This window comes from Anser brachyrhynchus, assembly GCF_964034855.1.
Source record: "Anser brachyrhynchus genome assembly, chromosome: 23".
In the NCBI taxonomy this organism is placed as follows: domain Eukaryota; kingdom Metazoa; phylum Chordata; class Aves; order Anseriformes; family Anatidae; genus Anser; species Anser brachyrhynchus.
The window spans coordinates 1,922,063-1,984,305 of NC_137716.1; the positions used below are offsets into that span (position 1 = coordinate 1,922,063).

Sequence of the window (62,243 nt, forward strand, 5' to 3'; positions counted from 1 at the left end):
GGTGCCACTTTCTGCCATCAAAAAGTGCTCTCAGCGGAAGCCTTTGGGTACACCTGAACTCCCCGGGGGAGCCTTTACGCAACCCCACACTCAACAGGACTCTGCGTCTTCACTCTTTCCTAACAACCCTAAACATAACCCTAACCGGAACAAGAAGCTGAACCCGAGTTAGACCCGAAAAATCACGTACGGTGCCACTTTCTGCCATCAAAAAGTGCTCTCAGCGGAAGCCTTTGTGTACACCTGAACTCCCTGGGGGAGCCTTTACGCAACCCCACACTCAACAGGACTCTGGGTCTTCACTCTTTCCTAACAACCCTAAACATAACCCTAACCGCAACAAGAAGATGAACCCGAGTTAGACCCGAAAAATCACGTACGGTGCCACTTTCTGCCATCAAAAAGTGCTCTCAGCGGAAGCCTTTGGGTACACCTGAACTCCCTGGGGGAGCCTTTACGCAACCCCACACTCAACAGGACTCTGCGTCTTCACTCTTTCCTAACAACCCTAAACATAACCCTAACCGGAACAAGAAGCTGAACCCGAGTTAGACCCGAAAAAACACGTACAGTGCCACTTTCTGCCATCAAAAAGTGCTCTCAGCGGAAGCCTTTGGGTACTCCTGAACTCCCTGGGGGAGCCTTTACGCAACCCCACACTCACCAGGACTCTGCGTCTTCACTCTTTCCTAACAACCCTAAACATAACCCTAACCGGAACAAGAAGCTGAACCCGAGTTAGACCCGAAAAATCACGTACGGTGCCACTTTCTGCCATCAAAAAGTGCTCTCAGCGGAAGCCTTTGGGTACACCTGAACTCCCTGGGGGGGCCTTTACGCAACCCCACACTCAACAGGACTCTGCGTCTTCACTCTTTCCTAACAACCCTAAACATAACCCTAACTGCAACAAGAAGCTGAACCCGAGTTAGACCCGAAAAAACACGTACGGTGCCACTTTCTGCCATCAAAAAGTGCTCTCAGCGGAAGCCTTTGGGTACACCTGAACTCCCTGGGGGAGCCTTTACGCAACCCAACACTCAACAGGACTCTGCGTCTTCACTCTTTCCTAACAACCCTAAACATAACCCTAACCGCAACAAGAAGCTGAACCCGAGTTAGACCCGAAAAATCACGTACGGTGCCACTTTCTGCCATCAAAAAGTGCTCTCAGCGGAAGCCTTTGGGTACACCTGAACTCCCTGGGGGAGCCTTTACGCAACCCCACACTCAACAGGACTCTGCGTCTTCACTCTTTCCTAACAACCCTAAACATAACCCTACCCGGAACAAGAACCTGAACCCGAGTTAGACCCGAAAAATCACGTACGGTGCCACTTTCTGCCATCAAAAAGTGCTCTCAGCGGAAGCCTTTGGGTACACCTGAACTCCCTGGGGGAGCCTTTACGCAACCCCACACTCAGCAGGACTCTGCCTCTTCACTCTTTCCTAACAACCCTAAACATAACCCTAACCGCAACAAGAAGCTGAACCCGAGTTAGACCCGAAAAAACACGCACGGTGCCACTTTCTGCCATCAAAAAGTGCTCTCAGCGGAAGCCTTTGGGTACTCCTGAACTCCCTGGGGGAGCCTTTACGCAACCCCACACTCAACAGGACTCTGCGTCTTCACTCTTTCCTAACAACCCTAAACATAACCCTCACCGCAACAAGAAGCTGAACCCGAGTTAGACCCGAAAAATCACGTACGGTGCCACTTTCTGCCATCAAAAAGTGCTCTCAGCGGAAGCCTTTGGGTACACCTGAACTCCCTGGGGGAGCCTTTACGCAACCCCACACTCAACAGGACTCTGCGTCTTCACTCTTTCCTAACAACCCTAAACATAACCCTAACCGCAACAAGAAGCTGAACCCGAGTTAGACCCGAAAAATCACGTACGGTGCCACTTTCTGCCATCAAAAAGTGCTCTCAGCGGAAGCCTTTGGCTACACCTGAACTCCCTGGGGGAGCCTTTACGCAACCCCACACTCAACAGGACTCTGCGTCTTCACTCTTTCCTAACAACCCTAAACATAACCCTAACCGGAACAAGAAGCTGAACCCGAGTTAGACCCGAAAAAACACGTACGGTGCCACTTTCTGCCATCAAAAAGTGCTCTCAGCGGAAGCCTTTGGGTACACCTGAACTCCCTGGGGGAGCCTTTACGCAACCCCACACTCAACAGGACTCTGCCTCTTCACTCTTTCCTAACAACCCTAAACATAACCCTAACCGGAACAGGAAAATGAACCTGAGTTAGACCCGAAAAAACACGTACGGTGCCACTTTCTGCCATCAAAAAGTGCTCTCAGCAGAAGCCTTTGGGTACACCTGAACTCCCTGGGGGAGCCTTTACGCAACCCCACACTCAACAGGACTCTGCGTCTTCACTCTTTCCTAACAACCCTAAACATAACCCTAACCGCAACAAGAAGCTGAACCCGAGTTAGACCCGAAAAAACACGTACGGTGCCACTTTCTGCCATCAAAAAGTGCTCTCAGCGGAAGCCTTTGGGTACACCTGAACTCCCTGGGGGAGCCTTTACGCAACCCCACACTCAACAGGACTCTGCGTCTTCACTCTTTCCTTACAACCCTAAACATAACCCTAACCGCAACAAGAAGCTGAACCCGAGTTAGACCCGAAAAAACACGTACGGTGCCACTTTCTGCCATCAAAAAGTGCTCTCAGCGGAAGCCTTTGGGTACACCTGAACTCCCTGGGGGAGCCTTTACGCAACCCCACACTCAACAGGACTCTGCGTCTTCACTCTTTCCAAACAACCCTAAACATAACCCTAACCGCAACAAGAAGCTGAACCCGAGTTAGACCCGAAAAATCACGTACGGTGCCACTTTCTGCCATCAAAAAGTGCTCTCAGCGGAAGCCTTTGGGTACACCTGAACTCCCCGGGGGAGCCTTTACGCAACCCCACACTCAACAGGACTCTGCGTCTTCACTCTTTCCTAACAACCCTAAACATAACCCTAACCGCAACAAGAAGCTGAACCCGAGTTAGACCCGAAAAATCACGTACGGTGCCACTTTCTGCCATCAAAAAGTGCTCTCAGCGGAAGCCTTTGTGTACACCTGAACTCCCTGGGGGAGCCTTTACGCAACCCCACACTCAACAGGACTCTGCGTCTTCACTCTTTCCTAACAACCCTAAACATAACCCTAACCGGAACAAGAAGCTGAACCCGAGTTAGACCCAAAAAAACACGTACAGTGCCACTTTCTGCCATCAAAAAGTGCTCTCAGCAGAAGCCTTTGGGTACTCCTGAACTCCCTGGGGGAGCCTTTACGCAACCCCACACTCAACAGGACTCTGCGTCTTCACTCTTTCCTAACAACCCTAAACATAACCCTAACCGGAACAGGAAGCTGAACCCGAGTTAGACCCGAAAAATCACGTACGGTGCCACTTTCTGCCATCAAAAAGTGCTCTCAGCGGAAGCCTTTGGGTACACCTGAACTCCCTGGGGGGGCCTTTACGCAACCCCACACTCAACAGGACTCTGCGTCTTCACTCTTTCCTAACAACCCTAAACATAACCCTAACTGCAACAAGAAGCTGAACCCGAGTTAGACCCGAAAAAACACGTACGGTGCCACTTTCTGCCATCAAAAAGTGCTCTCAGCGGAAGCCTTTGGGTACACCTGAACTCCCTGGGGGAGCCTTTACGCAACCCAACACTCAACAGGACTCTGCGTCTTCACTCTTTCCTAACAACCCTAAACATAACCCTCACCGCAACAAGAAGCTGAACCCGAGTTAGACCTGAAAAAACACGCACGGTGCCACTTTCTGCCATCAAAAAGTGCTCTCAGCGGAAGCCTTTGGGTACTCCTGAACTCCCTGGGGGAGCCTTTACGCAACCCCACACTCAACAGGACTCTGTGTCTTCACTCTTTCCTAACAACCCTAAACATAACCCTAACCGCAACAAGAAGCTGAACCCGAGTTAGACCCGAAAAATCACGTACGGTGCCACTTTCTGCCATCAAAAAGTGCTCTCAGCGGAAGCCTTTGGGTACACCTGAACTCCCTGGGGGACCCTTTACGCAACCCCACACTCAACAGGACTCTGCGTCTTCACTCTTTCCTAACAACCCTAAACATAACCCTACCCGGAACAAGAACCTGAACCCGAGTTAGACCCGAAAAATCACGTACGGTGCCACTTTCTGCCATCAAAAAGTGCTCTCAGCGGAAGCCTTTGGGTACACCTGAACTCCCTGGGGGAGCCTTTACGCAACCCCACACTCAACAGGACTCTGCGTCTTCACTCTTTCCTAACAACCCTAAACATAACCCTAACCGCAACAAGAAGCTGAACCTGAGTTAGACCCGAAAAATCACGTACGGTGCCACTTTCTGCCATCAAAAAGTGCTCTCAGCGGAAGCCTTTGGGTACACCTGAACTCCCTGGGGGAGCCTTTACGCAACCCCACACTCAACAGGACTCTGCGTCTTCACTCTTTCCTAACAACCCTAAACATAACCCTAACCGCAACAAGAAGCTGAACCCGAGTTAGACCCGAAAAATCACGTACGGTGCCACTTTCTGCCATCAAAAAGTGCTCTCAGCGGAAGCCTTTGGGTACACCTGAACTCCCTGGGGGAGCCTTTACGCAACCCCACACTCAACAGGACTCTGTGTCTTCACTCTTTCCTAACAACCCTAAACATAACCCTAACCGCAACAAGAAGCTGAACCCGAGTTAGACCCGAAAAATCACGTACGGTGCCACTTTCTGCCATCAAAAAGTGCTCTCAGCGGAAGCCTTTGGGTACACCTGAACTCCCTGGGGGAGCCTTTACGCAATCCCACACTCAACAGGACTCTGCGTCTTCACTCTTTCCTAACAACCCTAAACATAACCCTAACCGCAACAAGAAGCTGAACCCGAGTTAGACCCGAAAAATCACGTACGGTGCCACTTTCTGCCATCAAAAAGTGCTCTCAGCGGAAGCCTTTGGGTACTCCTGAACTCCCTGGGGGAGCCTTGATGTAACCCCACACTCAACAGGACTCTCCCTCTTCACTCTTTCCTAACAACCCTAAACATAACCCTAACCGCAACAAGAAGCTGAACCCGAGTTAGACCCGAAAAAACACGTACGGTGCCACTTTCTGCCATCAAAAAGTGCTCTCAGCGGAAGCCTTTGGGTACACCTGAACTCCCTGGGGGAGCCTTTACGCAACCCCACACTCAACAGGACTCTGCGTCTTCACTCTTTCCTAACAACCCTAAACATAACCCTAACCGGAACAGGAAGCTGAACCCGAGTTAGACCCGAAAAAACACGTACGGTGCCACTTTCTGCCATCAAAAAGTGCTCTCAGCGGAAGCCTTTGGGTACTCCTGAACTCCCTGGGGGAGCCTTTACGCAACCCCACACTCAACAGGACTCTGCGTCTTCACTCTTTCCTAACAACCCTAAACATAACCCTAACCGGAACAAGAACCTGAACCCGAGTTAGACCCGAAAAAACACGTACGGTGCCACTTTCTGCCATCAAAATGTGCTCTCAGCGGAAGCCTTTGGGTACACCTGAACTCCCTGGGGGAGCCTTTACGCAACCCCACACTCAACAGGACTCTGCGTCTTCACTCTTTCCTAACAACCCTAAACATAACCCTAACCGCAACAAGAAGCTGAACCTGAGTTAGACCCGAAAAATCACGTACGGTGCCACTTTCTGCCATCAAAAAGTGCTCTCAGCGGAAGCCTTTGGCTACACCTGAACTCCCTGGGGGAGCCTTTACGCAACCCCACACTCAACAGGACTCTGCCTCTTCACTCTTTCCTAACAACCCTAAACATAACCCTAACCGCAACAAGAAGCTGAACCCGAGTTAGACCCGAAAAATCACGGACGGTGCCACTTTCTGCCATCAAAAAGTGCTCTCAGCGGAAGCCTTTGGGTACACCTGAACTCCCTGGGGGAGCCTTTACGCAACCCCACACTCAACAGGACTCTGCGTCTTCACTCTTTCCTTACAACCCTAAACATAACCCTAACCGCAACAAGAAGCTGAACCCGAGTTAGACCCGAAAAAACACGTACGGTGCCACTTTCTGACATCAGAAAGTGCTCTCAGCGGAAGCCTTTGGGTACACCTGAACTCCCTGGGGGAGCCTTTATGCAACCCCACACTCAACAGGACTCTGCGTCTTCACTCTTTCCAAACAACCCTAAACATAACCCTAACCGCAACAAGAAGCTGAACCCGAGTTAGACCCGAAAAATCACATACGGTGCCACTTTCTGCCATCAAAAAGTGCTCTCAGCGGAAGCCTTTGGGTACACCTGAACTCCCCGGGGGAGCCTTTACGCAACCCCACACTCACCAGGACTCTGCGTCTTCACTCTTTCCTAACAACCCTAAACATAACCCTAACCGCAACAAGAAGATGAACCCGAGTTAGACCCGAAAAAACACGTACGGTGCCACTTTCTGCCATCAAAAAGTGCTCTCAGCGGAAGCCTTTGGGTACTCCTGAACTCCCTGGGGGAGCCTTTACGCAACCCCACACTCACCAGGACTCTGCGTCTTCACTCTTTCCTAACAACCCTAAACATAACCCTAACCGGAACAGGAAAATGAACCTGAGTTAGACCCGAAAAAACACGTACGGTGCCACTTTCTGCCATCAAAAAGTGCTCTCAGCGGAAGCCTTTGGGTACACCTGAACTCCCTGGGGGAGCCTTTACGCAACCCCACACTCAACAGGACTCTGCGTCTTCACTCTTTCCTAACAACCCTAAACATAACCCTAACCGCAACAAGAAGCTGAACCCGAGTTAGACCCGAAAAAACACGTACGGTGCCACTTTCTGCCATCAAAAAGTGCTCTCAGCGGAAGCCTTTGGGTACACCTGAACTCCCTGGGGGAGCCTTTACGCAACCCCACACTCAACAGGACTCTGCGTCTTCACTCTTTCCTAACAACCCTAAACATAACCCTAACCGGAACAGGAAGCTGAACCCGAGTTAGACCCGAAAAATCACGCACGGTGCCACTTTCTGCCATCAAAAAGTGCTCTCAGCGGAAGCCTTTGGGTACACCTGAACTCCCTGGGGGAGCCTTTACGCAACCCCACACTCAACAGGACTCTGCCTCTTCACTCTTTCCTAACAACCCTAAACATAACCCTAACCGCAACAAGAAGATGAACCCGAGTTAGACCCGAAAAAACACGTACGGTGCCACTTTCTGCCATCAAAAAGTGCTCTCAGCGGAAGCCTTTGGGTACTCCTGAACTCCCTGGGGGAGCCTTTACGCAAGCCCACAGTCAACAGGACTCTGCGTCTTCACTCTTTCCTAACAACCCTAAACATAACCCTAACCGCAACAAGAAGCTGAACCCTAGTTAGACCCGAAAAATCACGCACGGTGCCACTTTCTGCCATCAAAAAGTGCTCTCAGCGGAAGCCTTTGGGTACACCTGAACTCCCTGGGGGAGCCTTTACGCAACCCCACACTCAACAGGACTCTGCCTCTTCACTCTTTCCTAACAACCCTAAACATAACTCTAACCGGAACAAGAAGCTGAACCCGAGTTAGACCCGAAAAAACACGTACGGTGCCACTTTCTGCCATCAAAAGGTGCTCTCAGCGGAAGCCTTTGGGTACACCTGAACTCCCTGGGGGAGCCTTTACGTAACCCCACACTCAACAGGACTCTGCGTCTTCACTCTTTCCTAACAACCCTAAACATAACCCTAACCGGAACAAGAAGCTGAACCCGAGTTAGACCCGAAAAATCACGCACGGTGCCACTTTCTGCCATCAAAAAGTGCTCTCAGCGGAAGCCTTTGGGTACACCTGAACTCCCTGGGGGAGCCTTTACGCAACCCCACACTCAACAGGACTCTGTGTCTTCACTCTTTCCTAACAACCCTAAACATAACCCTAACCGCAACAAGAAGCTGAACCCCAGTTAGACCCGAAAAATCACGGACGGTGCCACTTTCTGCCATCAAAAAGTGCTCTCAGCGGAAGCCTTTGGGTACACCTGAACTCCCTGGGGGAGCCTTTACGCAACCCCACACTCAACAGGACTCTGCGTCTTCACTCTTTCCTAACAACCCTAAACATAACCCTAACCGCAACAAGAAGCTGAACCCGAGTTAGACCCGAAAAATCACGTACGGTGCCACTTTCTGCCATCAAAAAGTGCTCTCAGCGGAAGCCTTTGGGTACACCTGAACTCCCTGGGGGAGCCTTTACGCAACCCCACACTCAACAGGACTCTGCGTCTTCACTCTTCCCTAACAACCCTAAACATAACCCTAACCGCAACAAGAAGCTGAACCCGAGTTAGACCCGAAAAAACACGTACGGTGCCACTGTCTGCCATCAAAAAGTGCTCTCAGCGGAAGCCTTTGGGTACTCCTGAACTCCCTGGGGGAGCCTTTACGCAACCCCACACTCAACAGGACTCTGCGTCTTCACTCTTTCCTAACAACCCTAAACATAACCCTAACCGCAACAAGAAGCTGAACCCGAGTTAGACCCGAAAAATCACGTACGGTGCCACTTTCTGCCATCAAAAAGTGCTCTCAGCAGAAGCCTTTGGGTACACCTGAACTCCCTGGGGGAGCCTTTACGCAACCCCACACTCAACAGGACTCTGCGTCTTCACTCTTTCCTAACAACCCTAAACATAACCCTAACCGCAACAAGAAGCTGAACCCGAGTTAGACCCGAAAAATCACGTACGGTGCCACTTTCTGCCATCAAAAAGTGCTCTCAGCAGAAGCCTTTGGGTACTCCTGAACTCCCTGGGGGAGCCTTTACGCAACCCCACACTCAACAGGACTCTGCGTCTTCACTCTTTCCTAACAACCCTAAACATAACCCTAACCGCAACAAGAAGCTGAACCCGAGTTAGACCCGAAAATACACGCACGGTGCCACTTTCTGCCATCAGAAAGTGCTCTCAGCGGAAGCCTTTGGGTACACCTGAACTCCCTGGGGGAGCCTTTACGCAACCCCACACTCAACAGGACTCTGCGTCTTCACTCTTTCCTAACAACCCTAAACATAACCCTAACCGCAACAAGAAGCTGAACCCGAGTTAGACCCGAAAAATCACGTACGGTGCCACTTTCTGCCATCAAAAAGTGCTCTCAGCGGAAGCCTTTGGGTACACCTGAACTCCCCGGGGGAGCCTTTACGCAACCCCACACTCAACAGGACTCTGCGTCTTCACTCTTTCCTAACAACCCTAAACATAACCCTAACCGCAACAAGAAGCTGAACCCGAGTTAGACCCGAAAAATCACGTACGGTGCCACTTTCTGCCATCAAAAAGTGCTCTCAGCAGAAGCCTTTGGGTACACCTGAACTCCCTGGGGGAGCCTTTACGCAACCCCACACTCAACAGGACTCTGCGTCTTCACTCTTTCCTAACAACCCTAAACATAACCCTAACCGCAACAAGAAGCTGAACCCGAGTTAGACCCGAAAAATCACGTACGGTGCCACTTTCTGCCATCAAAAAGTGCTCTCAGCGGAAGCCTTTGGGTACACCTGAACTCCCTGGGGGAGCCTTTACGCAACCCCACACTCAACAGGACTCTGTGTCTTCACTCTTTCCTAACAACCCTAAACATAACCCTAACCGCAACAAGAAGCTGAACTCGAGTTAGACCCGAAAAATCACGTACGGTGCCACTTTCTGCCATCAAATGTGCTCTCAGCGGAAGCCTTTGGGTACACCTGAACTCCCTGGGGGAGCCTTTACGCAACCCCACACTCAACAGGACTCTGCGTCTTCACTCTTTCCTAACAACCCTAAACATAACCCTAACCGCAACAAGAAGCTGAACCCGAGTTAGACCCGAAAAATCACGTACGGTGCCACTTTCTGCCATCAAAAAGTGCTCTCAGCGGAAGCCTTTGGGTACACCTGAACTCCCTGGGGGAGCCTTTACGCAACCCCACACTCAACAGGACTCTGCGTCTTCACTCTTTCCTAACAACCCTAAACATAACCCTAACCGCAACAAGAAGCTGAACCCGAGTTAGACCCGAAAAATCACGTACGGTGCCACTTTCTGCCATCAAAAAGTGCTCTCAGCGGAAGCCTTTGGGTACACCTGAACTCCCTGGGGGAGCCTTTACGCAACCCCACACTCAACAGGACTCTGCGTCTTCACTCTTCCCTAACAACCCTAAACATAACCCTAACCGCAACAAGAAGCTGAACCCGAGTTAGACCCGAAAAATCACGTACGGTGCCACTTTCTGCCATCAAAAAGTGCTCTCAGCGGAAGCCTTTGGGTACACCTGAACTCCCTGGGGGAGCCTTTACGCAACCCCACACTCAACAGGACTCTGCGTCTTCACTCTTTCCTAACAACCCTAAACATAACCCTAACCGCAACAAGAAGCTGAACCCGAGTTAGACCCGAAAAAACACGTACGGTGCCACTTTCTGCCATCAAAAAGTGCTCTCAGCGGAAGCCTTTGGGTACTCCTGAACTCCCTGGGGGAGCCTTTACGCAACCCCACACTCACCAGGACTCTGCGTCTTCACTCTTTCCTAACAACCCTAAACATAACCCTAACCGGAACAAGAAGCTGAACCCGAGTTAGACCCGAAAAAACACGTACGGTGCCACTTTCTGCCATCAAAAAGTGCTCTCAGCGGAAGCCTTTGGCTACACCTGAACTCCCTGGGGGAGCCTTTACGCAACCCCACACTCAACAGGACTCTGCGTCTTCACTCTTTCCTAACAACCCTAAACATAACCCTAACCGGAACAAGAAGCTGAACCCGAGTTAGACCCGAAAAAACACGTACGGTGCCACTTTCTGCCATCAAAATGTGCTCTCAGTCGAAGCCTTTGGGTACACCTGAACTCCCTGGGGGAGCCTTTACGCAACCCCACACTCAACAGGACTCTGCCTCTTCACTCTTTCCTAACAACCCTAAACATAACCCTAACCGGAACAAGAAGCTGAACCCGAGTTAGACCCGAAAAAACACGTACGGTGCCACTTTCTGCCATCAAAAAGTGCTCTCAGCGGAAGCCTTTGGGTACTCCTGAACTCCCTGGGGGAGCCTTTACGCAACCCCACACTCAACAGGACTCTCCCTCTTCACTCTTTCCTAACAACCCTAAACATAACCCTAACCTCAACAAGAAGCTGAACCCGAGTTAGACCCGAAAAAACACGTACGGTGCCACTTTCTGCCATCAAAAAGTGCTCTCAGCGGAAGCCTTTGGGTACACCTGAACTCCCTGGGGGAGCCTTTACGCAACCCCACACTCAACAGGACTCTGCGTCTTCACTCTTTCCTAACAACCCTAAACATAACCCTAACCGCAACAAGAAGCTGAACCCGAGTTAGACCCGAAAAATCACGTACGGTGCCACTTTCTGCCATCAAAAAGTGCTCTCAGCGGAAGCCTTTGGGTACACCTGAACTCCCTGGGGGAGCCTTTACGCAATCCCACACTCAACAGGACTCTGCGTCTTCACTCTTTCCTAACAACCCTAAACATAACCCTAACCGGAACAAGAAGCTGAACCCGAGGTAGACCCGAAAAAACACGTACGGTGCCACTTTCTGCCATCAAAAAGTGCTCTCAGCGGAAGCCTTTGGGTACACCTGAACTCCCTGGGGGAGCCTTTACGCAACCCCACACTCAACAGGACTCTGCGTCTTCACTCTTTCCTAACAACCCTAAACATAACCCTAACCGCAACAAGAACCTGAACCCGAGTTAGACCCGAAAAATCACGTACGGTGCCACTTTCTGCCATCAAAAAGTGCTCTCAGCGGAAGCCTTTGGGTACACCTGAACTCCCTGGGGGAGCCTTTACGCAACCCCACACTCAACAGGACTCTGCGTCTTCACTCTTTGCTAACAACCCTAAACATAACCCTAACCGGAACAAGAAGCTGAACCCGAGTTAGACCCGAAAAATCACGTACGGTGCCACTTTCTGCCATCAAAAAGTGCTCTCAGCGGAAGCCTTTGGGTACACCTGAACTCCCTGGGGGAGCCTTTACGCAATCCCACACTCAACAGGACTCTGCGTCTTCACTCTTTCCTAACAACCCTAAACATAACCCTAACCGGAACAAGAAGCTGAACCCGAGGTAGACCCGAAAAAACACGTACGGTGCCACTTTCTGCCATCAAAAAGTGCTCTCAGCGGAAGCCTTTGGGTACACCTGAACTCCCTGGGGGAACCTTTACGCAATCCCACACTCAACAGGACTCTGCCTCTTCACTCTTTCCTAACAACCCTAAACATAACCCTAACCGGAACAAGAAGCTGAACCCGAGTTAGACCCGAAAAAACACGCACGGTGCCACTTTCTGCCATCAAAATGTGCTCTCAGCGGAAGCCTTTGGGTACTCCTGAACTCCCTGGGGGAGCCTTTACGCAACCCCACACTCAACAGGACTCTCCCTCTTCACTCTTTCCTAACAACCCTAAACATAACCCTAACCTCAACAAGAAGCTGAACCCGAGTTAGACCCGAAAAAACACGGACGGTGCCACTTTCTGCCATCAAAAAGTGCTCTCAGCGGAAGCCTTTGGGTACACCTGAACTCCCTGGGGGAGCCTTTACGCAACCCCACACTCAACAGGACTCTGCGTCTTCACTCTTTCCTAACAACCCTAAACATAACCCTAACCGCAACAAGAAGCTGAACCCGAGTTAGACCCGAAAAATCACGTACGGTGCCACTTTCTGCCATCAAAAAGTGCTCTCAGCGGAAGCCTTTCGGTACACCTGAACTCCCTGGGGGAGCCTTTACGCAACCCCACACTCAACAGGACTCTGCGTCTTCACTCTTTCCTAACAACCCTAAACATAACACTAACCGCAACAAGAAGCTGAACCCGAGTTAGACCCGAAAAAACACGTACGGTGCCACTTTCTGCCATCAAATGTGCTCTCAGCGGAAGCCTTTGGGTACACCTGAACTCCCTGGGGGAGCCTTTACGCAACCCCACACTCAACAGGACTCTGCGTCTTCACTCTTTCCTAACAACCCTAAACATAACCCTAACCGCAACAAGAAGCTGAACCCGAGTTAGACCCGAAAAAACACGTACGGTGCCACTTTCTGCCATCAAAAAGTGCTCTCAGCGGAAGCCTTTGGGTACACCTGAACTCCCTGGGGGAGCCTTTACGCAACCCCACACTCAACAGGACTCTGCGTCTTCACTCTTCCCTAACAACCCTAAACATAACCCTAACCGCAACAAGAAGCTGAACCTGAGTTAGACCCGAAAAATCACGTACGGTGCCACTTTCTGCCATCAAAAAGTGCTCTCAGCGGAAGCCTTTGGGTACACCTGAACTCCCTGGGGGAGCCTTTACGCAACCCCACACTCAACAGGACTCTGCGTCTTCACTCTTTCCTAACAACCCTAAACATAACCCTAACCGCAACAAGAAGCTGAACCCGAGTTAGACCCGAAAATACACGCACGGTGCCACTTTCTGCCATCAAAAAGTGCTCTCAGCGGAAGCCTTTGGGTACACCTGAACTCCCTGGGGGAGCCTTTACGCAACCCCACACTCAACAGGACTCTGCGTCTTCACTCTTTCCTAACAACCCTAAACATAACCCTAACCGCAACAAGAAGCTGAACCCGAGTTAGACCCGAAAAATCACGTACGGTGCCACTTTCTGCCATCAAATGTGCTCTCAGCGGAAGCCTTTGGGTACACCTGAACTCCCTGGGGGAGCCTTTACGCAACCCCACACTCAACAGGACTCTGCGTCTTCACTCTTTCCTAACAACCCTAAACATAACCCTAACCGCAACAAGAAGCTGAACCCGAGTTAGACCCGAAAAATCACGTACGGTGCCACTTTCTGCCATCAAAAAGTGCTCTCAGCGGAAGCCTTTGGGTACACCTGAACTCCCCGGGGGAGCCTTTACGCAACCCAACACTCAACAGGACTCTGCGTCTTCACTCTTTCCTAACAACCCTAAACATAACCCTAACCGCAACAAGAAGCTGAACCCGAGTTAGACCCGAAAAAACACGTACGGTGCCACTTTCTGCCATCAAAAAGTGCTCTCAGCGGAAGCCTTTGGGTACACCTGAACTCCCCGGGGGAGCCTTTACGCAACCCCACACTCAACAGGACTCTGCGTCTTCACTCTTTCCGAACAACCCTAAACATAACCCTAACCGGAACAGGAAGCTGAACGTGAGTTAGACCCGAAAAATCACGGACGGTGCCACTTTCTGCCATCAAAAAGTGCTCTCAGCGGAAGCCTTTGGGTACACCTGAACTCCCTGGGGGAGCCTTTACGCAACCCCACACTCAACAGGACTCTGTGTCTTCACTCTTTCCTAACAACCCTAAACATAACCCTAACCGCAACAAGAAGCTGAACCCGAGTTAGACCCGAAAAAACATGTACGGTGCCACTTTCTGCCATCAAAAAGTGCTCTCAGCGGAAGCCTTTGGGTACACCTGAACTCCCTGGGGGAGCCTTTACGCAACCCCACACTCAACAGGACTCTGCCTCTTCACTCTTTCCTAACAACCCTAAACATAACTCTAACCGGAACAAGAAGCTGAACCCGAGTTAGACCCGAAAAATCACGTACGGTGCCACTTTCTGCCATCAAAAAGTGCTCTCAGCGGAAGCCTTTGGGTACACCTGAACTCCCTGGGGGAGCCTTTACGCAACCCCACACTCAACAGGACTCTGCGTCTTCACTCTTTGCTAACAACCCTAAACATAACCCTAACCGGAACAAGAAGCTGAACCCGAGTTAGACCCGAAAAATCACGTACGGTGCCACTTTCTGCCATCAAAAAGTGCTCTCAGCAGAAGCCTTTGGGTACACCTGAACTCCCTGGGGGAGCCTTTACGCAATCCCACACTCAACAGGACTCTGCGTCTTCACTCTTTCCTAACAACCCTAAACATAACCCTAACCGGAACAAGAAGCTGAACCCGAGGTAGACCCGAAAAAACACGTACGGTGCCACTTTCTGCCATCAAAAAGTGCTCTCAGCGGAAGCCTTTGGGTACACCTGAACTCCCTGGGGGAACCTTTACGCAATCCCACACTCAACAGGACTCTGCCTCTTCACTCTTTCCTAACAACCCTAAACATAACCCTAACCGGAACAAGAAGCTGAACCCGAGTTAGACCCGAAAAAACACGCACGGTGCCACTTTCTGCCATCAAAATGTGCTCTCAGCGGAAGCCTTTGGGTACTCCTGAACTCCCTGGGGGAGCCTTTACGCAACCCCACACTCAACAGGACTCTCCCTCTTCACTCTTTCCTAACAACCCTAAACATAACCCTAACCTCAACAAGAAGCTGAACCCGAGGTAGACCCGAAAAAACACGGACGGTGCCACTTTCTGCCATCAAAAAGTGCTCTCAGCGGAAGCCTTTGGGTACACCTGAACTCCCTGGGGGAGCCTTTACGCAACCCCACACTCAACAGGACTCTGCGTCTTCACTCTTTCCTAACAACCCTAAACATAACCCTAACCGCAACAAGAACCTGAACCCGAGTTAGACCCGAAAAATCACGTACGGTGCCACTTTCTGCCATCAAAAAGTGCTCTCAGCGGAAGCCTTTGGGTACACCTGAACTCCCTGGGGGAGCCTTTACGCAACCCCACACTCAACAGGACTCTGCGTCTTCACTCTTTCCTAACAACCCTAAACATAACACTAACCGCAACAAGAAGCTGAACCCGAGTTAGACCCGAAAAAACACGTACGGTGCCACTTTCTGCCATCAAATGTGCTCTCAGCGGAAGCCTTTGGGTACACCTGAACTCCCTGGGGGAGCCTTTACGCAACCCCACACTCAACAGGACTCTGCGTCTTCACTCTTTCCTAACAACCCTAAACATAACCCTAACCGCAACAAGAAGCTGAACCCGAGTTAGACCCGAAAAAACACGTACGGTGCCACTTTCTGCCATCAAAAAGTGCTCTCAGCGGAAGCCTTTGGGTACACCTGAACTCCCTGGGGGAGCCTTTACGCAACCCCACACTCAACAGGACTCTGCGTCTTCACTCTTCCCTAACAACCCTAAACATAACCCTAACCGCAACAAGAAGCTGAACCCGAGTTAGACCCGAAAAAACACGTACGGTGCCACTGTCTGCCATCAAAAAGTGCTCTCAGCGGAAGCCTTTGGGTACTCCTGAACTCCCTGGGGGAGCCTTTACGCAACCCCACACTCAACAGGACTCTGCGTCTTCACTCTTTCCTAACAACCCTAAACATAACCCTAACCGCAACAAGAAGCTGAACCTGAGTTAGACCCGAAAAATCACGTACGGTGCCACTTTCTGCCATCAAAAAGTGCTCTCAGCGGAAGCCTTTGGGTACACCTGAACTCCCTGGGGGAGCCTTTACGCAACCCCACACTCAACAGGACTCTGCGTCTTCACTCTTTCCTAACAACCCTAAACATAACCCTAACCGCAACAAGAAGCTGAACCCGAGTTAGACCCGAAAATACACGCACGGTGCCACTTTCTGCCATCAGAAACTGCTCTCAGCGGAAGCCTTTGGGTACACCTGAACTCCCTGGGGGAGCCTTTACGCAACCCCACACTCAACAGGACTCTGCGTCTTCACTCTTTCCTAACAACCCTAAACATAACCCTAACCGCAACAAGAAGCTGAACCCGAGTTAGACCCGAAAAATCACGTACGGTGCCACTTTCTGCCATCAAATGTGCTCTCAGCGGAAGCCTTTGGGTACACCTGAACTCCCTGGGGGAGCCTTTACGCAACCCCACACTCAACAGGACTCTGCGTCTTCACTCTTTCCTAACAACCCTAAACATAACCCTAACCGGAACAAGAAGCTGAACCCGAGTTAGACCCGAAAAATCACGTACGGTGCCACTTTCTGCCATCAAAAAGTGCTCTCAGCGGAAGCCTTTGGGTACACCTGAACTCCCCGGGGGAGCCTTTACGCAACCCAACACTCAACAGGACTCTGCGTCTTCACTCTTTCCTAACAACCCTAAACATAACCCTAACCGCAACAAGAAGCTGAACCCGAGTTAGACCCGAAAAAACACGGACGGTGCCACTTTCTGCCATCAAAAAGTGCTCTCAGCGGAAGCCTTTGGGTACACCTGAACTCCCCGGGGGAGCCTTTACGCAACCCCACACTCAACAGGACTCTGCGTCTTCACTCTTTCCGAACAACCCTAAACATAACCCTAACCGGAACAGGAAGCTGAACCTGAGTTAGACCCGAAAAATCACGGACGGTGCCACTTTCTGCCATCAAAAAGTGCTCTCAGCGGAAGCCTTTGGGTACACCTGAACTCCCTGGGGGAGCCTTTACGCAACCCAACACTCAACAGGACTCTGCGTCTTCACTCTTTCCTAACAACCCTAAACATAACCCTAACCGCAACAAGAAGCTGAACCCGAGTTAGACCCGAAAAAACATGTACGGTGCCACTTTCTGCCATCAAAAAGTGCTCTCAGCGGAAGCCTTTGGGTACACCTGAACTCCCTGGGGGAGCCTTTACGCAACCCCACACTCAACAGGACTCTGCCTCTTCACTCTATCCTAACAACCCTAAACATAACTCTAACCGGAACAAGAAGCTGAACCCGAGTTAGACCCGAAAAATCACGTACGGTGCCACTTTCTGCCATCAAAAAGTGCTCTCAGCAGAAGCCTTTGGGTACACCTGAACTCCCTGGGGGAGCCTTTACGTAACCCCACACTCAACAGGACTCTGCGTCTTCACTCTTTCCTAACAACCCTAAACATAACCCTAACCGCAACAAGAAGCTGAACCCGAGTTAGACCCGAAAAATCACGCACGGTGCCACTTTCTGCCATCAAAAAGTGCTCTCAGCAGAAGCCTTTGGGTACACCTGAACTCCCTGGGGGAGCCTTTACGCAACCCCACACTCAACAGGACTCTGCGTCTTCACTCTTTCCTAACAACCCTAAACATAACCCTACCCGGAACAAGAACCTGAACCCGAGTTAGACCCGAAAAATCACGTACGGTGCCACTTTATGCCATCAAAAAGTGCTCTCAGCGGAAGCCTTTGGGTACACCTGAACTCCCTGGGGGAGCCTTTACGCAACCCCACACTCAACAGGACTCTGCGTCTTCACTCTTTCCTAACAACCCTAAACATAACCCTAACCGCAACAAGAAGCTGAACCCGAGTTAGACCCGAAAAAACACGTACGGTGCCACTTTCTGCCATCAAAAAGTGCTCTCAGCGGAAGCCTTTGGGTACTCCTGAACTCCCTGGGGGAGCCTTTACGCAACCCCACACTCAACAGGACTCTGCGTCTTCACTCTTTCCTAACAACCCTAAACATAACCCTAACCGCAACAAGAAGCTGAACCTGACTTAGACCCGAAAAATCACGTACGGTGCCACTTTCTACCATCAAAAAGTGCTCTCAGCGGAAGCCTTTGGGTACACCTGAACTCCCTGGGGGAGCCTTTACGCAACCCCACACTCAACAGGACTCTGCGTCTTCACTCTTTCCTAACAACCCTAAACATAACCCTAACCGCAACAAGAAGCTGAACCCGAGTTAGACCCGAAAAATCACGTACGGTGCCACTTTCTGCCATCAAATGTGCTCTCAGCGGAAGCCTTTGGGTACACCTGAACTCCCTGGGGGAGCCTTTACGCAACCCCACACTCAACAGGACTCTGTGTCTTCACTCTTTCCTAACAACCCTAAACATAACCCTAACCGCAACAAGAAGCTGAACCCGAGTTAGACCCGAAAAATCACGTACGGTGCCACTTTCTGCCATCAAATGTGCTCTCAGCGGAAGCCTTTGGGTACACCTGAACTCCCTGGGGGAGCCTTTACGCAACCCCACACTCAACAGGACTCTGCGTCTTCACTCTTTCCTAACAACCCTAAACATAACCGTAACCGCAACAAGAAGCTGAACCCGAGTTAGACCCGAAAAATCACGTACGGTGCCACTTTCTGCCATCAAAAAGTGCTCTCAGCAGAAGCCTTTGGGTACACCTGAACTCCCTGGGGGAGCCTTTACGCAACCCCACACTCAACAGGACTCTGCGTCTTCACTCTTTCCTAACAACCCTAAACATAACCCTAACCGCAACAAGAAGCTGAACCCGAGTTAGACCCGAAAAATCACGTACGGTGCCACTTTCTGCCATCAAATGTGCTCTCAGCGGAAGCCTTTGGGTACACCTGAACTCCCTGGGGGAGCCTTTACGCAACCCCACACTCAACAGGACTCTGCGTCTTCACTCTTTCCTAACAACCCTAAACATAACCCTAACCGCAACAAGAAGCTGAACCCGAGTTAGACCCGAAAAATCACGTACGGTGCCACTTTCTGCCATCAAAAAGTGCTCTCAGCGGAAGCCTTTGGGTACACCTGAACTCCCTGGGGGAGCCTTTACGCAACCCCACACTCAACAGGACTCTGTGTCTTCACTCTTTCCTAACAACCCTAAACATAACCCTAACCGGAACAAGAAGCTGAACTCGAGTTAGACCCGAAAAATCACGTACGGTGCCACTTTCTGCCATCAAATGTGCTCTCAGCGGAAGCCTTTGGGTACACCTGAACTCCCTGGGGGAGCCTTTACGCAACCCCACACTCAACAGGACTCTGCGTCTTCACTCTTTCCTAACAACCCTAAACATAACCCTAACCGCAACAAGAAGCTGAACCCGAGTTAGACCCGAAAAATCACGTACGGTGCCACTTTCTGCCATCAAAAAGTGCTCTCAGCGGAAGCCTTTGGGTACACCTGAACTCCCTGGGGGAGCCTTTACGCAACCCAACACTCAACAGGACTCTGCGTCTTCACTCTTTCCTAACAACCCTAAACATAACCCTAACCGCAACAAGAAGCTGAACCCGAGTTAGACCCGAAAAATCACGTACGGTGCCACTTTCTGCCATCAAAAAGTGCTCTCAGCGGAAGCCTTTGGGTACACCTGAACTCCCTGGGGGAGCCTTTACGCAACCCCACACTCAACAGGACTCTGCGTCTTCACTCTTCCCTAACAACCCTAAACATAACCCTAACCGCAACAAGAAGCTGAACCCGAGTTAGACCCGAAAAATCACGTACGGTGCCACTTTCTGCCATCAAAAAGTGCTCTCAGCGGAAGCCTTTGGGTACACCTGAACTCCCTGGGGGAGCCTTTACTCAACCCCACACTCAACAGGACTCTGCGTCTTCACTCTTTCCTAACAACCCTAAACATAACCCTAACCGCAACAAGAAGCTGAACCCGAGTTAGACCCGAAAAAACACGTACGGTGCCACTTTCTGCCATCAAAAAGTGCTCTCAGCGGAAGCCTTTGGGTACTCCTGAACTCCCTGGGGGAGCCTTTACGCAACCCCACACTCAACAGGACTCTGCGTCTTCACTCTTTCCGAACAACCCTAAACATAACCCTAACCGCAACAAGAAGCTGAACCCGAGTTAGACCCGAATAATCACGTACGGTGCCACTTTCTGCCATCAAAAAGTGCTCTCAGCGGAAGCCTTTGGCTACACCTGAACTCCCTGGGGGAGCCTTTACGCAACCCCACACTCAACAGGACTCTGCGTCTTCACTCTTTCCTAACAACCCTAAACATAACCCTAACCGGAACAAGAAGCTGAACCCGAGTTAGACCCGAAAAAACACGTACGGTGCCACTGTCTGCCATCAAAAAGTGCTCTCAGCGGAAGCCTTTGGGTACTCCTGAACTCCCTGGGGGAGCCTTTACGCAACCCCACACTCAACAGGACTCTGCCTCTTCACTCTTTCCTAACAACCCTAAACATAACCCTAACCGGAACAAGAACCTGAACCCGAGTTAGACCCGAAAAAACACGTACGGTGCCACTTTCTGCCATCAAAAAGTGCTCTCAGCGGAAGCCTTTGGGTACACCTGAACTCCCTGGGGGAGCCTTTACGCAACCCCACACTCAACAGGACTCTGCGTCTTCACTCTTTCCTAACAACCCTAAACATAACCCTAACCGGAACAAGAAGCTGAACCCGAGTTAGACCCGAAAAATCACGTACGGTGCCACTTTCTGCCATCAAAAAGTGCTCTCAGCGGAAGCCTTTGGGTACACCTGAACTCCCTGGGGGAGCCTTTACGCAACCCCACACTCAACAGGACTCTGCGTCTTCACTCTTTCCTAACAACCCTAAACATAACCCTAACCGCAACAAGAAGCTGAACCCGAGGTAGACCCGAAAAAACACGGACGGTGCCACTTTCTGCCATCAAAAAGTGCTCTCAGCGGAAGCCTTTGGGTACACCTGAACTCCCTGGGGGAGCCTTTACGCAACCCCACACTCAACAGGACTCTGCCTCTTCACTCTTTCCAAACAACCCTAAACATAACCCTAACCGGAACAAGAAGCTGAACCCGAGTTAGACCCGAAAAAACACGTACGGTGCCACTTTCTGCCATCAAAAAGTGCTCTCAGCGGAAGCCTTTGGGTACTCCTGAACTCCCTGGGGGAGCCTTTACGCAACCCCACACTCAACAGGACTCTCCCTCTTCACTCTTTCCTAACAACCCTAAACATAACCCTAACCGCAACAAGAAGCTGAACCCGAGTTAGACCCGAAAAAACACGTACGGTGCCACTTTCTGCCATCAAAAAGTGCTCTCAGCGGAAGCCTTTGGGTACACCTGAACTCCCTGGGGGAGCCTTTACGCAACCCCACACTCAACAGGACTCTGCGTCTTCACTCTTTCCTAACAACCCTAAACATAACCCTAACCGGAACAAGAAGCTGAACCCGAGTTAGACCCGAAAAATCACGTACGGTGCCACTTTCTGCCATCAAAAAGTGCTCTCAGCGGAAGCCTTTGGGTACACCTGAACTCCCTGGGGGAGCCTTTACGCAATCCCACACTCAACAGGACTCTGCGTCTTCACTCTTTCCTAACAACCCTAAACATAACCCTAACCGGAACAAGAAGCTGAACCCGAGTTAGACCCGAAAAAACACGTACGGTGCCACTTTCTGCCATCAAAAAGTGCTCTCAGCGGAAGCCTTTGGGTACACCTGAACTCCCTGGGGGAGCCTTTACGCAACCCCACACTCAACAGGACTCTGCGTCTTCACTCTTTCCTAACAACCCTAAACATAACCCTAACCGCAACAAGAACCTGAACCCGAGTTAGACCCGAAAAATCACGTACGGTGCCACTTTCTGCCATCAAAAAGTGCTCTCAGCGGAAGCCTTTGGGTACACCTGAACTCCCTGGGGGAGCCTTTACGCAACCCAACACTCAACAGGACTCTGCGTCTTCACTCTTTCCTAACAACCCTAAACATAACCCTAACCGCAACAAGAAGCTGAACCCTAGTTAGACCCGAAAAATCACGTACGGTGCCACTTTCTGCCATCAAAAAGTGCTCTCAGCGGAAGCCTTTGGGTACACCTGAACTCCCTGGGGGAGCCTTTACGCAACCCCACACTCAACAGGACTCTGCGTCTTCACTCTTTGCTAACAACCCTAAACATAACCCTAACCGCAACAAGAAGCTGAACCCGAGTTAGACCCGAAAAATCACGTACGGTGCCACTTTCTGCCATCAAAAAGTGCTCTCAGCGGAAGCCTTTGGGTACACCTGAACTCCCTGGGGGAGCCTTTACGCAATCCCACACTCAACAGGACTCTGCGTCTTCACTCTTTCCTAACAACCCTAAACATAACCCTAACCGGAACAAGAAGCTGAACCCGAGGTAGACCCGAAAAAACACGTACGGTGCCACTTTCTGCCATCAAAAAGTGCTCTCAGCGGAAGCCTTTGGGTACACCTGAACTCCCTGGGGGAGCCTTTACGCAATCCCACACTCAACAGGACTCTGCCTCTTCACTCTTTCCTAACAACCCTAAACATAACCCTAACCGGAACAAGAAGCTGAACCCGAGTTAGACCCGAAAAAACACGCACGGTGCCACTTTCTGCCATGAAAATGTGCTCTCAGCGGAAGCCTTTGGGTACTCCTGAACTCCCTGGGGGAGCCTTTACGCAACCCCACACTCAACAGGACTCTCCCTCTTCACTCTTTCCTAACAACCCTAAACATAACCCTAACCTCAACAAGAAGCTGAACCCGAGTTAGACCCGAAAAAACACGGACGGTGCCACTTTCTGCCATCAAAAAGTGCTCTCAGCGGAAGCCTTTGGGTACACCTGAACTCCCTGGGGGAGCCTTTACGCAACCCCACACTCAACAGGACTCTGCGTCTTCACTCTTTCCTAACAACCCTAAACATAACCCTAACCGCAACAAGAACCTGAACCCGAGTTAGACCCGAAAAATCACGTACGGTGCCACTTTCTGCCATCAAAAAGTGCTCTCAGCGGAAGCCTTTGGGTACACCTGAACTCCCTGGGGGAGCCTTTACGCAACCCCACACTCAACAGGACTCTGCGTCTTCACTCTTTCCTAACAACCCTAAACATAACACTAACCGCAACAAGAAGCTGAACCCGAGTTAGACCCGAAAAAACACGTACGGTGCCACTTTCTGCCATCAAATGTGCTCTCAGCGGAAGCCTTTGGGTACACCTGAACTCCCTGGGGGAGCCTTTACGCAACCCCACACTCAACAGGACTCTGCGTCTTCACTCTTTCCTAACAACCCTAAACATAACCCTAACCGCAACAAGAAGCTGAACCCGAGTTAGACCCGAAAAAACACGTACGGTGCCACTTTCTGCCATCAAAAAGTGCTCTCAGCAGAAGCCTTTGGGTACACCTGAACTCCCTGGGGGAGCCTTTACGCAACCCCACACTCAACAGGACTCTGCGTCTTCACTCTTTCCTAACAACCCTAAACATAACCCTAACCGGAAGAGGAAGCTGAACCCGAGTTAGACCCGAAAAAACACGCACGGTGCCACTTTCTGCCATCAAAAAGTGCTCTCAGCGGAAGCCTTTGGCTACACCTGAACTCCCTGGGGGAGCCTTTACGCAACCCCACACTCAACAGGACTCTGCGTCTTCACTCTTTCCTAACAACCCTAAACATAACCCTAACCGCAACAAGAAGCTGAACCCGAGTTAGACCCGAAAAATCACGTACGGTGCCACTTTCTGCCATCAAAAAGTGCTCTCAGCGGAAGCCTTTGGGTACACCTGAACTCCCTGGGGGAGCCTTTACGCAATCCCACACTCAACAGGACTCTGCGTCTTCACTCTTTCCTAACAACCCTAAACATAACCCTAACCGCAACAAGAAGCTGAACCCGAGGTAGACCCGAAAAAACACGCACGGTGCCACTTTCTGCCATCAAAAAGTGCTCTCAGCGGAAGCCTTTGGGTACACCTGAACTCCCTGGGGGAGCCTTTACGCAACCCCACACTCAACAGGACTCTGCGTCTTCACTCTTTCCTAACAACCCTAAACATAACCCTAACCGCAACAAGAAGCTGAACCCGAGTTAGACCCGAAAAAACACGCACGGTGCCACTTTCTGCCATCAAAAAGTGCTCTCAGTCGAAGCCTTTGGGTACACCTGAACTCCCTGGGGGAGCCTTTACGCAACCCAACACTCAACAGGACTCTGCGTCTTCACTCTTTCCTAACAACCCTAAACATAACCCTAAGCGCAACAAGAACCTGAACCCGAGTTAGACCCGAAAAATCACGTACAGTGCCACTTTCTGCCATCAAAAAGTGCTCTCAGCAGAAGCCTTTGGGTACACCTGAACTCCCTGGGGGAGCCTTTACGCAACCCCACACTCAACAGGACTCTGCGTCTTCACTCTTTCCTAACAACCCTGAAGATAACCCTAACCGGAACAGGAAGCTGAACCCGAGTTAGACCCGAAAAATCACGTACGGTGCCACTTTCTGCCATCAAAAAGTGCTCTCAGCGGAAGCCTTTGGGTACACCTGAACTCCCTGGGGGAGCCTTTACGCAACCCCACACTCAACAGGACTCTGCGTCTTCACTCTTTCCTAACAACCCTAAACATAACCCTAACCGCAACAAGAAGCTGAACCCGAGTTAGACCCGAAAAATCACGTACGGTGCCACTTTCTGCCATCAAAAAGTGCTCTCAGTCGAAGCCTTTGGGTACACCTGAACTCCCTGGGGGAGCCTTTACGCAACCCCACACTCAACAGGACTCTGCGTCTTCACTCTTTCCTAACAACCCTAAACATAACCCTAACCGCAACAAGAAGCTGAACCCGAGTTAGACCCGAAAAAACACGCACGGTGCCACTTTCTGCCATCAAAAAGTGCTCTCAGTCGAAGCCTTTGGGTACACCTGAACTCCCTGGGGGAGCCTTTACGCAACCCAACACTCAACAGGACTCTGCGTCTTCACTCTTTCCTAACAACCCTAAACATAACCCTAAGCGCAACAAGAACCTGAACCCGAGTTAGACCCGAAAAATCACGTACAGTGCCACTTTCTGCCATCAAAAAGTGCTCTCAGCAGAAGCCTTTGGGTACACCTGAACTCCCTGGGGGAGCCTTTACGCAACCCCACACTCAACAGGACTCTGCGTCTTCACTCTTTCCTAACAACCCTGAAGATAACCCTAACCGGAACAGGAAGCTGAACCCGAGTTAGACCCGAAAAATCACGTACGGTGCCACTTTCTGCCATCAAAAAGTGCTCTCAGCGGAAGCCTTTGGGTACACCTGAACTCCCTGGGGGAGCCTTTACGCAACCCCACACTCAACAGGACTCTGCGTCTTCACTCTTTCCTAACAACCCTAAACATAACCCTAACCGCAACAAGAAGCTGAACCCGAGTTAGACCCGAAAAATCACGTACGGTGCCACTTTCTGCCATCAAAAAGTGCTCTCAGCGGAAGCCTTTGGGTACACATGAACTCCCCGGGGGAGCCTTTACGCAACCCCACACTCAACAGGACTCTGCGTCTTCACTCTTTCCTAACAACCCTAAACATAACTCTAACCGGAACAAGAAGCTGAACACAAGTTAGACCCGAAAAAACACGCACGGTGCCACTTTATGCCATCAAAAAGTGCTCTCAGCGGAAGCCTTTGGGTACACCTGAACTCCCCGGGGGAGCCTTTACGCAACCCCACACTCAACAGGACTCTGCGTCTTCACTCTTTCCTAACAACCCTAAACATAACCCTAACCGGAACAGGAAGCTGAACCCGAGTTAGACCCGAAAAAACACGTACGGTGCCACTTTCTGCCATCAAAAAGTGCTCTCAGCGGAAGCCTTTGGGTACACCTGAACTCCCTGGGGGAGCCTTTACGCAACCCCACACTCAACAGGACTCTGCGTCTTCACTCTTTCCTAACAACCCTAAAGATAACCCTAACCGGAACAAGAAGCTGAACCCTAGTTAGACCCGAAAAATCACGTACGGTGCCACTTTCTGCCATCAAAAAGTGCTCTCAGCGGAAGCCTTTGGGTACACCTGAACTCCCTGGGGGAGCCTTTACGCAACCCCACACTCAACAGGACTCTGCGTCTTCACTCTTTCCTAACAACCCTAAACATAACCCTAACCGGAACAAGAAGCTGAACCCGAGTTAGACCCGAAAAAACACGCACGGTGCCACTTTCTGCCATCAAAAAGTGCTCTCAGCAGAAGCCTTTGGGTACACCTGAACTCCCTGGGGGAGCCTTTACGCAACCCCACACTCAACAGGACTCTGCGTCTTCACTCTTTCCTAACAACCCTAAACATAACCCTAACCGGAACAAGAAGCTGAACCCGAGTTAGACCCGAAAAAACACGTACGGTGCCACTTTATGCCATCAAAAAGTGCTCTCAGCAGAAGCCTTTGGGTACACCTGAACTCCCTGGGGGAGCCTTTACGCAACCCAACACTCAACAGGACTCTGCGTCTTCACTCTTTCCTAACAACCCTAAACATAACCCTAACCGGAACAAGAAGCTGAACCCGAGTTAGACCCGAAAAATCACGTACGGTGCCACTTTCTGCCATCGAAAAGTGCTCTCAGCGGAAGCCTTTGGGTACACCTGAACTCCCTGGGGGAGCCTTTACACAACCCCACACTCAACAGGACTCTGCGTCTTCACTCTTTCCTAACAACCCTAAACATAACCCTAACCGGAACAAGAAGCTGAACCCGAGTTAGACCCGAAAAAACACGTACGGTGCCACTTTCTGCCATCAAAAAGTGCTCTCAGCGGAAGCCTTTGGGTACACCTGAACTCCCTGGGGGAGCCTTTACGCAATCCCACACTCACCAGGACTCTGCGTCTTCACTCTTTCCTAACAACCCTAAACATAACCCTAACCGCAACAAGAAGCTGAACCCGAGTTAGACCCGAAAAAACACGTACGGTGCCACTTTCTGCCATCAAAAAGTGCTCTCAGCGGAAGCCTTTGGGTACACCTGAACTCCCTGGGGGAGCCTTTACGCAACCCCACACTCAACAGGACTCTGCGTCTTCACTCTTTCCTAACAACCCTAAACATAACCCTAACCGGAACAAGAAGCTGAACCCGAGTTAGACCCGAAAAATCACGTACGGTGCCACTTTCTGCCATCAAAAAGTGCTCTCAGCGGAAGCCTTTGGGTACACCTGAACTCCCTGGGGGAGCCTTTACGCAACCCCACACTCAACAGGACTCTGCGCCTTCACTCTTTCCTAACAACCTTAAACATAACCCTAACCGCAACAAGAAGCTGAACCCCAGTTAGACCCGAAAAAACACGCACGGTGCCACTTTCTGCCATCAAAAAGTGCTCTCAGCGGAAGCCTTTGGCTACACCTGAACTCCCTGGGGGAGCCTTTACGCAACCCCACACTCAACAGGACTCTGCGTCTTCACTCTTTCCTAACAACCCTAAACATAACCCTAACCGCAACAAGAAGCTGAACCCGAGTTAGACCCGAAAAAACACGGACGGTGCCACTTTCTGCCGTCAAAAAGTGCTCTCAGCAGAAGCCTTTGGGTACACCTGAACTCCCTGGGGGAGCCTTTACGCAACCCCACACTCAACAGGACTCTGCGTCTTCACTCTTTCCTAACAACCCTAAACATAACACTAACCGCAACAAGAAGCTGAACCCGAGTTAGACCCGAAAAATCACGGACGGTGCCACTTTCTGCCATCAAAAAGTGCTCTCAGCGGAAGCCTTTGGGTACACCTGAACTCCCTGGGGGAGCCTTTACGCAACCCCACACTCAACAGGACTCTGCGTCTTCACTCTTTCCTTACAACCCTAAACATAACCCTAACCGCAACAAGAAGCTGAACCCGAGTTAGACCCGAAAAAACACGTACGGTGCCACTTTCTGCCATCAAAAAGTGCTCTCAGCGGAAGCCTTTGGGTACACCTGAACTCCCCGGGGGAGCCTTTACGCAACCCCACACTCAACAGGACTCTGCGTCTTCACTCTTTCCTAACAACCCTAAACGTAACCCTAACCGGAAGAGGAAGCTGAACCCGAGTTAGACCCGAAAAATCACGTACGGTGCCACTTTCTGCCATCAAAAAGTGCTCTCAGCGGAAGCCTTTGGGTACACCTGAACTCCCTGGGGGAGCCTTTACGCAACCCCACACTCAACAGGACTCTCCCTCTTCACTCTTTCCTAACAACCCTAAACATAACCCTAACCGCAACAAGAACCTGAACCCCAGTTAGACCCGAAAAAACACGCACGGTGCCACTTTCTGCCATCAAAAAGTGCTCTCAGCGGAAGCCTTTGGGTACACCTGAACTCCCTGGGGGAGCCTTTACGCAACCCCACACTCAACAGGACTCTGCGTCTTCACTCTTTCCTAACAACCCTAAACATAACCCTAACCGCAACAAGAAGCTGAACCCGAGGTAGACCCGAAAAAACACGCACGGTGCCACTTTCTGCCATCAAAAAGTGCTCTCAGCGGAAGCCTTTGGGTACACCTGAACTCCCTGGGGGAGCCTTTACGCAACCCCACACTCAACAGGACTCTGCGTCTTCACTCTTTCCTAACAACCCTAAACATAACCCTAACCGCAACAAGAAGCTGAACCCGAGTTAGACCCGAAAAAACACGCACGGTGCCACTTTCTGCCATCAAAAAGTGCTCTCAGTCGAAGCCTTTGGGTACACCTGAACTCCCTGGGGGAGCCTTTACGCAACCCAACACTCAACAGGACTCTGCGTCTTCACTCTTTCCTAACAACCCTAAACATAACCCTAAGCGCAACAAGAACCTGAACCCGAGTTAGACCCGAAAAATCACGTACAGTGCCACTTTCTGCCATCAAAAAGTGCTCTCAGCAGAAGCCTTTGGGTACACCTGAACTCCCTGGGGGAGCCTTTACGCAACCCCACACTCAACAGGACTCTGCGTCTTCACTCTTTCCTAACAACCCTGAAGATAACCCTAACCGGAACAGGAAGCTGAACCCGAGTTAGACCCGAAAAATCACGTACGGTGCCACTTTCTGCCATCAAAAAGTGCTCTCAGCGGAAGCCTTTGGGTACACCTGAACTCCCTGGGGGAGCCTTTACGCAACCCCACACTCAACAGGACTCTGCGTCTTCACTCTTTCCTAACAACCCTAAACATAACCCTAACCGCAACAAGAAGCTGAACCCGAGTTAGACCCGAAAAATCACGTACGGTGCCACTTTCTGCCATCAAAAAGTGCTCTCAGCGGAAGCCTTTGGGTACACATGAACTCCCCGGGGGAGCCTTTACGCAACCCCACACTCAACAGGACTCTGCGTCTTCACTCTTTCCTAACAACCCTAAACATAACTCTAACCGGAACAAGAAGCTGAACACAAGTTAGACCCGAAAAAACACGCACGGTGCCACTTTCTGCCATCAAAAAGTGCTCTCAGCGGAAGCCTTTGGGTACACCTGAACTCCCCGGGGGAGCCTTTACGCAACCCCACACTCAACAGGACTCTGCGTCTTCACTCTTTCCTAACAACCCTAAACATAACCCTAACCGGAACAGGAAGCTGAACCCGAGTTAGACCCGAAAAAACACGTACGGTGCCACTTTCTGCCATCAAAAAGTGCTCTCAGCGGAAGCCTTTGGGTACACCTGAACTCCCTGGGGGAGCCTTTACGCAACCCCACACTCAACAGGACTCTGCGTCTTCACTCTTTCCTAACAACCCTAAACATAACCCTAACCGGAACAGGAAGCTGAACCCGAGTTAGACCCGAAAAATCACGTACGGTGCCACTTTCTGCCATCAAAAAGTGCTCTCAGCGGAAGCCTTTGGGTACACCTGAACTCCCTGGGGGAGCCTTTACGCAACCCCACACTCAACAGGACTCTGCGTCTTCACTCTTTCCTAACAACCCTAAAGATAACCCTAACCGGAACAAGAAGCTGAACCCTAGTTAGACCCGAAAAATCACGTACGGTGCCACTTTCTGCCATCAAAAAGTGCTCTCAGCGGAAGCCTTTGGGTACACCTGAACTCCCTGGGGGAGCCTTTACGCAACCCCACACTCAACAGGACTCTGCGTCTTCACTCTTTCCTAACAACCCTAAACATAACCCTAACCGGAACAAGAAGCTGAACCCGAGTTAGACCCGAAAAAACACGCACGGTGCCACTTTCTGCCATCAAAAAGTGCTCTCAGCAGAAGCCTTTGGGTACACCTGAACTCCCTGGGGGAGCCTTTACGCAACCCCACACTCAACAGGAGTCTGCGTCTTCACTCTTTCCTAACAACCCTAAACATAACCCTAACCGGAACAAGAAGCTGAACCCGAGTTAGACCCGAAAAAACACGTACGGTGCCACTTTATGCCATCAAAAAGTGCTCTCAGCAGAAGCCTTTGGGTACACCTGAACTCCCTGGGGGAGCCTTTACGCAACCCAACACTCAACAGGACTCTGCGTCTTCACTCTTTCCTAACAACCCTAAACATAACCCTAACCGGAACAAGAAGCTGAACCCGAGTTAGACCCGAAAAATCACGTACGGTGCCACTTTCTGCCATCGAAAAGTGCTCTCAGCGGAAGCCTTTGGGTACACCTGAACTCCCTGGGGGAGCCTTTACGCAACCCCACACTCAACAGGAGTCTGCGTCTTCACTCTTTCCTAACAACCCTAAACATAACCCTAACCGGAACAAGAAGCTGAACCCGAGTTAGACCCGAAAAAACACGTACGGTGCCACTTTCTGCCATCAAAAAGTGCTCTCAGCGGAAGCCTTTGGGTACACCTGAACTCCCTGGGGGAGCCTTTACGCAATCCCACACTCACCAGGACTCTGCGTCTTCACTCTTTCCTAACAACCCTAAACATAACCCTAACCGCAACAAGAAGCTGAACCCGAGTTAGACCCGAAAAAACACATACGGTGCCACTTTCTGCCATCAAAAAGTGCTCTCAGCGGAAGCCTTTGTGTACACCTGAACTCCCTGGGGGAGCCTTTACGCAACCCCACACTCAACAGGACTCTCCCTCTTCACTCTTTCCTAACAACCCTAAACATAACCCTAACCGCAACAAGAACCTGAACCCCAGTTAGACCCGAAAAAACACGCACGGTGCCACTTTCTGCCATCAAAAAGTGCTCTCAGCGGAAGCCTTTGGGTACACCTGAACTCCCTGGGGGAGCCTTTACGCAACCCCACACTCAACAGGACTCTGCGTCTTCACTCTTTCCTAACAACCCTAAACATAACCCTAACCGCAACAAGAAGCTGAACCCGAGTTAGACCCGAAAAATCACGTACGGTGCCACTTTCTGCCATCAAAAAGTGCTCTCAGCGGAAGCCTTTGGGTACACATGAACTCCCCGGGGGAGCCTTTACGCAACCCCACACTCAACAGGACTCTGCGTCTTCACTCTTTCCTAACAACCCTAAACATAACTCTAACCGGAACAAGAAGCTGAACACAAGTTAGACCCGAAAAAACACGCACGGTGCCACTTTCTGCCATCAAAAAGTGCTCTCAGCGGAAGCCTTTGGGTACACCTGAACTCCCCGGGGGAGCCTTTACGCAACCCCACACTCAACAGGACTCTGCGTCTTCACTCTTTCCTAACAACCCTAAACATAACCCTAACCGGAACAGGAAGCTGAACCCGAGTTAGACCCGAAAAAACACGTACGGTGCCACTTTCTGCCATCAAAAAGTGCTCTCAGCGGAAGCCTTTGGGTACACATGAACTCCCTGGGGGAGCCTTTACGCAACCCCACACTCAACAGGACTCTGCGTCTTCACTCTTTCCTAACAACCCTAAACATAACCCTAACCGGAACAGGAAGCTGAACCCGAGTTAGACCCGAAAAATCACGTACGGTGCCACTTTCTGCCATCAAAAAGTGCTCTCAGCGGAAGCCTTTGGGTACACCTGAACTCCCTGGGGGAGCCTTTACGCAACCCCACACTCAACAGGACTCTGCCTCTTCACTCTTTCCTAACAACCCTAAAGATAACCCTAACCGGAACAAGAAGCTGAACCCTAGTTAGACCCGAAAAATCACGTACGGTGCCACTTTCTGCCATCAAAAAGTGCTCTCAGCGGAAGCCTTTGGGTACACCTGAACTCCCTGGGGGAGCCTTTACGCAACCCCACACTCAACAGGACTCTGCGTCTTCACTCTTTCCTAACAACCCTAAACATAACCCTAACCGGAACAAGAAGCTGAACCCGAGTTAGACCCGAAAAAACACGCACGGTGCCACTTTCTGCCATCAAAAAGTGCTCTCAGCAGAAGCCTTTGGGTACACCTGAACTCCCTGGGGGAGCCTTTACGCAACCCCACACTCAACAGGACTCTGCGTCTTCACTCTTTCCTTACAACCCTAAACATAACCCTAACCGCAACAAGAAGCTGAACCCGAGTTAGACCCGAAAAAACACGTACGGTGCCACTTTCTGCCATCAAAAAGTGCTCTCAGCGGAAGCCTTTGTGTACACCTGAACTCCCTGGGGGAGCCTTTACGCAACCCCACACTCACCAGGACTCTGCGTCTTCACTCTTTCCTAACAACCCTAAACATAACCCTAACCGCAACAAGAAGCTGAACCCGAGTTAGACCCGAAAAAACACACACGGTGCCACTTTCTGCCATCGAAAAGTGCTCTCAGCGGAAGCCTTTGGGTACACCTGAACTCCCTGGGGGAGCCTTTACGCAACCCCACACTCAACAGGAGTCTGCGTCTTCACTCTTTCCTAACAACCCTAAACATAACCCTAACCGGAACAAGAAGCTGAACCCGAGTTAGACCCGAAAAAACACGTACGGTGCCACTTTCTGCCATCAAAAAGTGCTCTCAGCGGAAGCCTTTGGGTACACCTGAACTCCCTGGGGGAGCCTTTACGCAATCCCACACTCACCAGGACTCTGCGTCTTCACTCTTTCCTAACAACCCTAAACATAACCCTAACCGCAACAAGAAGCTGAACCCGAGTTAGACCCGAAAAAACACATACGGTGCCACTTTCTGCCATCAAAAAGTGCTCTCAGCGGAAGCCTTTGGGTACACCTGAACTCCCTGGGGGAGCCTTTACGCAACCCCACACTCAACAGGACTCTCCCTCTTCACTCTTTCCTAACAACCCTAAACATAACCCTAACCGCAACAAGAACCTGAACCCCAGTTAGACCCGAAAAAACACGCACGGTGCCACTTTCTGCCATCAAAAAGTGCTCTCAGCGGAAGCCTTTGGGTACACCTGAACTCCCTGGGGGAGCCTTTACGCAACCCCACACTCAACAGGACTCTGCGTCTTCACTCTTTCCTAACAACCCTAAACATAACCCTAACCGGAACAAGAAGCTGAACCCGAGGTAGACCCGAAAAAACACGCACGGTGCCACTTTCTGCCATCAAAAAGTGCTCTCAGCGGAAGCCTTTGGGTACACCTGAACTCCCTGGGGGAGCCTTTACGCAACCCCACACTCAACAGGACTCTGCGTCTTCACTCTTTCCTAACAACCCTAAACATAACCCTAACCGCAACAAGAAGCTGAACCCGAGTTAGACCCGAAAAAACACGCACGGTGCCACTTTCTGCCATCAAAAAGTGCTCTCAGTCGAAGCCTTTGGGTACACCTGAACTCCCTGGGGGAGCCTTTACGCAACCCAACACTCAACAGGACTCTGCGTCTTCACTCTTTCCTAACAACCCTAAACATAACCCTAAGCGCAACAAGAACCTGAACCCGAGTTAGACCCGAAAAATCACGTACAGTGCCACTTTCTGCCATCAAAAAGTGCTCTCAGCAGAAGCCTTTGGGTACACCTGAACTCCCTGGGGGAGCCTTTACGCAACCCCACACTCAACAGGACTCTGCGTCTTCACTCTTTCCTAACAACCCTGAAGATAACCCTAACCGGAACAGGAAGCTGAACCCGAGTTAGACCCGAAAAATCACGTACGGTGCCACTTTCTGCCATCAAAAAGTGCTCTCAGCGGAAGCCTTTGGGTACACCTGAACTCCCTGGGGGAGCCTTTACGCAACCCCACACTCAACAGGACTCTGCGTCTTCACTCTTTCCTAACAACCCTAAACATAACCCTAACCGCAACAAGAAGCTGAACCCGAGTTAGACCCGAAAAATCACGTACGGTGCCACTTTCTGCCATCAAAAAGTGCTCTCAGCGGAAGCCTTTGGGTACACCTGAACTCCCTGGGGGAGCCTTTACGCAACCCCACACTCAACAGGACTCTGCGTCTTCACTCTTTCCTAACAACCCTAAACATAACTCTAACCGGAACAAGAAGCTGAACACAAGTTAGACCCGAAAAAACACGCACGGTGCCACTTTCTGCCATCAAAAAGTGCTCTCAGCGGAAGCCTTTGGGTACACCTGAACTCCCCGGGGGAGCCTTTACGCAACCCCACACTCAACAGGACTCTGCGTCTTCACTCTTTCCTAACAACCCTAAACATAACCCTAACCGGAACAGGAAGCTGAACCCGAGTTAGACCCGAAAAAACACGTACGGTGCCACTTTCTGCCATCAAAAAGTGCTCTCAGCGGAAGCCTTTGGGTACACCTGAACTCCCTGGGGGAGCCTTTACGCAACCCCACACTCAACAGGACTCTGCGTCTTCACTCTTTCCTAACAACCCTAAACATAACCCTAACCGGAACAGGAAGCTGAACCCGAGTTAGACCCGAAAAATCACGTACGGTGCCACTTTCTGCCATCAAAAAGTGCTCTCAGCGGAAGCCTTTGGGTACACCTGAACTCCCTGGGGGAGCCTTTACGCAACCCCACACTCAACAGGACTCTGCCTCTTCACTCTTTCCTAACAACCCTAAAGATAACCCTAACCGGAACAAGAAGCTGAACCCTAGTTAGACCCGAAAAATCACGTACGGTGCCACTTTCTGCCATCAAAAAGTGCTCTCAGCGGAAGCCTTTGGGTACACCTGAACTCCCTGGGGGAGCCTTTACGCAACCCCACACTCAACAGGACTCTGCGTCTTCACTCTTTCCTAACAACCCTAAACATAACCCTAACCGGAACAAGAAGCTGAACCCGAGTTAGACCCGAAAAAACACGCACGGTGCCACTTTCTGCCATCAAAAAGTGCTCTCAGCAGAAGCCTTTGGGTACACCTGAACTCCCTGGGGGAGCCTTTACGCAACCCCACACTCAACAGGAGTCTGCGTCTTCACTCTTTCCTAACAACCCTAAACATAACCCTAACCGGAACAAGAAGCTGAACCCGAGTTAGACCCGAAAAAACACGTACGGTGCCACTTTATGCCATCAAAAAGTGCTCTCAGCAGAAGCCTTTGGGTACACCTGAACTCCCTGGGGGAGCCTTTACGCAACCCAACACTCAACAGGACTCTGCGTCTTCACTCTTTCCTAACAACCCTAAACATAACCCTAACCGGAACAAGAAGCTGAACCCGAGTTAGACCCGAAAAATCACGTACGGTGCCACTTTCTGCCATCGAAAAGTGCTCTCAGCGGAAGCCTTTGGGTACACCTGAACTCCCTGGGGGAGCCTTTACGCAACCCCACACTCAACAGGAGTCTGCGTCTTCACTCTTTCCTAACAACCCTAAACATAACCCTAACCGGAACAAGAAGCTGAACCCGAGTTAGACCCGAAAAAACACGTACGGTGCCACTTTCTGCCATCAAAAAGTGCTCTCAGCGGAAGCCTTTGGGTACACCTGAACTCCCTGGGGGAGCCTTTACGCAATCCCACACTCACCAGGACTCTGCGTCTTCACTCTTTCCTAACAACCCTAAACATAACCCTAACCGCAACAAGAAGCTGAACCCGAGTTAGACCCGAAAAAACACGTACGGTGCCACTTTCTGCCATCAAAAAGTGCTCTCAGCGGAAGCCTTTGGGTACACCTGAACTCCCTGGGGGAGCCTTTACGCAACCCCACACTCAACAGGACTCTGCGTCTTCACTCTTTCCTAACAACCCTAAACATAACCCTAACCGGAACAAGAAGCTGAACCCGAGTTAGACCCGAAAAATCACGTACGGTGCCACTTTCTGCCATCAAAAAGTGCTCTCAGCGGAAGCCTTTGGGTACACCTGAACTCCCTGGGGGAGCCTTTACGCAACCCCACACTCAACAGGACTCTGCGTCTTCACTCTTTCCTAACAACCCTAAACATAACCCTAACCGCAACAAGAAGCTGCTCCCGAGTTAGACCCGAAAAATCACGTACGGTGCCACTTTCTGCCATCAAAAAGTGCTCTCAGCGGAAGCCTTTGGGTACACATGAACTCCCCGGGGGAGCCTTTACGCAACCCCACACTCAACAGGACTCTGCGTCTTCACTCTTTCCTAACAACCCTAAACATAACTCTAACCGGAACAAGAAGCTGAACACAAGTTAGACCCGAAAAAACACGCACGGTGCCACTTTCTGCCATCAAAAAGTGCTCTCAGCGGAAGCCTTTGGGTACACCTGAACTCCCCGGGGGAGCCTTTACGCAACCCCACACTCACCAGGACTCTGCGTCTTCACTCTTTCCTAACAACCCTAAACATAACCCTAACCGGAACAGGAAGCTGAACCCGAGTTAGACCCGAAAAAACACGTACGGTGCCACTTTCTGCCATCAAAAAGTGCTCTCAGCGGAAGCCTTTGGCTACACCTGAACTCCCTGGGGGAGCCTTTACGCAACCCCACACTCAACAGGACTCTGCGTCTTCACTCTTTCCTAACAACCCTAAACATAACCCTAACCGGAACAGGAAGCTGAACCCGAGTTAGACCCGAAAAATCACGTACGGTGCCACTTTCTGCCATCAAAAAGTGCTCTCAGCGGAAGCCTTTGGGTACACCTGAACTCCCTGGGGGAGCCTTTACGCAACCCCACACTCAACAGGACTCTGCCTCTTCACTCTTTCCTAACAACCCTAAAGATAACCCTAACCGGAACAAGAAGCTGAACCCTAGTTAGACCCGAAAAATCACGTACGGTGCCACTTTCTGCCATCAAAAAGTGCTCTCAGCGGAAGCCTTTGGGTACACCTGAACTCCCTGGGGGAGCCTTTACGCAACCCCACACTCAACAGGACTCTGCGTCTTCACTCTTTCCTAACAACCCTAAACATAACCCTAACCGGAACAAGAAGCTGAACCCGAGTTAGACCCGAAAAAACACGCACGGTGCCACTTTCTGCCATCAAAAAGTGCTCTCAGCAGAAGCCTTTGGGTACACCTGAACTCCCTGGGGGAGCCTTTACGCAACCCCACACTCAACAGGAGTCTGCGTCTTCACTCTTTCCTAACAACCCTAAACATAACCCTAACCGGAACAAGAAGCTGAACCCGAGTTAGACCCGAAAAAACACGTACGGTGCCACTTTATGCCATCAAAAAGTGCTCTCAGCAGAAGCCTTTGGGTACACCTGAACTCCCTGGGGGAGCCTTTACGCAACCCAACACTCAACAGGACTCTGCGTCTTCACTCTTTCCTAACAACCCTAAACATAACCCTAACCGGAACAAGAAGCTGAACCCGAGTTAGACCCGAAAAATCACGTACGGTGCCACTTTCTGCCATCGAAAAGTGCTCTCAGCGGAAGCCTTTGGGTACACCTGAACTCCCTGGGGGAGCCTTTACACAACCCCACACTCAACAGGAGTCTGCGTCTTCACTCTTTCCTAACAACCCTAAACATAACCCTAACCGGAACAAGAAGCTGAACCCGAGTTAGACCCGAAAAAACACGTACGGTGCCACTTTCTGCCATCAAAAAGTGCTCTCAGCGGAAGCCTTTGGGTACACCTGAACTCCCTGGGGGAGCCTTTACGCAATCCCACACTCACCAGGACTCTGCGTCTTCACTCTTTCCTAACAACCCTAAACATAACCCTAACCGCAACAAGAAGCTGAACCCGAGTTAGACCCGAAAAAACACGTACGGTGCCACTTTCTGCCATCAAAAAGTGCTCTCAGCGGAAGCCTTTGGGTACACCTGAACTCCCTGGGGGAGCCTTTACGCAACCCCACACTCAACAGGACTCTGCGTCTTCACTCTTTCCTAACAACCCTAAACATAACCCTAACCGGAACAAGAAGCTGAACCCGAGTTAGACCCGAAAAATCACGTACGGTGCCACTTTATGCCATCAAAAAGTGCTCTCAGCGGAAGCCTTTGGGTACACCTGAACTCCCTGGGGGAGCCTTTACGCAACCCCACACTCAACAGGACTCTGCGCCTTCACTCTTTCCTAACAACCTTAAACATAACCCTAACCGCAACAAGAAGCTGAACCCCAGTTAGACCCGAAAAAACACGCACGGTGCCACTTTCTGCCATCAAAAAGTGCTCTCAGCGGAAGCCTTTGGCTACACCTGAACTCCCTGGGGGAGCCTTTACGCAACCCCACACTCAACAGGACTCTGCGTCTTCACTCTTTCCTAACAACCCTGAAGATAACCCTAACCGGAACAGGAAGCTGAACCCGAGTTAGACCCGAAAAATCACGTACGGTGCCACTTTCTGCCATCAAAAAGTGCTCTCAGCGGAAGCCTTTGGGTACACCTGAACTCCCTGGGGGAGCCTTTACGCAACCCCACACTCAACAGGACTCTGCGTCTTCACTCTTTCCTAACAACCCTAAACATAACCCTAACCGCAACAAGAAGCTGAACCCGAGTTAGACCCGAAAAATCACGTACGGTGCCACTTTCTGCCATCAAAAAGTGCTCTCAGCGGAAGCCTTTGGGTACACATGAACTCCCCGGGGGAGCCTTTACGCAACCCCACACTCAACAGGACTCTGCGTCTTCACTCTTTCCTAACAACCCTAAACATAACTCTAACCGGAACAAGAAGCTGAACACAAGTTAGACCCGAAAAAACACGCACGGTGCCACTTTATGCCATCAAAAAGTGCTCTCAGCGGAAGCCTTTGGGTACACCTGAACTCCCCGGGGGAGCCTTTACGCAACCCCACACTCAACAGGACTCTGCGTCTTCACTCTTTCCTAACAACCCTAAACATAACCCTAACCGGAACAGGAAGCTGAACCCGAGTTAGACCCGAAAAAACACGTACGGTGCCACTTTCTGCCATCAAAAAGTGCTCTCAGCGGAAGCCTTTGGGTACACCTGAACTCCCTGGGGGAGCCTTTACGCAACCCCACACTCAACAGGACTCTGCGTCTTCACTCTTTCCTAACAACCCTAAAGATAACCCTAACCGGAACAAGAAGCTGAACCCTAGTTAGACCCGAAAAATCACGTACGGTGCCACTTTCTGCCATCAAAAAGTGCTCTCAGCGGAAGCCTTTGGGTACACCTGAACTCCCTGGGGGAGCCTTTACGCAACCCCACACTCAACAGGACTCTGCGTCTTCACTCTTTCCTAACAACCCTAAACATAACCCTAACCGGAACAAGAAGCTGAACCCGAGTTAGACCCGAAAAAACACGCACGGTGCCACTTTCTGCCATCAAAAAGTGCTCTCAGCAGAAGCCTTTGGGTACACCTGAACTCCCTGGGGGAGCCTTTACGCAACCCCACACTCAACAGGACTCTGCGTCTTCACTCTTTCCTAACAACCCTAAACATAACCCTAACCGGAACAAGAAGCTGAACCCGAGTTAGACCCGAAAAAACACGTACGGTGCCACTTTATGCCATCAAAAAGTGCTCTCAGCAGAAGCCTTTGGGTACACCTGAACTCCCTGGGGGAGCCTTTACGCAACCCAACACTCAACAGGACTCTGCGTCTTCACTCTTTCCTAACAACCCTAAACGTAACCCTAACCGGAACAAGAAGCTGAACCCGAGTTAGACCCGAAAAATCACGTACGGTGCCACTTTCTGCCATCAAAAAGTGCTCTCAGCGGAAGCCTTTGGGTACACCTGAACTCCCTGGGGGAGCCTTTACACAACCCCACACTCAACAGGACTCTGCGTCTTCACTCTTTCCTAACAACCCTAAACATAACCCTAACCGGAACAAGAAGCTGAACCCGAGTTAGACCCGAAAAAACACGTACGGTGCCACTTTCTGCCATCAAAAAGTGCTCTCAGCGGAAGCCTTTGGGTACACCTGAACTCCCTGGGGGAGCCTTTACGCAATCCCACACTCACCAGGACTCTGCGTCTTCACTCTTTCCTAACAACCCTAAACATAACCCTAACCGCAACAAGAAGCTGAACCCGAGTTAGACCCGAAAAAACACGTACGGTGCCACTTTCTGCCATCAAAAAGTGCTCTCAGCGGAAGCCTTTGGGTACACCTGAACTCCCTGGGGGAGCCTTTACGCAACCCCACACTCAACAGGACTCTGCGTCTTCACTCTTTCCTAACAACCCTAAACATAACCCTAACCGGAACAAGAAGCTGAACCCGAGTTAGACCCGAAAAATCACGTACGGTGCCACTTTCTGCCATCAAAAAGTGCTCTCAGCGGAAGCCTTTGGGTACACCTGAACTCCCTGGGGGAGCCTTTACGCAACCCCACACTCAACAGGACTCTGCGCCTTCACTCTTTCCTAACAACCTTAAACATAACCCTAACCGCAACAAGAAGCTGAACCCCAGTTAGACCCGAAAAAACACGCACGGTGCCACTTTCTGCCATCAAAAAGTGCTCTCAGCGGAAGCCTTTGGCTACACCTGAACTCCCTGGGGGAGCCTTTACGCAACCCCACACTCAACAGGACTCTGCGTCTTCACTCTTTCCTAACAACCCTAAACATAACCCTAACCGCAACAAGAAGCTGAACCCGAGTTAGACCCGAAAAAACACGGACGGTGCCACTTTCTGCCGTCAAAAAGTGCTCTCAGCAGAAGCCTTTGGGTACACCTGAACTCCCTGGGGGAGCCTTTACGCAACCCCACACTCAACAGGACTCTGCGTCTTCACTCTTTCCTAACAACCCTAAACATAACACTAACCGCAACAAGAAGCTGAACCCGAGTTAGACCCGAAAAATCACGGACGGTGCCACTTTCTGCCATCAAAAAGTGCTCTCAGCGGAAGCCTTTGGGTACACCTGAACTCCCTGGGGGAGCCTTTACGCAACCCCACACTCAACAGGACTCTGCGTCTTCACTCTTTCCTTACAACCCTAAACATAACCCTAACCGCAACAAGAAGCTGAACCCGAGTTAGACCCGAAAAAACACGTACGGTGCCACTTTCTGCCATCAAAAAGTGCTCTCAGCGGAAGCCTTTGGGTACACCTGAACTCCCCGGGGGAGCCTTTACGCAACCCCACACTCAACAGGACTCTGCGTCTTCACTCTTTCCTAACAACCCTAAACGTAACCCTAACCGGAAGAGGAAGCTGAACCCGAGTTAGACCCGAAAAATCACGTACGGTGCCACTTTCTGCCATCAAAAAGTGCTCTCAGCGGAAGCCTTTGGGTACACCTGAACTCCCTGGGGGAGCCTTTACGCAACCCCACACTCAACAGGACTCTCCCTCTTCACTCTTTCCTAACAACCCTAAACATAACCCTAACCGCAACAAGAACCTGAACCCCAGTTAGACCCGAAAAAACACGCACGGTGCCACTTTCTGCCATCAAAAAGTGCTCTCAGCGGAAGCCTTTGGGTACACCTGAACTCCCTGGGGGAGCCTTTACGCAACCCCACACTCAACAGGACTCTGCGTCTTCACTCTTTCCTAACAACCCTAAACATAACCCTAACCGCAACAAGAAGCTGAACCCGAGGTAGACCCGAAAAAACACGCACGGTGCCACTTTCTGCCATCAAAAAGTGCTCTCAGCGGAAGCCTTTGGGTACACCTGAACTCCCTGGGGGAGCCTTTACGCAACCCCACACTCAACAGGACTCTGCGTCTTCACTCTTTCCTAACAACCCTAAACATAACCCTAACCGCAACAAGAAGCTGAACCCGAGTTAGACCCGAAAAAACACGCACGGTGCCACTTTCTGCCATCAAAAAGTGCTCTCAGTCGAAGCCTTTGGGTACACCTGAACTCCCTGGGGGAGCCTTTACGCAACCCAACACTCAACAGGACTCTGCGTCTTCACTCTTTCCTAACAACCCTAAACATAACCCTAAGCGCAACAAGAACCTGAACCCGAGTTAGACCCGAAAAATCACGTACAGTGCCACTTTCTGCCATCAAAAAGTGCTCTCAGCAGAAGCCTTTGGGTACACCTGAACTCCCTGGGGGAGCCTTTACGCAACCCCACACTCAACAGGACTCTGCGTCTTCACTCTTTCCTAACAACCCTGAAGATAACCCTAACCGGAACAGGAAGCTGAACCCGAGTTAGACCCGAAAAATCACGTACGGTGCCACTTTCTGCCATCAAAAAGTGCTCTCAGCGGAAGCCTTTGGGTACACCTGAACTCCCTGGGGGAGCCTTTACGCAACCCCACACTCAACAGGACTCTGCGTCTTCACTCTTTCCTAACAACCCTAAACATAACCCTAACCGCAACAAGAAGCTGAACCCGAGTTAGACCCGAAAAATCACGTACGGTGCCACTTTCTGCCATCAAAAAGTGCTCTCAGCGGAAGCCTTTGGGTACACATGAACTCCCCGGGGGAGCCTTTACGCAACCCCACACTCAACAGGACTCTGCGTCTTCACTCTTTCCTAACAACCCTAAACATAACTCTAACCGGAACAAGAAGCTGAACACAAGTTAGACCCGAAAAAACACGCACGGTGCCACTTTCTGCCATCAAAAAGTGCTCTCAGCGGAAGCCTTTGGGTACACCTGAACTCCCCGGGGGAGCCTTTACGCAACCCCACACTCAACAGGACTCTGCGTCTTCACTCTTTCCTAACAACCCTAAACATAACCCTAACCGGAACAGGAAGCTGAACCCGAGTTAGACCCGAAAAAACACGTACGGTGCCACTTTCTGCCATCAAAAAGTGCTCTCAGCGGAAGCCTTTGGGTACACCTGAACTCCCTGGGGGAGCCTTTACGCAACCCCACACTCAACAGGACTCTGCGTCTTCACTCTTTCCTAACAACCCTAAACATAACCCTAACCGGAACAGGAAGCTGAACCCGAGTTAGACCCGAAAAATCACGTACGGTGCCACTTTCTGCCATCAAAAAGTGCTCTCAGCGGAAGCCTTTGGGTACACCTGAACTCCCTGGGGGAGCCTTTACGCAACCCCACACTCAACAGGACTCTGCCTCTTCACTCTTTCCTAACAACCCTAAAGATAACCCTAACCGGAACAAGAAGCTGAACCCTAGTTAGACCCGAAAAATCACGTACGGTGCCACTTTCTGCCATCAAAAAGTGCTCTCAGCGGAAGCCTTTGGGTACACCTGAACTCCCTGGGGGAGCCTTTACGCAACCCCACACTCAACAGGACTCTGCGTCTTCACTCTTTCCTAACAACCCTAAACATAACCCTAACCGGAACAAGAAGCTGAACCCGAGTTAGACCCGAAAAAACACGCACGGTGCCACTTTCTGCCATCAAAAAGTGCTCTCAGCAGAAGCCTTTGGGTACACCTGAACTCCCTGGGGGAGCCTTTACGCAACCCCACACTCAACAGGAGTCTGCGTCTTCACTCTTTCCTAACAACCCTAAACATAACCCTAACCGGAACAAGAAGCTGAACCCGAGTTAGACCCGAAAAAACACGTACGGTGCCACTTTATGCCATCAAAAAGTGCTCTCAGCAGAAGCCTTTGGGTACACCTGAACTCCCTGGGGGAGCCTTTACGCAACCCAACACTCAACAGGACTCTGCGTCTTCACTCTTTCCTAACAACCCTAAACATAACCCTAACCGGAACAAGAAGCTGAACCCGAGTTAGACCCGAAAAATCACGTACGGTGCCACTTTCTGCCATCGAAAAGTGCTCTCAGCGGAAGCCTTTGGGTACACCTGAACTCCCTGGGGGAGCCTTTACGCAACCCCACACTCAACAGGAGTCTGCGTCTTCACTCTTTCCTAACAACCCTAAACATAACCCTAACCGGAACAAGAAGCTGAACCCGAGTTAGACCCGAAAAAACACGTACGGTGCCACTTTCTGCCATCAAAAAGTGCTCTCAGCGGAAGCCTTTGGGTACACCTGAACTCCCTGGGGGAGCCTTTACGCAATCCCACACTCACCAGGACTCTGCGTCTTCACTCTTTCCTAACAACCCTAAACATAACCCTAACCGCAACAAGAAGCTGAACCCGAGTTAGACCCGAAAAAACACATACGGTGCCACTTTCTGCCATCAAAAAGTGCTCTCAGCGGAAGCCTTTGTGTACACCTGAACTCCCTGGGGGAGCCTTTACGCAACCCCACACTCAACAGGACTCTCCCTCTTCACTCTTTCCTAACAACCCTAAACATAACCCTAACCGCAACAAGAACCTGAACCCCAGTTAGACCCGAAAAAACACGCACGGTGCCACTTTCTGCCATCAAAAAGTGCTCTCAGCGGAAGCCTTTGGGTACACCTGAACTCCCTGGGGGAGCCTTTACGCAACCCCACACTCAACAGGACTCTGCGTCTTCACTCTTTCCTAACAACCCTAAACATAACCCTAACCGCAACAAGAAGCTGAACCCGAGTTAGACCCGAAAAATCACGTACGGTGCCACTTTCTGCCATCAAAAAGTGCTCTCAGCGGAAGCCTTTGGGTACACATGAACTCCCCGGGGGAGCCTTTACGCAACCCCACACTCAACAGGACTCTGCGTCTTCACTCTTTCCTAACAACCCTAAACATAACCCTAACCGGAACAAGAAGCTGAACACAAGTTAGACCCGAAAAAACACGCACGGTGCCACTTTCTGCCATCAAAAAGTGCTCTCAGCGGAAGCCTTTGGGTACACCTGAACTCCCCGGGGGAGCCTTTACGCAACCCCACACTCAACAGGACTCTGCGTCTTCACTCTTTCCTAACAACCCTAAACATAACCCTAACCGGAACAGGAAGCTGAACCCGAGTTAGACCCGAAAAAACACGTACGGTGCCACTTTCTGCCATCAAAAAGTGCTCTCAGCGGAAGCCTTTGGGTACACCTGAACTCCCTGGGGGAGCCTTTACGCAACCCCACACTCAACAGGACTCTGCGTCTTCACTCTTTCCTAACAACCCTAAACATAACCCTAACCGGAACAGGAAGCTGAACCCGAGTTAGACCCGAAAAATCACGTACGGTGCCACTTTCTGCCATCAAAAAGTGCTCTCAGCGGAAGCCTTTGGGTACACCTGAACTCCCTGGGGGAGCCTTTACGCAACCCCACACTCAACAGGACTCTGCCTCTTCACTCTTTCCTAACAACCCTAAAGATAACCCTAACCGGAACAAGAAGCTGAACCCTAGTTAGACCCGAAAAATCACGTACGGTGCCACTTTCTGCCATCAAAAAGTGCTCTCAGCGGAAGCCTTTGGGTACACCTGAACTCCCTGGGGGAGCCTTTACGCAACCCCACACTCAACAGGACTCTGCGTCTTCACTCTTTCCTAACAACCCTAAACATAACCCTAACCGGAACAAGAAGCTGAACCCGAGTTAGACCCGAAAAAACACGCACGGTGCCACTTTCTGCCATCAAAAAGTGCTCTCAGCAGAAGCCTTTGGGTACACCTGAACTCCCTGGGGGAGCCTTTACGCAACCCCACACTCAACAGGACTCTGCGTCTTCACTCTTTCCTTACAACCCTAAACATAACCCTAACCGCAACAAGAAGCTGAACCCGAGTTAGACCCGAAAAAACACGTACGGTGCCACTTTCTGCCATCAAAAAGTGCTCTCAGCGGAAGCCTTTGTGTACACCTGAACTCCCTGGGGGAGCCTTTACGCAACCCCACACTCACCAGGACTCTGCGTCTTCACTCTTTCCTAACAACCCTAAACATAACCCTAACCGCAACAAGAAGCTGAACCCGAGTTAGACCCGAAAAAACACACACGGTGCCACTTTCTGCCATCGAAAAGTGCTCTCAGCGGAAGCCTTTGGGTACACCTGAACTCCCTGGGGGAGCCTTTACGCAACCCCACACTCAACAGGAGTCTGCGTCTTCACTCTTTCCTAACAACCCTAAACATAACCCTAACCGGAACAAGAAGCTGAACCCGAGTTAGACCCGAAAAAACACGTACGGTGCCACTTTCTGCCATCAAAAAGTGCTCTCAGCGGAAGCCTTTGGGTACACCTGAACTCCCTGGGGGAGCCTTTACGCAATCCCACACTCACCAGGACTCTGCGTCTTCACTCTTTCCTAACAACCCTAAACATAACCCTAACCGCAACAAGAAGCTGAACCCGAGTTAGACCCGAAAAAACACATACGGTGCCACTTTCTGCCATCAAAAAGTGCTCTCAGCGGAAGCCTTTGGGTACACCTGAACTCCCTGGGGGAGCCTTTACGCAACCCCACACTCAACAGGACTCTCCCTCTTCACTCTTTCCTAACAACCCTAAACATAACCCTAACCGCAACAAGAACCTGAACCCCAGTTAGACCCGAAAAAACACGCACGGTGCCACTTTCTGCCATCAAAAAGTGCTCTCAGCGGAAGCCTTTGGGTACACCTGAACTCCCTGGGGGAGCCTTTACGCAACCCCACACTCAACAGGACTCTGCGTCTTCACTCTTTCCTAACAACCCTAAACATAACCCTAACCGGAACAAGAAGCTGAACCCGAGGTAGACCCGAAAAAACACGCACGGTGCCACTTTCTGCCATCAAAAAGTGCTCTCAGCGGAAGCCTTTGGGTACACCTGAACTCCCTGGGGGAGCCTTTACGCAACCCCACACTCAACAGGACTCTGCGTCTTCACTCTTTCCTAACAACCCTAAACATAACCCTAACCGCAACAAGAAGCTGAACCCGAGTTAGACCCGAAAAAACACGCACGGTGCCACTTTCTGCCATCAAAAAGTGCTCTCAGTCGAAGCCTTTGGGTACACCTGAACTCCCTGGGGGAGCCTTTACGCAACCCAACACTCAACAGGACTCTGCGTCTTCACTCTTTCCTAACAACCCTAAACATAACCCTAAGCGCAACAAGAACCTGAACCCGAGTTAGACCCGAAAAATCACGTACAGTGCCACTTTCTGCCATCAAAAAGTGCTCTCAGCAGAAGCCTTTGGGTACACCTGAACTCCCTGGGGGAGCCTTTACGCAACCCCACACTCAACAGGACTCTGCGTCTTCACTCTTTCCTAACAACCCTGAAGATAACCCTAACCGGAACAGGAAGCTGAACCCGAGTTAGACCCGAAAAATCACGTACGGTGCCACTTTCTGCCATCAAAAAGTGCTCTCAGCGGAAGCCTTTGGGTACACCTGAACTCCCTGGGGGAGCCTTTACGCAACCCCACACTCAACAGGACTCTGCGTCTTCACTCTTTCCTAACAACCCTAAACATAACCCTAACCGCAACAAGAAGCTGAACCCGAGTTAGACCCGAAAAATCACGTACGGTGCCACTTTCTGCCATCAAAAAGTGCTCTCAGCGGAAGCCTTTGGGTACACCTGAACTCCCTGGGGGAGCCTTTACGCAACCCCACACTCAACAGGACTCTGCGTCTTCACTCTTTCCTAACAACCCTAAACATAACTCTAACCGGAACAAGAAGCTGAACACAAGTTAGACCCGAAAAAACACGCACGGTGCCACTTTCTGCCATCAAAAAGTGCTCTCAGCGGAAGCCTTTGGGTACACCTGAACTCCCCGGGGGAGCCTTTACGCAACCCCACACTCAACAGGACTCTGCGTCTTCACTCTTTCCTAACAACCCTAAACATAACCCTAACCGGAACAGGAAGCTGAACCCGAGTTAGACCCGAAAAAACACGTACGGTGCCACTTTCTGCCATCAAAAAGTGCTCTCAGCGGAAGCCTTTGGGTACACCTGAACTCCCTGGGGGAGCCTTTACGCAACCCCACACTCAACAGGACTCTGCGTCTTCACTCTTTCCTAACAACCCTAAACATAACCCTAACCGGAACAGGAAGCTGAACCCGAGTTAGACCCGAAAAATCACGTACGGTGCCACTTTCTGCCATCAAAAAGTGCTCTCAGCGGAAGCCTTTGGGTACACCTGAACTCCCTGGGGGAGCCTTTACGCAACCCCACACTCAACAGGACTCTGCCTCTTCACTCTTTCCTAACAACCCTAAAGATAACCCTAACCGGAACAAGAAGCTGAACCCTAGTTAGACCCGAAAAATCACGTACGGTGCCACTTTCTGCCATCAAAAAGTGCTCTCAGCGGAAGCCTTTGGGTACACCTGAACTCCCTGGGGGAGCCTTTACGCAACCCCACACTCAACAGGACTCTGCGTCTTCACTCTTTCCTAACAACCCTAAACATAACCCTAACCGGAACAAGAAGCTGAACCCGAGTTAGACCCGAAAAAACACGCACGGTGCCACTTTCTGCCATCAAAAAGTGCTCTCAGCAGAAGCCTTTGGGTACACCTGAACTCCCTGGGGGAGCCTTTACGCAACCCCACACTCAACAGGACTCTGCGTCTTCACTCTTTCCTAACAACCCTAAACATAACCCTAACCGGAACAAGAAGCTGAACCCGAGTTAGACCCGAAAAAACACGTACGGTGCCACTTTATGCCATCAAAAAGTGCTCTCAGCAGAAGCCTTTGGGTACACCTGAACTCCCTGGGGGAGCCTTTACGCAACCCAACACTCAACAGGACTCTGCGTCTTCACTCTTTCCTAACAACCCTAAACATAACCCTAACCGGAACAAGAAGCTGAACCCGAGTTAGACCCGAAAAATCACGTACGGTGCCACTTTCTGCCATCGAAAAGTGCTCTCAGCGGAAGCCTTTGGGTACACCTGAACTCCCTGGGGGAGCCTTTACGCAACCCCACACTCAACAGGAGTCTGCGTCTTCACTCTTTCCTAACAACCCTAAACATAACCCTAACCGGAACAAGAAGCTGAACCCGAGTTAGACCCGAAAAAACACGTACGGTGCCACTTTCTGCCATCAAAAAGTGCTCTCAGCGGAAGCCTTTGGGTACACCTGAACTCCCTGGGGGAGCCTTTACGCAATCCCACACTCACCAGGACTCTGCGTCTTCACTCTTTCCTAACAACCCTAAACATAACCCTAACCGCAACAAGAAGCTGAACCCGAGTTAGACCCGAAAAAACACGTACGGTGCCACTTTCTGCCATCAAAAAGTGCTCTCAGCGGAAGCCTTTGGGTACACCTGAACTCCCTGGGGGAGCCTTTACGCAACCCCACACTCAACAGGACTCTGCGTCTTCACTCTTTCCTAACAACCCTAAACATAACCCTAACCGGAACAAGAAGCTGAACCCGAGTTAGACCCGAAAAATCACGTACGGTGCCACTTTCTGCCATCAAAAAGTGCTCTCAGCGGAAGCCTTTGGGTACACCTGAACTCCCTGGGGGAGCCTTTACGCAACCCCACACTCAACAGGACTCTGCGTCTTCACTCTTTCCTAACAACCCTAAACATAACCCTAACCGCAACAAGAAGCTGCTCCCGAGTTAGACCCGAAAAATCACGTACGGTGCCACTTTCTGCCATCAAAAAGTGCTCTCAGCGGAAGCCTTTGGGTACACATGAACTCCCCGGGGGAGCCTTTACGCAACCCCACACTCAACAGGACTCTGCGTCTTCACTCTTTCCTAACAACCCTAAACATAACTCTAACCGGAACAAGAAGCTGAACACAAGTTAGACCCGAAAAAACACGCACGGTGCCACTTTCTGCCATCAAAAAGTGCTCTCAGCGGAAGCCTTTGGGTACACCTGAACTCCCCGGGGGAGCCTTTACGCAACCCCACACTCACCAGGACTCTGCGTCTTCACTCTTTCCTAACAACCCTAAACATAACCCTAACCGGAACAGGAAGCTGAACCCGAGTTAGACCCGAAAAAACACGTACGGTGCCACTTTCTGCCATCAAAAAGTGCTCTCAGCGGAAGCCTTTGGCTACACCTGAACTCCCTGGGGGAGCCTTTACGCAACCCCACACTCAACAGGACTCTGCGTCTTCACTCTTTCCTAACAACCCTAAACATAACCCTAACCGGAACAGGAAGCTGAACCCGAGTTAGACCCGAAAAATCACGTACGGTGCCACTTTCTGCCATCAAAAAGTGCTCTCAGCGGAAGCCTTTGGGTACACCTGAACTCCCTGGGGGAGCCTTTACGCAACCCCACACTCAACAGGACTCTGCCTCTTCACTCTTTCCTAACAACCCTAAAGATAACCCTAACCGGAACAAGAAGCTGAACCCTAGTTAGACCCGAAAAATCACGTACGGTGCCACTTTCTGCCATCAAAAAGTGCTCTCAGCGGAAGCCTTTGGGTACACCTGAACTCCCTGGGGGAGCCTTTACGCAACCCCACACTCAACAGGACTCTGCCTCTTCACTCTTTCCTAACAACCCTAAACATAACCCTAACCGGAACAAGAAGCTGAACCCGAGTTAGACCCGAAAAAACACGCACGGTGCCACTTTCTGCCATCAAAAAGTGCTCTCAGCAGAAGCCTTTGGGTACACCTGAACTCCCTGGGGGAGCCTTTACGCAACCCCACACTCAACAGGAGTCTGCGTCTTCACTCTTTCCTAACAACCCTAAACATAACCCTAACCGGAACAAGAAGCTGAACCCGAGTTAGACCCGAAAAAACACGTACGGTGCCACTTTCTGCCATCAAAAAGTGCTCTCAGCAGAAGCCTTTGGGTACACCTGAACTCCCTGGGGGAGCCTTTACGCAACCCAACACTCAACAGGACTCTGCGTCTTCACTCTTTCCTAACAACCCTAAACATAACCCTAACCGGAACAAGAAGCTGAACCCGAGTTAGACCCGAAAAATCACGTACGGTGCCACTTTCTGCCATCGAAAAGTGCTCTCAGCGGAAGCCTTTGGGTACACCTGAACTCCCTGGGGGAGCCTTTACGCAACCCCACACTCAACAGGAGTCTGCGTCTTCACTCTTTCCTAACAACCCTAAACATAACCCTAACCGGAACAAGAAGCTGAACCCGAGTTAGACCCGAAAAAACACGTACGGTGCCACTTTCTGCCATCAAAAAGTGCTCTCAGCGGAAGCCTTTGGGTACACCTGAACTCCCTGGGGGAGCCTTTACGCAATCCCACACTCACCAGGACTCTGCGTCTTCACTCTTTCCTAACAACCCTAAACATAACCCTAACCGCAACAAGAAGCTGAACCCGAGTTAGACCCGAAAAAACACGTACGGTGCCACTTTCTGCCATCAAAAAGTGCTCTCAGCGGAAGCCTTTGGGTACACCTGAACTCCCTGGGGGAGCCTTTACGCAACCCCACACTCAACAGGACTCTGCGTCTTCACTCTTTCCTAACAACCCTAAACATAACCCTAACCGGAACAAGAAGCTGAACCCGAGTTAGACCCGAAAAATCACGTACGGTGCCACTTTATGCCATCAAAAAGTGCTCTCAGCGGAAGCCTTTGGGTACACCTGAACTCCCTGGGGGAGCCTTTACGCAACCCCACACTCAACAGGACTCTGCGCCTTCACTCTTTCCTAACAACCTTAAACATAACCCTAACCGCAACAAGAAGCTGAACCCCAGTTAGACCCGAAAAAACACGCACGGTGCCACTTTCTGCCATCAAAAAGTGCTCTCAGCGGAAGCCTTTGGCTACACCTGAACTCCCTGGGGGAGCCTTTACGCAACCCCACACTCAACAGGACTCTGCGTCTTCACTCTTTCCTAACAACCCTAAACATAACCCTAACCGCAACAAGAAGCTGAACCCGAGTTAGACCCGAAAAAACACGCACGGTGCCACTTTCTGCCATCAAAAAGTGCTCTCAGCGGAAGCCTTTGGGTACACCTGAACTCCCTGGGGGAGCCTTTACGCAACCCCACACTCAACAGGACTCTGCGTCTTCACTCTTTCCTTACAACCCTAAACATAACCCTAACCGCAACAAGAAGCTGAACCCGAGTTAGACCCGAAAAAACACGTACGGTGCCACTTTCTGCCATCAAAAAGTGCTCTCAGCGGAAGCCTTTGGGTACACCTGAACTCCCCGGGGGAGCCTTTACGCAACCCCACACTCAACAGGACTCTGCCTCTTCACTCTTTCCTAACAACCCTAAACATAACCCTAACCGCAACAAGAAGCTGAACCCGAGTTAGACCCGAAAAATCATGTACGGTGCCACTTTCTGCCATCAAAAAGTGCTCTCAGCGGAAGCCTTTGGGTACACCTGAACTCCCTGGGGGAGCCTTTACGCAACCCCACACTCAACAGGACTCTGCGTCTTCACTCTTTCCTAACAACCCTAAACATAACCCTACCCGGAACAAGAACCTGAACCCCAGTTAGACCCGAAAAAACACGCACGGTGCCACTTTCTGCCATCAAAAAGTGCTCTCAGCGGAAGCCTTTGGGTACACCTGAACTCCCTGGGGGAGCCTTTACGCAACCCCACACTCAACAGGACTCTGCGTCTTCACTCTTTCCTAACAACCCTAAACGTAACCCTAACCGCAACAAGAAGCTGAACCCGAGTTAGACCCGAAAAATCACGTACGGTGCCACTTTCTGCCATCAAAAAGTGCTCTCAGCGGAAGCCTTTGGGTACACCTGAACTCCCTGGGGGAGCCTTTACGCAACCCCACACTCAACAGGACTCTCCCTCTTCACTCTTTCCTAACAACCCTAAACATAACCCTAACCGCAACAAGAACCTGAACCCCAGTTAGACCCGAAAAAACACGCACGGTGCCACTTTCTGCCATCAAAAAGTGCTCTCAGCGGAAGCCTTTGGGTACACCTGAACTCCCTGGGGGAGCCTTTACGCAACCCCACACTCAACAGGACTCTGCGTCTTCACTCTTTCCTAACAACCCTAAACGTAACCCTAACCGCAACAAGAAGCTGAACCCGAGTTAGACCCGAAAAAACACGGACGGTGCCACTTTCTGCCATCAAAAAGTGCTCTCAGCGGAAGCCTTTGGGTACACCTGAACTCCCTGGGGGAGCCTTTACGCAACCCCACACTCAACAGGACTCTCCCTCTTCACTCTTTCCTAACAACCCTAAACATAACCCTAACCGCAACAAGAACCTGAACCCGAGTTAGACCCGAAAAAACACGCACGGTGCCACTTTCTGCCATCAAAAAGTGCTCTCAGCGGAAGCCTTTGGGTACACCTGAACTCCCTGGGGGAGCCTTTACGCAACCCCACACTCAACAGGACTCTGCCTCTTCACTCTTTCCTAACAACCCTAAACATAACCCTAACCGCAACAAGAAGCTGAACCCGAGTTAGACCCGAAAAATCACGTACGGTGCCACTTTCTGCCATCAAAATCTGCTCTCAGCGGAAGCCTTGGGGTACACCTCAACTCCCTGGGGGAGCCTTTACGCAACCCCACACTCAACAGGACTCTGCGTCTTCACTCTTTCCTAACAACCCTAAACATAACCCTAACCGCAACAAGAAGCTGAACCCGAGTTAGACCCGAAAAATCACGTACGGTGCCACTTTTCGATGGCAGAAAGTGCTCTCAGCGGAAGCCTTTGGGTACACCTGAACTCCCTGGGGGAGCCTTTACGCAACCCCACACTCAACAGGACTCCGCGCCTTCACTCTTTCCAAACAACCCTAAACATAACCCTAACCGCAACAAGAAGCTGAACCCGAGTTAGACCCGAAAAATCACGTACGGTGCCACTTTCTGCCATCAAAAAGTGCTCTCAGCGGAAGCCTTTGGGTACACCTGAACTCCCTGGGGGAGCCTTTACGCAACCCCACACTCAACAGGACTCTGCGTCTTCACTTTTTCCTAACAACCCTAAACATAACTCCAACCGGAACAAGAAGCTGAACCTGAGTTAGACCCGAGAAAACACGGACGGTGCCACTTTCTGCCATCAAAAAGTGCTCTCAGCGGAAGCCTTTGGGTACACCTGAACTCCCTGGGGGAGCCTTTACGCAACCCCACACTCAACAGGACTCTGCGTCTTCACTCTTTCCTAACAACCCTAAACATAACCCTAACCGCAACAAGAAGCTGAACCCGAGTTAGACCCGAAAAAACACGTACGGTGCCACTTTCTGCCATCAAAAAGTGCTCTCAGCGGAAGCCTTTGGCTACACCTGAACTCCCTGGGGGAGCCTTTACGCAACCCCACACTCAACAGGACTCTGCGCCTTCACTCTTTCCTAACAACCCTAAACATAACCCTAACTGCAACAAGAAGCTGAACCCGAGTTAGACCCGAAAAAACACGTACGGTGCCACTTTCTGCCATCAAAAAGTGCTCTCAGCGGAAGCCTTTGGGTACACCTGAACTCCCTGGGGGAGCCTTTACGCAACCCCACACTCAACAGGACTCTGCGTCTTCACTCTTTCCAAACAACCCTAAACATAACCCTAACCGCAACAAGAAGCTGAACCCGAGTTAGACCCGAAAAAACACGTACGGTGCCACTTTCTGCCATCAAAAAGTGCTCTCAGCAGAAGCCTTTGGGTACACCTGAACTCCCTGGGGGAGCCTTTACGCAACCCCACACTCAACAGGACTCTGCGCCTTCACTCTTTCCTAACAACCCTAAACATATCCCTAACCGGAACAAGAAGCTGAACCCGAGTTAGACCCGAAAAAACACGTACGGTGCCACTTTCTGCCATCAAAAAGTGCTCTCAGCAGAAGCCTTTGGGTACACCTGAACTCCCTGGGGAGCCTTTACGGAACCCCACACTCAACAGGACTCTGCGTCTTCACTCTTTCCAAACAACCCTAAACATAACCCTAACCGCAACAAGAAGCTGAACCCGAGTTAGACCCGAAAAAACACGGACGGTGCCACTTTCTGCCATCAAAAAGTGCTCTCAGCGGAAGCCTTTGTCTACACCTGAACTCCGTGGGGGAACCTTTACGCAACCCCACACTCAACAGGACTCAGCCACCTGGAAAGTAGATCAAGGCAATCACCGGGTTGCCTACCAAGTCCTTGACAGTTCCAAAAGGAGCTCTTTCTTGTGACCAGTTCCTCCTAATGTTTACCCCTCCTACTGGGGAGGGGAAAGAAATACAAATAAAGAAATCAGAACCCCACATCTGCGAGCTTTCAAGATTCAGTGACAGACCTGTCCTCTAGCACTACTCAAGCACTATGCGAACAGCTGCTCGCAAGCAGCTCAGGTCTCCCCCTCCACATTTGCCAAACACCATGGAGATGACTCTGTGCCAGCTGCCCTTCAGTACGTGCCCAGAGGCAGACTGGATGTCTTTGCCAAAACAGCTTGGACAATGTATTAGTACACCGCCACGGTAGCTACCATCACTAACTGCCAGGCAGGACAGCTCCAGGCCAAACACACAGGCACGCTACAAACATTACGAACAAAACACAGAACACAAGGCGCAAAAAAAAAAGGACTCCCAGAGGGAAGCCCTACAGCAAGTCAGAACAGGTGCTCTGCAGCAGACCCAAGGAGAGACTCAAATGTCACGACCTGTGACTGGAAGCAACTGCCAGAACTGGGATGATGGAGGCATAAAAAGCCTGCCTTCAAGGCAAGAGACCAGAAGGATGGGGAGTGCAAACCCCAGAAGAAATCTCTTAGGAAATGAATTCCCATGCAAGCGCTCCTGTTGCGACCCAGATGACTTCTGCAAGAGTGAGGATGGAAACAGACGCGATCAGAAACCGAATATGATGCACAAGACCTGAAACACATCTGCGCTTTAAGCTGCGACTGCCAGTCAAGAAGTGCTCAGATCAGCCCTACGATGATGAAACAAGCATTTAGGACCTTTGGTGTGGCTAACAAGTTGCCCATCTAATCTGTCCAGTGGAAAAAGGCAATGAGGATATCAAGACCTGAGGAGCGCGTAACATATGATCATCACATCAAGAAACATTTGATACAAAAAAAATTACACGCACAGAAGAAATGATCTCTTTAGGCTCCCACTGCAAGACAAGAAATGCTCAGCTTCCGATTGAGCATCAGCATTATTCCAGTGAGGTCAAGTGTTCAACACCCTCAGGATGGCTTCCCCAGGGGCTGCCAAGCACCAGGAGCAACAGCACAGCACAGACAACACAGAACACAGACACCAAGCTGGAACTGCCCTGCCTGGCACGTGCTCAAGCCGTACCTGACAGAATCCCACGCCCCCACACACTGTCTGACCGTGATCAATCCTAAAAGGCCCCATCCACAGCAATGACTTAAAAGCACAGACCCTCGCCCTACGTGTGCATTCAAAACCCGAAAGCAAACATAGCACTTGCCCCACAACTTAGCTTGGGAATGATGGGAGGCAGGTTCCATCCTCATCAAGGAACACGAAGGCTAGCCAGGACATTGCTTCCGGCACGAGGCTCCTCTTCACCTGCAGAAATAAAGTGCCATCAGGCACTGGCACACCAGCTAAACCTCTTCTAGTGAAACATCCACCTCAAAAACAAAACAGTAGTCCACTGACCTGCTCTGCTACTGAAGTCAGATAGACCAACTCGAAACAACTGCCCGCCTTCCCCTGCCTACCACCCCCAAACACACAGTATTTGCCCCTGGACTTAATTCTCAGGGGTCACAATCCGTCCTCAAGGTGGACCACAGAGGCCAACTAGGATGTTCCCAGTATCTTCTTCGTCCCCGGAAAAGAGGAGTCACCCAGAGGTGGGACCAACAGACTACCAAACCAAAAACAATGCCCTTTTTCCAACTGTACTCCATTCACCCTCCCGATCCAGGCTTAGCGCTTCCATTTACTGTGCTGAGCCAAGGTCACGTAGCTTAGACCAAGGAGAAAGAACAAACAAAAATGACAATCCACAAAACAGTCTATACCCACTCCTCTTCTTTCCTCCCCTACCCCAACAGCCAAGAAGCCCCAGACCCACGTTCCCCCACCCAGTACCACCGCTTCACTCACATAACATCCCAAGGAGATGCATCACGCTCCCAGCTCCTCTTGTGCTCCGAGCATCTCCAGCATTTCAGGAACTGGAACCGCTGACGCCTGGCGCGCCACAGGAACGTGGCAGGAGATGTACTCTGCTGTCGCAAGGTGCTTCCAAAGCCTGCATAACAGGCAAAACAGACTAACACAATCCACTGACCAACTCAGGGCCCACACTGCTGTCTACTCACCCTCGTGCCTCATTCAAGTGTCCGTGCCCATGCCCTGGGCTACAAGAAACAAAAAGAGGAGGTCATATCTGTGATGGACACACAAACAGTACAGCTCCTTGCACAGGACTCAAACACAGAGACGAGAGCCAGAAAAAAAAAACACCATCAGGTCCACAAATACCAAAAGGCCATGAATGCACAGCAGCCCCAACAGGGGTAATCACAGACTTACCCTTTACAGATGAAAAAGGTGACCCTGCTCAGTCTCTTGGTAATACTACAGCGCTTATGCAGTCGAGGAACCGTACCCCACCATTTCTTAAAAACGAGTTAGCCGGCAACGCCTCCTAAGCACACCTCTATTACGTGAATTCCAAGCACTTAAAATCTAGAAGGCTGCAACGTCTAAAGACTCTACAGCCACCCAAACCGCAGGCAAAAGCTCCAAAACTATAACAAACTGTCCCTAACCCTGGAAAAGACCACCCCTTACACGCCTACTGCTGCTCTTTTCAGATACATGCTTATACAGGGAGCTTCAATCATACTTATCTCCTAAACCCTGCTCCATCACTTTGCCACCAAGGTTGTAACTTTGATAATATTTGCCTTAATTCTGCAGAAATCATAAGGGACCCAGAACCACAAAGCAAACACACATAGTAAGATTGCCACCCTATCCGTAAACATGCTATAACAATTACTCACCTGAAGAAGAGCTGCATACAATACAGGCACCTATTACTAGATTGGTTTACCCTAACAGATCCTACTAGTTGTTACCTCACAAAGATGGGCGTACCGGTCTCTACCTGGAAACGCATCGGTCCATGGACTCTTAACCACCTAAAGAAACCTGCAACTGACTGAAGGAAAAACAAAGCACTTACCCCAAAGTGCAGCCCAGGCACAATGAGCTCTCTGATGGGATGCCTGTGACTCAATTACCACTAGGCCCTGCCTGGAACCCAGAGCCAATCACCTGGGAAAGGGGAGGGGCAAAGCACAAGAAAATAGAAAGAGGAGGAGCACCAGCTGTGGTTTATTTATTTATTTGGCTTAGCTCAAGAGCATGCAGAGGGCAGACAAGAGAACTGGGGTGTTTCTAGAAGCAACAATCCCCATGCTTTTGCTTCAGCCTTGAACATTGAAAGCTTTGAATATTGGAACCCTGCTCCACCATGGTACTCCATGGCCTGCAGGGGAACAGCCTGCTTCACCGTGGTCCTCACCACAGGCCGCAGGGGACTTCTGCTCCGGCACCTGGAGTACCTCTCGCCCTCCTTCTTCACTGACCTTGGCGCCTGCAAGGCTGTTCCTCACTCCTCTTGCTCTCCCAGCTGCTGCATGGACCAGCGTGTTTGGTTTTTTTTTTCCTGTCTTAAATATGCTCTCACAGAGGTGCAAACAACATCACTTATTGGCTCCGCTCAGCAGCGGGGCCCTTACCTAACGTGGGGCAGCTTCTACATTCTTCTCACAGAAGCCACCCCTAGAGCCCCCTGCTACCAAAACCTTGCCACATAAACTCACTACACCCCTTCACTTCGGTTAAGGGACGACCAGGCTGACAACACGCTCACCTTCCCTCACTGCTCCGTGACACGGGGATTTCCCTGTCCAAGACTACACCAAGCACCTGCAGAGACGAGAGAAAAGCACACCCTGAGGCACCTCACAGCCACAGCATACCTACTGCAATACCTCTCTCTTCCCAGTTGCTTTACTTCAGCTGCTCGTTAGCTCGATCTAAGACAAATGTGCCCGGGCGGCACCACACGAAAATGTGCCCAGGCGGGCAGCGCCAATCACAGACCTACCCTTTACAGATGAAAAAGGTAACTCTGATATGACCCTGCTCAGTCTCTTGGTAATACTGCACCTACGTGGTCAAGCCTCTTGTAGTGTGTAATCAAGCTCTTTTTAGTCCTCTAGAGAGTTACACAAGTGGCTTGATACATCCAGAGATTCAAATATAACCCAAAAACACAAGTGTATCCTGCCATCCCAAAAACAAGTGAGCCAGCAACCTCTGCTAAATATCCCTCTAGTAAGTGATTTCCAAGCACTTAAAATCTAGAAATCCATAGACTCCAACCTGCCCAAAGAACCCTACAACTGACTGAAGGAAAAACAAAGCACTTACCCCAAAGAGCAGCCCAGGCACAATGAACTCTCTAATGGCATACCTGGGGCTCATATACCATTTGGCCCTGCCCAGCACCCAAACCCAATCACCTGGGAAATGGGAGGGGCAAAGCACAAGAAAGTAGAAAGAGCACAAGCAGCAGCAGCTGTGTTTTTTTTTTTTTTTTTAAATCTGGTTTAGCTCAACAGCATGCAGACTGCAGACAAGAGAACTGGGGTGTTTCTAGAAGCAACAATCCCCATGCTTTTGCTGCAGCTTTGAATATTGAAAGGACAATATGACCAAGCAAGTAACTGATTTTTTCTCGGCTAGAATTAGCTCTAACATTTCTTTAGATAGAAAGAAAAATCTAGGAGCATAACAGATCACACATCAAAAAAAGTCACCAATTCCATGTAATAACATCACTCGCAGAAAAATTCACGTACTTGAGTAGGCTATCTGAAAACCAAAAGGCTATGCTGATGGGTCAAAACACACTACAGGACAACGGAGCCTGGCCCTCTGCTGCACCAACTTAAAACTCATCCCTACACTCACCAAGGTGCAAGCCCAACCCAAACACAGACACACCATTTCAGCCTCAACACAGTTTTGGGAACTGCTGGAAAGCAGGCTTCATCCTCAGCGAGGCATGCTCAGGCTCCACAGGATGGGGCTTCAGGCACCGCTTCACCTACTGAAGAAGACCACCATCAGGAGCTGCCACGCCAGACCACCTTTTTCCTCTGCAACACCTTTCTCAGGAACCAAACAGCATTCCAGTGACCTGCTTTGCTCCTATTCTAAAGACTATCACAGCCCACCTTGCCTGTGGCACCTGATAAACAGAAGAGAAAGCAACCACAGCAATAAAAGCCACTGCACCCTTAGGACAGTTACTCTCATCCCCTCCTTTATCTCAGCCGCTTACCTACCCCACATGGCAGATGCTTCCACCCCTTCTCTGAAGCCACCTATAGCACCTCTAAAAGAGAAACTGGAATTTTACTCTATTTGATATAGTAGAGTGATTCAAAGATCATAAATCCAATTTCTTTAAGTGATTTATTCTTTATTGACGGCACCGGATGCACGGGGGATCTTTCTGCCTATCGTGCATCCCGAAGTGAAAAGCCGTCCCAAATTTATACATCAAAGTGATTAATATTTTATTAACGCCTATACATATTCATTATCTAACCCCGCCTACTCTCGCTTCTCATGCTAATCAGTTTTTTGTGTCCTGCGCCTGCGCAGATCCTCTCGGTGGTCTTGGGCAGGGGTCGTCGAGCTGTGGTCGGTGGTCTCAGAGAGGAAGGCCATAAGTCTTCCTCACAGCGTACTTTTCACCCTTGGTCAGGATTCTGCTGAGTTACCTTTCTTCCTAACCGCAAGGACTGTTTTTTCTTCGAATCTTCTGCTCATTATTTTCTTATCTTGGATTCCAATGTCTTGTTCGAGATATATTGCCCGTATATGTCCTATTTCGAGATACATTGTCCGTACATCTGTTTCCTGCCCTACACCTAATGTTCTGTTCTCCTTTAAGAGTTACATTCTTAACCCTTTCTTATCTGGAATCGCCTCAGCTTCCCTAATCAAGAGTAAATGCAGCGAACATAACCCTAACCGGAACAAGAAGCTGAACCCGAGTTAGACCCGAAAAAACACGGACGGTGCCACTTTCTGCCATCAAAAAGTGCTCTCAGCGGAAGCCTTTGGGTACACCTGAACTCCCTGGGGGAGCCTTTACGCAACCCCACACTCAACAGGACTCTGCGTCTTCACTCTTTCCTAACAACCCTAAACATATCCCTAACCGCAACAAGAAGCTGAACCCGAGTTAGACTCGAAAAAACACGTACGGTGCCACTTTCTGCCATCAAAAAGTGCTCTCAGCGGAAGCCTTTGGGTACACCTGAACTCCCTGGGGGAGCCTTTACGCAACCCCACACTCAACAGGACTCTGCGTCTTCACTCTTTCCTAACAACCCTAAACATAACCCTAACCGGAACAAGAAGCTGAACCCGAGTTAGACCCGAAAAATCACGTACGGTGCCACTTTCTGCCATCAAAAAGTGCTCTCAGCGGAAGCCTTTGGGTACACCTGAACTCCCTGGGGGAGCCTTTACGCAACTCCACACTCAACAGGACTCTGCGTCTTCACTCTTTCCTAACAACCCTAAACATATCCCTAACCGCAACAAGAAGCTGAACCCGAGTTAGACTCGAAAAAACACGTACGGTGCCACTTTCTGCCATCAAAAAGTGCTCTCAGCGGAAGCCTTTGGGTACACCTGAACTCCCTGGGGGAGCCTTTACGCAACTCCACACTCAACAGGACTCTGCGTCTTCACTCTTTCCTAACAACCCTAAACATATCCCTAACCGCAACAAGAAGCTGAACCCGAGTTAGACTCGAAAAAACACGTACGGTGCCACTTTCTGCCATCAAAAAGTGCTCTCAGCGGAAGCCTTTGGGTACACCTGAACTCCCTGGGGGAGCCTTTACGCAACCCCACACTCAACAGGACTCTGCATCT

At 50.8% G+C, this 62,243-nt stretch overlaps 1 long non-coding RNA gene across 1 annotated transcript; it reads right to left on the minus strand.

Annotated features, from left to right (window-relative positions):
* Positions 1 to 55,203: 55,203 nt before the first annotated feature.
* On the minus strand, positions 55,204 to 60,485 carry LOC308182219. Its single transcript, XR_013941720.1, has 3 exons — positions 58,459 to 60,485; positions 57,369 to 57,625; positions 55,204 to 56,822 (listed from the first exon to the last, which is right to left on the minus strand). It is a non-coding gene; the product is annotated as an uncharacterized lncRNA (long non-coding RNA).
* Positions 60,486 to 62,243: the final 1,758 nt, after the last annotated feature.